Source organism: Zalophus californianus, chromosome 2 (assembly GCF_009762305.2).
Source record: "Zalophus californianus isolate mZalCal1 chromosome 2, mZalCal1.pri.v2, whole genome shotgun sequence".
NCBI lineage: Eukaryota > Metazoa > Chordata > Mammalia > Carnivora > Otariidae > Zalophus > Zalophus californianus.
The window spans coordinates 20,592,396-20,664,008 of NC_045596.1; the positions used below are offsets into that span (position 1 = coordinate 20,592,396).

Genomic DNA, 71,613 nt, shown 5'->3' on the forward strand with positions numbered 1-71,613 from the left:
AGACCGCTCAGTTCTTTTTTGAGTGAAGCTAGTTGTACAATACCTGTGCCATCCAGGAAGAGAGACCAGTAAGGCCAATGACCCTGGGATAGGAATATATTTGTCAAGTTTGAGGAACAGCAGGAAGGCTGGTGTGGCTGGAGCAGAAGGAAATGAGGTTAGAGAGTCATATGTGGAGGGTCTGGAAAGACTTTAGAGAGTGAGTTGTAAGTGGGATGGGGACACATGGGAGGGCTTGAGTAAAGAACATGATTTAGTTTATATCAAGGATTCCTTTAGCTGCTGTGTTGAACAGACTGTAGAGGGGTTGGAGTAAATGGGGAAAGACCAGTCAAGACATTAGAAATAATCCAGGGGAGAGATGGTGCTAGTCTAGCATGGTAACAGGTGGTGAGAAGTGATTGCATTGGGGTATATTTTGAAGGTAGATCATTTAGAAGGGTTTTCTGATAAAACAGATGTAGGGTGAGAAAGGAAGAAGTCAAAAAGGCACAAATGCAGGCTCTAAAGTTTTAGATCTGAGCAACTGGGTGAGTCATTGCTGAGCTGGGGAAGGCCAGGGAGTCAGGAGTTGAGTTTGGGGAATGTCAAGTTTGAAAGACTGGTGGGACGTACCAATGAATGGACGGTTGAGTAGGCAGTTGGCGATTCATGTCTAAAGGTCAGGTTCAGGCTGGAGATGATAAATTGGGGGATTGTCAGCATACAGATGGCTTTTAAAGACTAGGGCATGACCCAGTGGTGGTCCTGAGCAGCATTTTAAAAAGAGAGAAAACAAAATTTCAGAGTGTGTTGTTTATAGTAAGGTTGGTCATCGTTCTGCAAAATATTTTATGTCAACTGTGTTTGTATACATGCACAAAGCTCCCGAGTCAGGATGTAAAATATATTTTACTGTGAGTTTTGATCAGAAAAGTTTGAAAGTCATTGACCTAAGGGGTGAGTGGAAGAGAGCTGAGGACTGAGCCCTCATGTGGGACACTTGGGTGTGCAGAGGTCAGGAAAGGAATCCAGCAAGAGAGGCCGAGGAGTGGCTGGCCCATGATGTAGGAGGAAAGCATTTCAGGTCAGGGAGAGGGATCATGCACCTCTCATGCTGTCACGAGGTTGAGAAAGATAACAGAAAGAGCTGACGGGTTAGCAACATGGAGGGCAATGATGACCTCAACAAGAGCTCTTTTATTTATTTTTTTAATTTGTATTTATTTATTGAGAGAGAACAAGCAGGGGAAGGAGCAGAGGGAGAGGGAGAGAAAGAATCTCAAGCAGACTTCGCGCTGAGGGCAGAGCCCCATGCAGGGCTTGATCCCAAGACCCTGAGACCATGACCTGAGCCAAAATCAAGAGTTGGATGCTTAACCAACTGAGCCACCCAGGCACCCAAGATAAGACCTCTTTTACTGAGGTGTCTTCAGAACAAAAGCCTGGTTAGAATGGGTCCTAGAGAGAACGGGTTGGAGGAAAGAGGTGGAGATGGAGTATGGGTGACTCAAGATGCTATCAAGAGGAACAAAGTAGCTAAGGGGGGGATGTGAGGTCAAGGATGAGGGGAAGTTTCTAAAGATAGCAGAAAACCCAGCATTTGCATGCCAATGGGAAAAATTCCCGCTGAGGGAAGAACTCGGTGACATGGGAGAGGGATGGTGGAAGACATTTCTGGGAAGTTGTCCTGAGCAGGAGAGAGGGAAGAGGATCTAAGAGAGGCTGTGAGAGGAGCCAGGAGAGTCGAGCCAGGTGCTAAGAGGAAATGCAGAGTGTATGAATACAAAGTCAGGAAATTCAGTTAATTTGGTGGAGGGATGGGATGGTCTCTTCCAAAGACTTCCGACTTCTGGGCAAGATTAGAAACAGTTCATCAGCTGAGGGTGAAGAAGGGGGAGCTAGTGATCCTAGCTTACTGTTCTGCATTAATCCATAAATCCTCCCGTGGTGTGCAGCCTGAAGCTGGAGCCCTCATGCCTGCTCTCCTCCCTCTGACCTGCTGCAGAATTGTTGGGCGACCACGGGGTGGCTGACGTCTGGTCTCCCTTGGGGCTGAGTGTACCTACCTTCCCATCAAAATACCTCCCAAAGGCCCTGAATCTGCCACTAGGCTCCTCTCTGCTGAGTGAGATCACCAGACAGTTAGGGTTCTGAGCAGAGTGACGTCAGAGCTGTGGAGTCAGCCCGGGAGGGGTTGAAGTCCACGGCCACTGGTTCCCACTTCTGTATGAATTGGGAAAAAGAGCCCCCTCTGGCTGGATGCAGCCCCAGGTGAAAACCAAAACCCAAACCAACTACATGTAGAAAAAATAAAGTCTTTATTGTTGGTTGGGTTTTGGTTTTCAATACCCCGGCAAATGCCTTTTATAATAGAGATCGTCAATACATTTTTCTTGCCCCCTCCCCCCCCAATGGGTCAGGTTTTCAAACTGTAACTCAGGACTCCTGGCAGTGTGGAGCTCCCCCCACCCAAGTGCACGCCTTGCCCCCAGGTTATCCGAGGACTGGAAGGGGATGGGACAGAGGACAGAGCATGGGGGAGGAGGAGCAGATCAAGCAATCCTGTTATCTGTTTTATCTGTTTGCACTGAAAAATCACTGGGCTAGATGATTTCTAAGGTTTGTTCCAACTTAAACATTCTGTGCCCCTATTGTTCCTATAAGTCGTTCAGGTGATAGCAGCACTGTGATTTTATCTGAACAGTTTTCCACAGTTAGACACAGATGGGTCCCTTCAATTTCTGAGAGAGGGGAGAGCGTTCTGACAGGTTCCCCGTAAGAGGGGGTCAGTGAGTACCACAGTGCCTGGATCAGGAGGGGTTATTCTGGAAGCTTCTGGAAAGAAGTGACATTTGGCTAGACATACCATAAAGGGAAGAAACTATGTGGCTTATGCAGTGACCCCAAATTGGGAAAGGCCCACTTCCTGAAATGGGATGAGACCAGGTTGTGATTGCCCCACGGGGAGGTGGGGGGAATTTAGGGAGGGGGTGTGGTTTCCCACTGCATTCTTCCATGAGCCCCACCCCCTCCTGCAGATCAGAAAGAAGGAAGTAAGTTCTGGGTAGTTGTTGAGAATGGCCAACCGCCTTGCCCTTTGTCAGGGAATATAAAGCCTTTAGCAATGGAGGGAAAATACCTTAACTTTACTGAGTTCCCATAAGGACAAAGAGCTTGTGTTGTTGCCGGTAACTACCAGTGGTTCCCAGCAAACAACCGACCGTCTGGAAACCCGTTCAGTGTAAACATGGATGCATCAAGTTGGCACGGAGCCCCTCCCCTCCCTCAGCATTCTGTCACGGGAGAGAGCCCAAGAGGCAAACACATTGTCATAGCAGTGGGAGGGCATTGGGTGTTTTGGAGAATAAAATCAGGCGGGCTCTTGGGGGCCCTCCTTGCCGAGATGAGCCAAGTTCAGATAAGGGGGGAATGGGTACAAAGGTGGACTGTGATGGTGATGGTGTCAGGCTGTCCTCTGTCATTAATTCATTCCTCACATGTCTACTGAGCTCGGCTCCGAGCCAGGCACCGTTGGAGGTTTGTGAGTAAGAGACAAAACTCCTGGGCCTTCGGGCAGCACACTTTCTATTGTGAGCAAGAACTTGAGTTCTAGAAGGACGTCACTGTGCCAGGAAGCGGTAGCAAACTCACAAATACCTGGTGTGCGCTGCATTTGGTCTGAGATGCACTTTGTTGGGCTCCTACAGTTGGGTTTTGGAGGGTTATTTTTGTTTTGTTTTTGTGTGTTTTTTGTTTGTTTGTTTTGAGCCAATATCTAAAAGATCCTGAAATTTTACCTAAAAGGTCCTAATTTTTGACTCCTGACATGTGAGTGGAATAGCAACCCCAGCCGTCATTCCCAACAGTAACAGCCAGCCGAAACTCAGTGGTGGCTGCCCTTTTAGGGGGAAATCCGTGGATCCGTTCACTATTCTGAGACCTTCTGTGGCACCTGGCCTTTGTCACTCAAGACCTGTGGCCGCAGCCCTAGGCCATTGGCCAGAGTTCTGGTTCCGGCAGGGGTTGCACCTTCTCCATGGTAACCACACCCTGAGCCCCACTTTTGCACGTCTGCTTCGATTTCATGACTATTCAACAAACATTCCCTGCACAGCTACTGAGAACCAGACACCGTGCTAGGTACCAGGGACTCGAGGATTAATAAGGCAGGGTTTGCCCTCCCAGAGAGGGCTTCCTGGAGGAGGTGATGCAGGGAGAGGGAAGAGATGAGGCCGGAGGTGTAGACAGAGGCAGTAGAGATTGTGCTAGAACACAGTTGGGGTTCTACCCTACAGGTCAGCAGTTCTCAAAATTGAGTGCACACCAGAATTACTTGTGGGGTTGCTGGGCCGTATCTCCGGACTTTCTGTTCAGAAGATCGGGGGGTGGGGGAAGTGAGGGGGTTGGGCAGAGAGGTTATATTGCCAGTAACGTCTCAGGGAAGGTGCTACTGGTGGTACTGGTCTGGAAACCACACTTGAGGACCTACTCTTTAGAGGATGAAGAGCTATTGTTGAGTTCTTTGGCTTCCCCCTCCAGCTGGCCTGACTCTTGGCTTTAGTGCCTGGGCAAGTACAAAACGTCCTTGGCCATTTGAGCTGTGTCCAGTCTTGCTAGACCGCTCCCCCACGATTGAAATTCAAGTTAGCTGGCAAGTCATGCCAGCACATGGAGCATCCTTTCTCTTTAGAGGCCACTGGCCCAGAAATTTATGCTTCCAGAAAGCCAGGAATGAAGGTGCCACCCTGCTATGGTTTTGGAGCAGGGGGGAGGCCAGCTCCGCGCTGGGTGGGAGCAGGAAAAAACAAGGAAAGGAGTCTACAGGTGGAGAAAGAAGGTTTGGCAGGCAACCTCCAAGCTAGAATCTCAGCAGGTAGGAGAGCATGCAGATCTCAGTACACTTCTGGGGTCCTGGAGGACGTGGATGTATGGATGTGGGTCTGAGAGGGAACACCTTGAGTTTGGTACTTCAAAACCGAGCCCGTGCCTGGACCTGGACAGAAGCATAGGCTTTGGAGTTCAGCCGACTTGAGTGGATCCCATCTGGCTGGGGAAGTAATGAGCCTCCGTGGTCTGGATTTCTATCTCTAGAATAAACACTCATCCAGAGACTTGAGTCACTGTGAGGATGAAGAGAGGTGTCATGCCTGAGGAGCTAGATTTAGTGCTGAGGCTGAGAGCAGAGAGGCTCCTTACACGGATCTAAAAATAAGAACCACCACTGAGTACCTACTATGTGCCGGGCGTGATATCTGGCATGGTGCATGCATTGGTTAAATTACTCGATGACAGTCCACTACTGTAGCCCTAGGAAGGCAGGGCCAGGCCCTCACATAGAGCCTGACACGTAGTAGGTGCTTTATGAGGCTTTTTGACTGGATGTGGAAGGTCCCTATCTCTAGGATAGAGATGATGTTGCTGGCCAGGGAGAAGGGACAGGGGGAGACCTCAGATTCCTGGGGAAAATAAACAGGAATGATTTGTTGCTCTAGGAGAACTGGGAGGTGGAATTGGTTAGCATAGATTATGACGGTAAGCAGTGAAATGAGGATGGCAGGGGATTTTAAGGGAATATCTTAACTTAAAAACAACTAATTTGAGGGATAAAAGTTCAAGGCTCTGAGGCCTGATTCATTGAACTGATAATTTTATATTATACCTACTATGTGTTTGTATAGAGTGGAGTGTGGTGGGCAAGGTTTGAGAGTTAGAGAAGCAAGGGTTTGAGATCCTGGCTGGGCCTCTTAGTTGAAATAGACCCATAAGAAAAAGAAATAAATGGAGTTAGAGCTATTGACTGAGTCTCTACGTTGTACCAGGCCCTATGATAATACTTTATATTCATTGACCCAGTAAATAACATCTAATATTTACAAAGGTCGACAAACTTAATTAGGATCTATTAGTTTTGACTTGGGCAAAGCATTCGTGTTCCTTGCTAGTACTAACTGTCATCGCTGTGATTGGTCTCCTATGTGTCAGACATCATGCAAGGCACTTTACCCAGAACATTTAGAGTCCCCAGTTTCACATGTGCGTTTTTATTATATCTGTGACACTAACCCTCTGTGGCTGATTTGTTACTTGGCACCAGCACAGTACTGGACCATTACAAGCACTTAATAAATGGTCCCATTCCTAGGACTGGCAAGTCTTAGTTAATTTCGCTTAACATCATCTTATTTGAATATTCAAAACCACATTTGGAGGTGGGTTGAGCAGAGATTGTCTTGTTTGAGAGATGGAGTGAAATTGCCCCAAATCTGAGGACTCAGGGATGGGGAACTCACAACTAGCATCGACTTCTTTAACAAGCATTTACTTTAGTGGGGCTCCCTGATCATCGGGGAGTCTGCTTCTTCCTCCCCATCTGTCCCTCCCCCCTGCTCCTGCTCTCCCATGCTCTCTCCCTCTCTCAAATAAATAAATAAATAAAATCTTAAAAAAAAATTCCTTTAGAGATCTCTGGTTACAAAAGGAAACTATGGTCTTAGAAAACATAGGAGGAAAGGCCTGAGCATCCAGTTTGTTTTTACCTGATGGACGCCAAAGGTTTTTAATTGGTGCTTTTTTCCCAATTCTAGTTGGTGACTAGAAAGCGGAGAGCCCAAGGCGCCTGAGCTCCAAGAAGTGTAGATCAGCGTGTTGTACGAAGTTGAACCACATGACATGGACCTACAAAAATGGCAGTTTCATTCGGTTCGACTTAATGTGTGGCACCTACCCCTCTGCTCCCTCAGTCTTATTTCCCTACATTTCTTTGCCTCTTTCACTTATTTTGAATCAAGTTTCTGTTGTCCATTCGAAAACTGCCTTAAATCCTTTTTGGAGCAGGATACAAACAGTTAGCAAATAGCCCCCCATTCCCACCGTCAGAGGTCCCACCGTCGGAGGTAACCGTGATGATTTTTGTGGATCGGTTTCCAGGGTTTCTCTGGGCACATTTATATGCATATTTAAGCAAGGTTGAAAGCAGCCTCTAATGACTAATGACGGCAGCCTGTGTGTTCTGTTCCTTCAGCAGCTCTCCACTGAAACCTGATCCTTTGAAGTCTAGTGCTTTCTCACAAAGATGTAACCCATTATTTGACGTTTTCTGAATTCTGGCAGTAGCCAGGGGAATAGATTCCCTGTCAGTGGGCCTGCCTCAACAATTCTAAGATGATCAGCATCGTCAGAGGGCCCTTGAAGAGCTCCGAATGAACGTGAAAGTTCAAAGTGGTTTTGTTCAGGTGTTATTTTTGAAGCCACTTTTTCAGGCTCTTAAATGGGTACAATCCACCTCAGTAGCAGTGGCTGTGGCCAGGAGAGCACCAGGCTGCTTGCCTGCCGGCCCCCCCGGGATGAGCCCCCCCAACACCCTGAGCCAGCAGGTGCAGAACGGAGCCCCTGCTCTCCAGGCCCAGCCCGACAGCTCAAGAGTCAGGCGGGCACGTGCCCCTCTGTGCTTGCTTCCATCACGGGCAGCCTCATGCTGCTGGAGAGTTTGGAATGGAATGAGCAGGGCAAGGCCCCAGCTTTTCCCATCAGTCTGGGTCCCTTGGTTTTCCCAGGCCTGGTGACTCAGGGTAGGGCGCTGAGTGGAAGAAGAGAATGAGAGCCGGGCTCCTGGGGGGGCCCTTCTCAGGCACAGGCATCTCCCAGGGAAGAGCACCATCCTCCCTCTCTGGAGCCACTCACTGCCACTTCTTTTTTTTTCTAGTTTTTGATGTAGTGTTACATGATTCATTGTTTGCGTATAACACCCAGTGCTCCATGCAGAATGTGCCCTCTTTAATACCCATCACCAGGCTAACCCATCCCCCCACCCCCTTCCGCTCTAGAACCCTCAGTTTGTTTTTCAGAGTCCATCATCTCTCGTGGTTCGTCTCCCCCTCCGATTTGCCCTCCTTCATTCTTCCCCTCCTGCTATCTTCTTCTTTTTAATTTTTTTATTTTTTAAGATTTTATTTATTTGAGAGAGAATGAGAGAGAGCATGAGGCGGGGGAGGGTCAGAGGGAGAAGCAGACTCCCTGTTGAGCAGGGAGCCCGATGCAGGGCTCGATCCCAGGACTCCAGGATCATGACCTGAGCCAAAGGCAGTCGCTTAACCAACTGAGCCACCCAGGCGCCCTCTTCTTCTTTTTCTTTTTTTTTTTTTTTTGTAACATATAATGTATTCTTTGTTTCAGGGGTACAGATCTGTGATTCAACAGTCTTGCACAATTCACAGCGCTCACCATAGCACATACCCTCCCCAATGTCTATCACCCAGCCACTCCATCCCTTCCACCCCCCCACCACTCCAACAACCCTCAGTTTGTTTCCTGAGATTAGGAATTCCTCTTATCAGTGAGGTCATATGATACATGTCTTTCTCTGATTGACTTATTTCGCTCAGCATAACACTCTCCAGTTCCATCCATGCCATTGCAGATGGCAAGATTTCATTCCTTTTGGTGGCTGCATAATATTCCATCACATATATATACCACATCTTCTTTATCCATTCATCTGTTGATGGACATCTTGGCTCTTTCCACAGTTTGGCTATTGTGGACATTGCTGCTATAAACATTGGGGTGCACATACCCCTTCAGATCCCTATATTTGTATCTTTGGGGTAAATACCCAGTAGTGCAATTGCTGGGTCGTAAGGTAGCTCTATTTTCAACTTTTTGAAGAACCTCCATACTGTTTTCCAGAGGGGCTGCACCAGGTTGCATTCCCACCAACCGTGTAGGAGGGTTCCCCTTTCTCCACATCCCCACCAACATCTGTCATTTCCTGACTTGTAATTTTAGCCATTCTGACTGGTGTGAGGTGGTATCTCATTGAGGTTTTGATTTGGATTTCCCTGATGCTGAGCAATGTTGAGCACTTTTTCATGTGTCTGTTGGCTATTTGGATGTCTTCTTTGGAAAAATGTCTGTTCATGTCTTCTGCCCATTTCTTGATTGGATCATTTGTTCTTTGGGTGTTGAGTTTGATAAGTTCTTTATAGATTTTGGATACTAACCCTTTATCTGATATGTCATTTGCAAATATCTTCTCCCATTCTGTCGGTTGTCTTTTGGTTTTGTTGACTTGTTTTCTTTTGCTGTGCGAAAGCTTCTTATCTTGATGAAGTCCCAATAGTTCATTTTTGCCCTAGCTTCCCTTGCCTTTGGCGATGTTTCTAGGAAGAAGTTGCTGCAGCTGAGGTCGAAGATAGAGCTTGAAGTCCGGAATTGTGATGCCACCAGCTTTGCTTTTCTTTTTCAACATTCCTCTGGCTATTCGGGGTCTTTTCTGGTTCCATACAAATTTTAGGATTATGTGTTCCATTTCTTTGAAAAAAGTGGATGGTATTTTGATGGGGATTGCATTGAATGTGTAGATTGCTCTAGGTAGCATTGACATCTTCACAATATTTGTTCTTCCAATCCATGAGCATGAACATGGATGCAAAAATTCTCATCAAAATACTAGCCAATAGGACCCAACAGTACATTAAAAGGATTATTCACCATGACCAAGTGTATTGATCCCTGGGCTGCAAGTTTGGTTCAACATCTGCAAATCAATCAGTGTGATACAATACATTAATAAAAGAAAGAACAAGAACCATATGATCCTCTCAATAGATGCAGAAAAGGCATTTGACAAAGTACAGCATCCTTTCTTGATCAAAACTCTTCAGAGTATAGGGATAGAGGGTTCATACCTCAATATCATAAAAGCCATCTATGAAAAACCCACAGCGAATATCATTCCCAATGGAGAAAAACTGAGAGCTTTCCCGCTAAGGTCAGGAACATGGCAGGGATGTCCACTATCACCACTGCTATTCAACATAGTACTAGAAGTCCTAGCCACAGCAATCAGACAACAAAAAGAAATCAAACGCCTCTGAATCAGCAAAGAAGTCCAACTCTCACTCTTTGCTGATGATATGATACTTTATGTGGAAAACCCAAAAGACTCCACCCCAAAACTGCTAGAACTCATACAGGAATTCAGTAAAGTGGCAGGATATAAAATCAATGCACAGAAATCATGGCATTTCTATACACCAACAACAAGACAGAAGAAAGAGAAATTAAGGAGTTGATCCTATTTACAATTGGCACCCAAAGCCATAAGATACCTAGGAATAAATCTAACCAGAGGCAAAGGATCTGTACTCAGAAAACTATAAAATACTCATGAAAGAAATTGAGGAAGACACAAAGAAATGGAAAAACGTTCCAAGCTCATGGATTGGAAGAACAAATATCGTGAAGATGTCAATACTCGCGGCCATCTCTACTCTGTAGGGACAGCTAGCCCCACTGAGTGCACTGGGAGATTGGCAGAAGGAAGCCCCAGGGGGCCCAGAGGACACGGCAGGCCCATATGCTGGTCAGAGGGGCCCTGGGCCAGGGTCTGCACACCTGAGAATATATTCTGGTGTCAGGATGAAAATCGGCAGTCCACAGCCCTGCTTTGTTTGGCCTGTCTGGTTTTTTGGTTTGTTCAGTGGTAAATTTTGTAAAACCAGATATCTGGCTTCTCCAGAAAAGTCCAAAGATCTGGCAACATCACTCCGTGTCTTCTCATGCAGCCCCTGGAGCTGAGCCCTGACAGGGCATTTCCTGTCCAGACTGGACACAGAACACACCGGTCCTCTAGCACCTGGCTTCCCCATGCGCACTTCCCACCTGCAGCCTGCCCGTGATGGAGAGACTCTCTGCCCCCTCTGTTCAGGCGCTTTGTCTGTCTCCTCATCTAAGCAGGACTGAGCTCTATAAGCAACAGTACTGTTTATAAAGGGAAGATGCTTCCCTCCCTGGGCTCCGATGCGTCTCACCCCTCCAAAGGCAGCAACACTGGGCTGGAGGTCGGTGCACTAGGGGAAGGCAGGCACGCTGGGAGAGGCTCACTCAGGCTGCTGGATTTCCAGGAAATAGGTCTTTCAGGAAGGAAATCGTGTGAGAGGACACTTTTTATGGGCAAGAAGTCTAAGTGTCTTCGGTTAGCTGGTAAAATGTGGGGTGGGTAATAGGGTGGGTTAATGGGGGAAGAAGGAAGAGAAATGCCAGACCTCCCCTTCACCTCGCCTCAGGTGTCTTCCTTCTAGATTGTTACGTGCATGAGAGTAGGTCCCCAAAGAGCTAGAGTTGGTGTTATTTTAAATTTACTATGCGTTTCGGCAGCTTTTCAGGTAAGGTGAATGGACATAGGACATAGATAAAAATGTTTAAATGCAATTCCAGTCCTCATCAATGCACCCAGACACATTTGGGGGGAGTTACTGGGGATACGGGCAGACTCCCGTGTTTCCTACATATTTCACAGAACAGTCTGTGTGTATGGCATAGTGCGCCCATACAGTCCAACTATCTTACATCTGTGTAACTCTACAGTTAGCAGCCCTTTCCTGATGTAATCTTACTCAATTTTCATCGTGAGTTGGGGAAGGTAGCTTTAAATGTTGTCCTTATTTAACGGATAAGAAAACTCCAACTCATGGGGCGCCTGGGTGGCTCAGTCGTTAAGCGTCTGCCTTTGGCTCAGGTCACGATCCCAGGGTCCTGGGATCGAGCCCCGCATCGGGTTCCCTGCTCCGCGGGAAGCCTGCTTCTCCCGCTCCCACTCCCCCTGCTTGTGTTCCTTCTCTCGCTGTGTTTTTCTCTGTCAAATCAATAAATAAAATCTTAAAAAAAAAAAAAAGAAAACTCCAACTCAGAATTAGGTGGCATCTCCTAATGGATGGATGGATAGAAATTGTTCCCCCTCTAATTTTTAAATTAGTATGTATGGATAGTCCTATCCATAACAAGAAATCATTAGATTTTACCCTGTGATTATCCCTGTTAAGGTTGGTATATGTCTTCCAATCTGTTTCTTTCCATAGCTGTCCTGTTTTTTGAGTGGTACCTACCCCATTGGCTCATGGCTGGCTTTAAGAGAGGGTTTTGTTATGTATGTATAAAGCAGTAAATGTAGTTTTTGCCTACGTGACGGCATTATATCAATGGGAGAAAGGTTGTTATACATTCATTTAAGTGGTTTCCAATTGTTTGCCACCATAAGCACTGTCTTTTAGGAACATCTAAAAAAAATACTTCTGGGGGAGGGTCATGAGACAATCTAGGAGTAAAGCAGAATAGAGACCATTTTTAAACACCGCTGTCACTGCCGGCATCATCTCCTGAGATAACACACCCCTGTCTTTTCCCCATAGCTCTTCCCACACTGGGTTCTATAACTTTCACTTTTTTTTTTTTTTTTTTGGTAGTCACCTATGGTGGGACTATGAGATGCCCTAACAGGCTGTAGGAGATCTTTCTGTGCGAGCGGGTGCTCAGGAATCACTCACATCTCTTCCTTTGGCATCTCCAACCAGGCCTGTGGGACCCAGACCCAACAGAGAGCAGAAGAGAGAGTCAAGCCTCCAGGATGGCGTTCAGGCTTAAGTTCCGAGCTGTGAGTTCCTCCTTAACTTCAAAATTATTGTTTTATCTTTTGATTGTAATTAACCAAAAATTAATTTTAAGTAATGTGGTCAAAAGTTATACATTCAAATAACTTTAAATCCCCTTGGTTTAAAATTGAAGTTGAGTGAAATATTTCGGGAGCCATTTGGACCCCCAATCCCAGTCCCTCAACCCAGGAAGGAGCCATTTCTTTGGAGATCTAGTGTTGAAAGAAGAGGCCCTATGACAATCCGTGAAGGAAAAGAACAGGGGTGATGATGGCTGAGGGCAAGGGAAATCCTCAGTGAAAGTCTGACACAAGAATGATGAGGAGGAGTGTGCATGTAAAAATATAGAAAAATGTTCCGGGCAGAGGGATGGCAAGAGCAAAGGCCCTGGGGTAGGAATAAATGACAGAAGCAAAAGGAACCCCAGCATGGCAGGGAAGCCACCTCTTTCTCTGTGCTGGACTCCTGGCCGCCAAGCAGGCCGTGGGGCCCAGCGTGATGATCCAATCTGCACCGCTTACCCCGGGCCCTCTGTATGATACTAACTTGTTAGTCTTATTCCCTGATGGTATGTCCTTGTAAAATGGGATTTTAGTGTCGGTGGCCTTAACGCTTTAGAATCTAGTTTGGTACAATGCAGTAAGAAGAGGTTTTCTGATTATCTAAAGCAAATGATGTTAAGCCTGGGCAGTAAAAAGATGCATATAAATAGGCCCATTAGACCTTTCGGGCTTACTTACTCTTGCTTTACACAGTTTTAATGACCATTAATTAAATGGATAAATGAATGAGGTGAGCTATTTTTTTTAATCCACAAAAGGTTAGAAATAGCAATATACTGGTGGCTTCTGATAATGATAATGCAGGAGGTTCCTGCTGCATATACTTACAATGATCCCTCAGAAGGAGCCTCTAATGACCCAACTGCTAACACTGGGCAACAAGAAGCAAAAAGGGGCGCCTGGGTGGCTCAGTTGGTTAAGCGTCTGCCTTCGGCTCAGGTCGTAATCTCAGGCCGGTTCTGGGATCGAGTCCTGCCTGCATCGGGCTCTTTGCTCTGCGGGGAGCCTGCTTCTCCCTCTGCCTGCCGCGCACGTGCTCTCTCTCTCTCTCTCTCTGGCAAAAAAATAAAATCTTAAAAAAAAAAAACAAGAAGCAAAAAAAATCACCCAAACCCTCCCCAAACAAACACATGCACACACACACACACGCACACAGGAAGAATTGAAAACTTAGCTGTCTGGGCCTATTTCAGATAGAAAAACAGCTCTGAGGCGCTTCAGAAATTATGAGCTGGTCACTAGATTTTATAAAAGTCGTCAGGAGGTTGTTGGAGTCCGTTTTCTGCTGGCAGGAAAAGTCCGTGCGTTCTGTTTTAAAAGTGGATCACATAACTGGTTAAAGATCTAGGACAGAAGAAGCTATACACATAAGTGCTAGCTATGGGGACGGTAAGTATTTATGTGACACAGCCAGCCAATGGCTCAAACCTACAGGCTTCAAAGGATTTCCAAGTCCCTTGATAGAACCCAGAGTCTATTCTCTTCCCTGGACCCCTCCCCAGTACCACTAGGGTTTTTTTTAACCTTTTTCTTTTTTTTTGAAGATTTTATTTATTTATTTGACAGAGAGAGACACAGTGAGAGAGGGAACACAAGCAGGGGGAGCGGGAGGGGGAGAAGCAGGCTTCCCGCTGAGCAGGGAGCCCGATGCGGGGCTCGATCCCAGGACCCTGGGATCATGACCTGAGCCGAAGGCAGATGCTTAACGGCTGAGCCACCCAGGCGCCCCAAGTCCTCACTTTTCTTCATAGTTTTCCCAGTTAAGCATGCATTCCTGAGCCATAAGACTTAATTTGGGCCGGTTTGGGAATTTCATAAAAGCGGAATCCAACAGTATGAGCCCTTATGTCTGGTTTCTCTTAACTTACTGGTTACCTTTGTGAGAACATCTATCCATTTCCTTCCACGTAACAAACTGTTCGTTTTCATGCCAGTTTATCTGGCCACTTGACTCCCAAAATGGCAATTTCCTGATAGTATTTCATTGTAGGAGTGTTTTGCGGTTAATATTCCATTCTATTAATGGAGATGGACCTCTGAGCTGTTTTCGCACGCTGTGCTACCATGGGCAAATTTGGGCAACTTTGGGCAACTTTGTCTTTTGGTGAACATACGTGTCCATTTCTCTTGGGCATATACCTGGGACTGGAGGTGTATACGCTGGGTTTAAATCTAACGGTGGTTTAATTCTCGCATTTCCTTCTGTTGTGATACAGAGCACCTTTTAATGTGTTTATTAATTATCCTCGTTTGTGAAGGGCCTGTTCTAGTCCCTTGACCATTTTTTAAATTGGATTTTTTTTTTTTTCTTGATATTTGGAACAGTCTTTATACACTCTGAAATAAGCTCTTGGTCAATTCTATGTGCTCTAGGCCTCTCCTTCCACTCTGGTTGGCCTTTTCATGGTCATAAAAATATCTTTTCCTTTATGGTTAATGCATCTTGTTTGCTACTTAGGAAGTCTTTTCCCCCACCCTGAGTTCATGAATATTTGCTTAGATCGTTTTCTAGAAGTCCTATTATTTTGGCTTTTACATTTAGATAGATGCTTGGGTGTGTAGGGTGTCAGGTGGAGGGTCAAGTTTGATTTGTTGCTGTTGGGATATGCATTTATTGCAGGTTATCTTTACCTGCTGCTCTGCGGTGATATGGTTACAAATCTAGTGTCCATATGTGTTCCTGAACTCTCTATTCTTTCTGCTCATACATGTTCTTTGGGCAACCAAACATCCCTATAAGGAAAAGGAGGTATGAAATTAGTGAAAATGCTTGCTGCTTATGTGGGTGGAATTGGTAACTAGGTTAAGATTTTAACTCTGTCAACTAGTAGTCCTGCAACATGGTGGGGGGAGAGTTATGTCACTTTTGTGGGACCCAGTTTCCTGGCCTTTATACCTCACTCCTAGTATTATAAGGACTAATGACTTCCTATATTCAAAGTGTTAGGACAGTACTCGGGTAAGGGCTCAATAAAGAGCAGTCACACAATCTTCAATCTGCTATTTAAAAACTCCTATCATGCCAAACCCTCGCCTGAATTGATAAAGCAAAGTCATGCCATGTAATATACTATTCGTACATCTTTACAGCCAAAAAATATCAGGTTTGATTGCAGGGTGCTGCCCAGGCCCCAGAGGGTCTCTCGCATCTTTCTAAAACTGGGAAGTTCTAAATTCTGAAACACATCTGGCCCCAGAGGCTCAGCAAGGATTGTGGGCCTATGTTATTAGCACATAGTTTTGTAGCCTTGGGCAAGCCTCTGGGTGGGCCTGATCTGGCATTAATGATACACTGAATCCAATCAGTGTTACCTTATAGGACAACAGTAAGCACACAAAGTGCTGAATGGTACTTTTAGAAGTTTGTGTGTAAACATAGGCTGTGCAAAGTATGTGTAAGTTCTTCTCGAGGATGATAGTGCACTCTATCTAGGATGGGATGAAGATAGGAAAATACCCTGTAGCAAACTGTGCTCCCCTCTAAAGGGAGGGATTCAGGACTGACACATAACACATGGCATCTAGATTTCTTCCAGACTCTGTGGAAAAAGTAATAGGAAAACTACAATCTCAAAGTAGAATCAAATAGATATCATCCCTCCTCTATTACTGGGATGCACACACATTAAAAGAAAGCCTCCTGATTCAACCAGCATTTTGCCTTTTCAACTGGAACAGAAAAGGGAAACTTTCCCTTTCCAAGGGTTGTTTTTTTTTTTTTTTATGTTTATTCATGAGAGTCAGAGAGAGAGAGAGAGGCAGAGGGAGAAGCAGGCTCCCCACCTAGCAGAGAGCTCGATGCAGGACTCGATCCCAGGACCCCGGGATCATGACCTGAGCCAAAGACAGACGCTTAACCATCTGAGCCACCCAGGCACCCCTACCTTTCCAAGGTTTTTTTGAAATTTTGATCTATTCATTCCTTGTTGGGAGTGATGTAAAGGCAACATGAAAGTGATTAGCTCTGTGCCTCACATTAAAGCCCACAGTAACTGGTGGGGGGAGGCTTGTCGGGATGGGTGTCCAAGTAGGCTCACCCCTGTGAGCCCCTGAAGGTGGTGTCTGCAGCCTGCCTGCCCAGGGCTGGAGGGGGCACTGAGCTCAGTGAACACATGCCAATGGAGTGCCATCACCAGGAGGCTCTGCTTTGGAAGTCACTCTGAGGAGAGGTGCTGGTTGATCACTGTCTCCAAGGGCTGGCTTTGAAGTCTGGCACCCACTAGCACAACCATCATCCCTCTATTAAGAACAGCCCGGGCTGATTTGATTTCTATGCCCACTCTCCAAGCACGATGTCCTGACCCTTGGACTGATGTGCCTGGCATCTGAGGCTGTGGAGAAATGACCTCAGAGTCCCCGAGGTTCACGAAGAGATTAATCAAAGCTTCCCACTCAGTCTTCTCCCAACACCCGGAGGTTTCCTGTGAAAACTACAGTGGTTAATATGTACTGGGTGCTCATGTGCTCATCAGATGCTGTGCTATGTGCTATAAATATTTAGCTCATTTTACTCTGATAGGGACATTATTCCCATTCTACACAGGAGTAAATGAAGGCAGGGAGAGCAAAGGGTAGAACAGGAAACTGAGCTAAGGCACTTTGACCCAGAGTTAAGTATGCATAACCACTGACTTCCCAGGGTCAGCCCTGCTCTGTGGGTTCTAGGAAGCAGCACTCCTGATTTCCTTCCCCCGAGGGAGGAGAGAGCTCTTGGTTTGCGGACGAAACCAACGGGCCCCTCCACTCTTCCTTTGCGCGCAGCTGGGTAACTAGTAAACTAAGTCTCACCTTCCCTGTAGAACCAGGACCGTGTGGCCGAGGGAAGGGGCCTGGGTTTTGGAGTAAGATCCAGGTTTGATCCCCACTGAGCAAATCCGAGTAATGCTATGCCATGCCCCCTAACCCTTCCAGAAGCCTCACCTAGAAAGGAAGCTACTGTCACTCCTGGGAAGGGGTTTGTGTGATCATTGGAGAATGTCAGCCCTCACATAACTGGGTAGCTGTTAGGATGTATCATGATAGGCTCTCCCTGGGACAGGTCTTCTCACAGCCGGGATGGACAGAGATGTGCGGCCACATGGGGAGTACAGAGGGCAGAAGAGGGTGAAATTAGGGACACGGTCTGCCAAAGCCCAGATGAGCAGGCAGGGGCTCCCTTCTAGAGGTGAGAGCAGCCCCTCTCCCCTTGCTTAGCTTGGCTAATCCAGCCCAGCCCAGGTGGCAAACCCGGGGCTCCAGAGGGCCAACTGTCTTAACTGCAGAGTCCAGGCTAGGAGGACAGAAAGCACCCCAAAGACTGATAAGGCCGAACAATCCTGGCTTTGTTTTGGAAGGATTTGTCCCTGAGTTTCCAGTTGGCTTTTATCTGTGTCTCAACGTCTCTGACCTCTTCAGCCTCACAGGAGCTGAACTAGAGGATTCAGGGTCTTTGAGTTGCAGAGAGCAGGGGACGGGGTGCGGTTGTGGGGCGAGGCGCAGCCCGGGGCTAGCCCCCCAACTTGCTGGGCTGTGCGGCGGTGGCCGGCGCTAGGGCGGTGGGGTGCGGGGGGAAGACGAGGGTGACGGGCGCTGCCTTCGGGGCGCGGGGTTGGTGTGAGGCTGTCCCGCAGCCCGGGCGCCCGGCTTTCCTGCGAAGCGGGGCGAGGTCACGATGGGCTCATTAAGCCGTCAGGTAGGCAGTGCCCCGGCGGCGGCGGCAGGCGGTCCAGGAATGTGCGAGGGGCGTGATGACAGCGGTCGCCGGCGGCCTCTTTGCGCAACACCTTCGCTATATATACCCCGGCCGCTGAGCTCCACCTGGGTGCCTCCCTGGGTCCATTACCTGCGTTGGGAGCGCTGGTGAGTACCGCCGCCGGGCCAGGCGCTTCCTTCTCCCTTCTCGCTCTGCAAAGAACCTTCATTTACTCCCTCCTATCCGCCCCCCTCCCCCCCACCACCTCCCCTGCACTTCATTCTTTTAGATATCTCTCCGATGTTGACCCTCCAGGAACTTGGCTGGCTTTGGGCTGCAGAAGACAAAATAATACACCTTCCCTAAATTTTCAGATTTTTTTTTTGTTGTTGTTCTCGCTGTGACTGCTTTTTTGCTGTCACAACTCCCACGACGACGTTGTCAATGCTGGCCATGGTATTACTCAGCCACAGCTGGGGGTTCTAAAATTATACATGTTTTGGAATTCGTGGTTTGGGGAGGGGAAAATGGGGAGATGGAAGGTGCCACCTAGAGATCAGGACGGTGGGGCTCTCCTTTTGGTCATTCACTAGCCATGTGACCTAAAAGCAGGTTGCTCTGAGTCCCTGGGCCTCAGTTTCGCCCTCTTTGTGAGAAGGGGAAGGGAACCGTCTCCCGGTGTTCCCGGGCGCTGAAAATTCTAGGTTTGTGCAGCTGTCCAGTAATGCCATTCCCACCAGTGTGACTTCCATGTGCCACCATTTTTGTCTGTGGCACTACTGATCTAAAGTGACTGCAGGATACCGTCTAGTTTGCTGGTCCCATCAGGGCAGGCAACCATCCGCACAGGGCCTGTTTTTACAGCTGGGGGTGGGAGAGCCCTCAGTTTTTCAGTGTTTTCAGAGTCAGAGGGGACCAGGTGAGCAGTCTGGGGGAATGGCTTGCGAGGAAATGTGCACAGGTGTGGTCGGGTTGGGCGGCACCCAGCATCTCCAGGCCAGAAGTAGGTGGCACGTAGAGTGGAGTGGATTCAGTCTGCAGATTCCTGGAGGCGGATGCCTGCCACGGGTAGCTGGTACTGAGGCGAAGAGCGTTAGAATCACTCCGTTTCCTTAGGGAGGTGGCAATTTTCTCAAACATGTTGATTTCATGGAGGCACCTTGTGGATTTCATCACTTAGAATCCCCTGTCCCTCCCTGTTTCTATTCACAAGCGATTTCTGTGTTAGCTCTGCTTGCTTCGGACCTGTTTGTCTTTCTCTCTCCCCCCCACCCCCCTTCCTGAGCTGGAGTCCTTTAGGTTGTTCAGGCTTGGGTATTCTTGAGAAAGTTGTGCTCCACAGGAGCACCCATTATTTGAGGTTGTTAAGAGTGTTTGAATCTCTCTGCTCCTGCCAGCCAACCTGCTGATAATGATCTCTGTTTTTGTAACTTTGGGAACCGGTGGCAGGAGAGCATGCTTGTACAAGGTTTGGATGTTGAACAAATTGCCCCCTCTAAAACCCACCCCAGATCACTCAACCATCTCACTGAAACAAGTCCCCAGTGGTGGGAGGACAGACGTCTGGATTATAGCTGTTAGGCACAAAGCTGACATAAAAATAGCCTGGATTCAGTTTAATGAAGAAAACAGCTTCTTGGGATCAGTGATTTGGAATAAACTTTTTTTTTTTTTTTAAAGATTTCATTTATTTTGAGAGAGAGAGAGACAGAGATAGCATAAGCAGGGAGGAGAGGGAGAAGCAGGCTTCCTGCTAAGCGGGGATCCCAGAACTCTGGGATCATAACCTGAGCTGAAGGCAGAAGCTTAACCAAGTGAGCCACCCAGGTGCCCCTGGAATAAACTTTTAATACCATTTTCAGCCACCTTCCTCCCTGCCTGCCCTCTTCCTGTCCCCCACCTCAACCATAGGGACTGCAGAATGGCAGTATCAACAGGAAGTAGTCAGGACATCCCACTGAATTTAAAAAAATGCACCAGAGTGCAAAAAGAAGGCTGCAAACAGATTGCAATATGTTGAAAGTGGTTTTGGCAATTAGCTCTTTTAACCCCCCACCCCCGACACAATGCAACAGAATTGATATGGTTAAAAGTGAATTGCAGGATTTATTTTTAAAAGTTCATAAATGTACATTGAAAGTGCATCATGAAGGTGTGGTGGGGTAATACAGCCAAGGTTTAAAGAGATAGAGTAAATGTCTTTTTAAAATCCCATTCATTCTTGTTGTCAAAAGTCTATAAACTAGAGCCACTCATCAATGCAAAACCTAAGCCAATTGCTTCTGTCTCCTGTCCCATGCAACCTCCCCACCCACCCACTCACCCACCGGGTCTTTGGGATTATTTTGCCTTGTGATGGTTGAAGGAAGCTGAAAAAAAGTAGCCATTTGCCCTCTTGGGAATTTTTGAAGTCTGGGTCATTCTTTCAACGTATGGAAAGATTTCTGAAGCATATTGAACGGTGGACTGAGTTTGAATTGTTCCTGAAGGTGTAGAGTCTGTATAACTTGAAGCAATTAATTTCTTTGTGCCTTGGTTTCCTCCGCTGTAGAATTAGCATGAAAGTATAAGTACTTAAAAGTACATTTGCAGAACTAAAGTGCGTGTAAGGTGGGATGGGTTAATTTGCGTAGGGGGGCCAGGAGGGAGACTGTGTGCCCGTCCCTGTCTCAGCAGGACTCTGCTCCTGCCTCCTCCTCCCGGGAAGTACAGGCGGCCCCAGCACCGGTCCTGGTTGGAGAAGCTCAAACAATGCAGAGTGGAGGGGTTGGGTGACTGCCAGGTGCCCTACATTTTCCCTGCTGCTCAGGTCTGAGAAGAGCCGGGAAGTGTCCTCTCCTTGGCCTGCAAGAATTCCTCTTGGCATGCGATACACATGTGGATGTGGGAAGTTGAACCAAAAGAGTTATTCGGCTCAGTTGTAGGGATGAGTGGTGGGGAGCAAGGGAGCAGATGTGTGATCATAGCCACGTTAAAAAACAAACAAACAAAAACATATCTTTGTGGGTATTAGTACTAAACAGCCAAAATAGATGACTTTATCCGTCTCTGCTCTTTCTGGCAGGTAAGAGTGTGCCCTTGGGAAGGTGGGAAGAGGGAGCAGCTAGATCAGAGGATACCCTGGGGAGAGAGCCTTGCCGGGGGCGGGGGCGGTTCAAAGGCTCCAGAGACCCCTGCTGATGCCCAGAGCCCCTTCCTAGAGAAGCAGGTTCCAGACAGGCCAGTGTCTGCCATCCCACTGGGAGAGTGGCCTTAGATTCAGGTTGGGGCCTCTGTCCAGCTCAATCAATGTCACCTTTTCCTGCTTAGCTGAGACTCCTCTAAAAAGGCTCGGCCTGTGCCGAATCCAGGTCGCTGGTATGCCAGAAGCCTCTGTGGGAACAGCAGCCTGTCATTACAGCATTCTTGGCTGGCATTTCTAGCCGTTTGAGCAGGCAGGAGGGACCCCTGCAGAGGGACGAGGCCTGCCAGCTCTCCGACACGTCCCTGGAGCCTGGACTGAGGCCCCTTGGTGACACACGGCTGTGGTGGGGCCCAGAGGATTCTTCCTCCGTCTCAGCACCTGGCTGAGAGGTCTATGGAAGGGGCCCCAGCTTTGGAACCAGCATTCCCGGGTTCCAATCCGGACTCCATGTGCAGGTAGCTATGGGACTTTCTTAATTTCCCTGTGCCTCATTCTCTACTGGAACGAACGTGGTTATTGTAAAATTTAATGAGGTCACGGATCACATAGGACACCCCCCCCCCCAATCACAAAACAATGTTAGCACCTTTCTCTCTTGTGCTTTGGGTTCTTTTAGTGGACACACATTTCCAGAGGGTTCACTGCTGTGCCGGGCACTGAGATAATGAGCTTATGGTCTAGGGCACAGTGGCGTTTGGTCTATGCATTGTCCGTGATGCAGTTCATTCCACAGAGTTCTCTGTGTTTACTCTACCAGGCACTCTGCTCAGGGCCTCACCTAGGCCCATTAATCAGTCAGTCCCGCCACAGCTCAGGGAGGGGGATGATATTATCCCCATTTTGGAGATGTTGAAACTGAGGCTCATAGAGGAAGTTCAGGGTCACATACTGTGGCAGGACTCTGTGGAGCCGGTCCTCAGCCACTGTGGGGTATGCTCTTGGTGCTGTGTGCCAGGCGCTATCCTGGCAGCAGACCTGGCAACTCCGGGGGCCTGGAGGAGGAGGAGGCCCTGAACCGCCGCCTCAGGGCCAATCACGGAGCATTGGCTCCAGGTCCTCCTTCCCACTAGATCCGCAAGGGCAGCTTGCCTAAGAGCTGATTGGTGCCAGGTGCCCTACATTTCCTCACTTCCCAGGTCCTGAAAGGAGCAACCAGCGCTGTGGGGGTGGGGAGGGCCTGGAGGGGAGTGGCCAGCAGTTGTCCAGTGCTCTGGGCTTGGTCCAATGGCTCTCCTGGCCCCCTGCCCCTGGGTGGGGGGGAGGGAGGGCAGGGCTTAGGTGTGTGGGCCTGTCCCTCCCCTTCTTACCAGGCAGAGTCCAGCACTGTGAACCCCCAACAAACAACGGTGGAGTACGTGAATGTACCCGAAAAGGAAGTATTGCACGAGGTGAGGTCATTGCCTCATCAGGGAAGTGTTTGTGAAGAGGGGACGGGCTTGGACGGATGGCTGGACTGGGGAGAGGGAAGACGAAAAGAGTTCCAAGAAGGAGGCGTGGAGACATTCCGCAGAAGTGTTTTTTTGCTTTTCGGTGGGACTGGCAAAGAGTAAAACGAGGGCCTAGAGCTGAATGAGGCCAGCACGGGCCTCACAGAGTAAGTCAGTATTCAAGACAACATCGGTGGGTCGGATCTAGACACTTGGTGATCACTCAGAAATCCAGTCCCTGAAAACATAATTGAAATAGGCAAATAATCACCCTTCTCAGACCTAAGTGCGGATGAGAGTTTCCCAAGCGGGGCTGCTGTGACATTCAGGGTGCAGTCTCTTGATGCATCTGCTCTATCCAGCAGATCTCGTCCATCCCGACTTAAGGTGAGGACGAACAACCACTCATGGGTAAAATGCAGGCTGGATTTGTTTCCTAGTCAGGGACCCAGGGCATCCCTTAAGCAAACCCTGTATGCGGACCCCTCCATTCACAAATGTAAGGGCCCTACGATGTGTAGTCTATTGAGCACTGGGAGAGGTCGTAGAAGGTCGCAATAATTTTCACAATAATTTTCAAATTCTTCAAACTACCCTTGAGCAGAATAAGCCAAGTATATAGGAACCCCTTGCGGGTCTGTGAGTAGTTCAAAGTAGTCCCTTAAGCAATGCTTTGTGTCCTATCTTTTTTAAAATTTTGAATTCACAGAAGTTTTGCACTCTATAACGTCCCTGTTTGTTTTCCCGTAATAGCTGAAAACCACACAAGGTTTACAACGTGTCAAACACCATTCCGAAAACTTTTAATACATAACACACTTAAGCATAACAATCTTTCATCAGTCATCTTACCCTAATTTGACATACAGGGAAACAGAGAGGCAAAGGAACTAGCCCAAAGTCACACAGCAAATGGCATCACTGAGACTTGAAACCAGGCAGTTGGGGTCTGAAGTCTGGTCTCTTAACCTCTAGACCGGTAACTCTCAGCCCCCAAGGGACATTTGCCAATGTCTGGAGACCTTTTGGGTTGTCAACACTAAGGGTGAGGGGTATGTCCTGAATAGAGGCCAGGGAGGCTGCATATCCTACGACGCACAGGAAAACTCGTGCAAGCAAAGCATCATCTAGCCCTAAATGTCAGTAGTGCCGAGGCTGAGAACGTGCTCCACGGGGAAATATCACATCTCCAGTGTAAATCATCCACGAGTCACACTGTTCAACCTCCCTGTCCCCCAGTTATGGGAGTAAAATCAGCGCTCCAGGAAAATAGGTTTATGTCATGGCCAAGGATGTTGTAAATCAGGGCTCCAAACTCACTGACAGGTTGAGCTGTGTTTAAAAACTCTGTCACTCCCCTGCCTGGTGACTTTGAACAAGTTGCTTAATCTCCTTTTTTGCGCTCCAGGTTTTCCTATTTGCAAGTGTGGATGAGCATGCCCCCTTTCTTGCATAAAGATTGCAGGAGATAATGTGTCAAGGCCCAGCACAGCACCTGGCACCTTGCTGGTGCTCATTAAATGGTAGTTATTAGAGATCAATGATTCTGTGTGTGGCGGAGAGCCCTGTGGTCACACAGGTGCTGCCTGCCTGGCACACAGGGATGATCAGAGAGGCCTGCAAGACTCAGGCAGGGGCGGAGGGAGGGCTTGGACAAAGATGGGGGGCTTCTGAAGGGGGGTCCTACCTAGGCAAGAGCAGAGAGTGACACCCTACAGAGAGGATTCGGGGTCCCAAATTTAGGCCAGTGACCTAAGGAAGGGGGATCATTTAGGGGGCAGTGGGCAGTAAAGAAATGGGGAGTCCGTACAATCACAGCTGGGTGCTAGGAAAGTTAACCGGTGAGAGACACTGGGCCCCAAACCAGTTAAACAGGCTGCCGTGTGTTGGTCGAGGCAGGAGGCGCTGGGGCTCAGCCTGGGGAGGTGGCACCGGCAGGCAGCTGGAGACCACAAGCCGCGATGCTCCCAGCTCCGGTCAGCAGGTCCTGGTGCGGGCTGGGTGCGCGCGGGGGCGTCGGAGATGAGCTTGCAGTTCTGGGAGGCTGATAGCAGGAATTGCAAACAGCCAAGATCCACGGAGGGGGAAACACCTGGGGTGATGGGGAAGTGCCGACTGCTCGAAGCGGCCCCGCAGACAGCAGCGAAGGCACGAAGGGACGGGAGGCTGAGGTTTGCAGGTGGAATGCTTTTGTGCCAAAAGCTAGAGTGCCAGGAGCTTTGAGAAGGAGTTCACGGAGCTCTTGCTTCCTCCCTGGGTTCTGTATGCGGAAGTGGGACGCTGACTTCTGCCGCCCCAGTGTTGAGAGGCATCTTCCCACGTGCCTAGTAATGGGGCTTTCATCAGATACAGGGCATTATTGCGTGGCTCATCCCTTCCAGGAGCGTTGCAGGCCTGGAGCTGAGAGGCTGGAGTCAGGCGTGCTGTGGCCCTGGGCCAAGTGGCTGTATCCCTCTGAGTGCTTTGGTTTTCTCGCCTATAAAATGGGAGTAACACTAACCTCTCTCAGGGTTGCTGGGAGGAGGAACCTGAACCCACTGATCGGACAGGTTACTGTCCCAAGCACCTTGCAGAGATGAACTCACGGAAGCTGCCTAATAACCCAATGGATTATGGACTGTTATAAGCCCCGTTCTGCAGAGGGGAAACTGAGGCACGGAGCCAGTCAAGTGACTGTCTCGGGTCACAGTGTATCTGGGGCAGAGCTGGAGTATGATTCTGAACCTCTGTGCTATGTAAAGTACCCAGCCTAGCGCCTGACTGAAATGAAGAGCTCTAAGATTGTTTCTTTCCCCAAAACACTGGAGCTAAGGATCCCTGTGTTGGGAGAGTCACAGAGGTGACTTTAGCTACGCTTCCCGAAGCATGGGGGCCTGACTCTGTCTTTTCTTATCTCTGTGCTGTTTCAAAGCCAAACCAGTGCACCTGCAGAGTGGCTGGCCTTAAGCTGAGCTTAGAGCTCTCTCAGGCCAACCTTGGTCTCCTCCCCAACCACCCAGCTCCACCCTACCTCCCCTGCCTGGGCTCCAGCCTTATAGCTGCCTCCCAGCACACCCCAGGGAGCCCCGCCCCGGGTCCAGCAGGCCTTGAGAACAGCAGGCTTTGCCCCACCTTTGACTGTCAGCTATAAGAAGGCTCTTCATTGAGCCTGAGGGAGGAGTCGAACCTGTGGCAGGCACAGCAACTCCAGAAGGCTGGACATCAGAAGCAGCCCTGCTCCTAGAAACCAATCGAATGCCATGCAGAGAACACCCAGCCCAAGAGCGTCTGTCAGAAAAGGCTCGGGATTCAAACTGACCCGGCTTCACAGCTCTACACCTTGGGGCCTTGGGCAAGTTACTTAGCCTTCTTGTGCCCCAGTTTAGTCATCTGTGTAATGGGAGAATAGTAACTCCCTGAATGGGTAGCTGCGAGGTTGAGCACAGCCCAGCTCAGTGAACACTGGCTCTCTCGCTGGCCAGGCAGGTCCCAGCATCCTATTCGGAAAGCACGTGAGGACTGTTGTGTGCCAGGCCCTGTGTTGGATGCTTGTTAAGTTGAAATGAAAGGCAAGCCAGTGCCTGCAAGACGTTCTTCCCTGTGATTGTGGAAGAGCGTGTCATGCCCTGCAGTTCATGGGGAAGTCAATTCCTTAGCCTAAACAAGTTGATGAAACCCCTTCATGATGGGGACACCCAGAACCAGCTTAAGTCCTGGCTTTATCAGTACGAATAACCGTGCCAGCACGGGTGTCTCTGAACCATCGTACTTTGTGGGTCTGGGGTTGGGCTGCATCTCTTAAAAGAATTTGGAAATTTCATACAGAAGAAAAGTAAGTCACCCACAATCCCATCACCCACTCTGAATCCCATGCAGCATTCCCAGATCCTATGAGAACATGCTGCGAGTGGGACAAAGAAGTACCTTTTCAATGTAGCTAAAGCATTTTCCCGTTTTTTTTTTTTTTTTCTGGTTCTTTATCACCTTTTCAATGGCATGCTATTACACCGCATGGACGTACCATGGTTAATACTACAGTTTCCCTATTTTTACTTTTCATCTCTTTGACAGCGCGGCAACGTCTTTTCAGTCGGCATCCCATTCATTCAGTCAACCCCCATTTATTGGGCATCTGCCAATGTGCCAGGCAGAGCTGCAGACCCTCAGGATGCAGTGATGAACTAGACAGAGCCTCTTTTTGGAGGGTAGAGCTTACATTTTGGTAGGCAGGAAGTAGATCCATTTAAGAAAAATGGGAAAGGAGTTAGATAGACCCAGATTCTGGGAACATCTCTTCAAAGAAGTGATCAGAACAGGGAGGTATTTTGGATTTTCTGGGAGAAAATATTCCCAGATTCTTAATTCCTAGAAGTGCAATGACTAGGTCAGAGATGTCTTTTAAAAAATAAAGCACTCTATAGTGGTGCTTATCTCACTGCATCTTCTCCAGCATAGCATATTATACCTAAAAAATAATTCTCTGCTGATTTGATTTTTCGAAACTTATCTCCCTGTTCTCTTTTGCATATTGTGGGTTGTTAGTGGGGCCAAAATTCTTATTTTGTGTTTTAGCCACCTGTACTTCCTCTTCTGTGAATTGTCTGTCTCAGTCCTTTGTCCTGCACCTGTCTAACGTGTGTCAAAGGACAAGGACCACAAGGAATGGACTTCCAAGCGTGTCAAGAGCCACACTTCCTGTCCATGTAAGCAAGAAAGGCTTTGTTGAGAAAATGGGCTATGAGGAAGTCTCTATCAAAGGTTAGAAGGAATGTGGTTCTGACAAAGGGTCATTAATCCAGGCTGCATGGCATAGTCCTAATTGCCTGCTTGGTGCCAGGTACTTTCTAGGTATCGCCATTAATTTCATAACCCTGCAAAGTATGAAGAACTATCCACATTTTATAGATGGGGAGACATTTATGCCTTTATGCTCAGAGATATAAAAGGACATTCCTAAACATACACCCACTGGTAAGTGGCACCACTGGGATTCGAACCAGCTCCAGTGTGTCAACGCTGCTCACAGAAGACAGGGTGGTAGGCAAAGCAGGTAGAACGTCTGAGCATCTACAAGTATGTTAAGTCCACTGGATGAGGTTCGATGCAGGTCTTTAGCCTAGAAATAAAAAGCAGATGGGGGAACCCATCAGAGGGCTTGAGGACTTGGTGTTCCGTGAGTTGATGAAAATGGATAGGTTCGCATCCCCTTGCTGACTAAAGGAGAGTCAAGACAGGCTGAGAGAAGGAAGTGAGAGAAACCAAAGCAAGTTCAGCTGACTTAAGGCTAGAATGGAGAAACACTGTAAGACGTGGTTTGATGTAGTGACAGCCGAGGCGAGCAGTTAAGGGAGACCCAGTGGTGGAAATACGGCACTTGAGAGCCCACACTTGGAAGGTATGTAGGCACAACACCCTTCATCTCTCCTGAATGTCTGTGGCCTCTGGTTCTTCCTGTCGTAGCACCTGAGTGTGACGCCTTTGAGTGGCTGCTTCTTTAAGCTCTGTTTTCCGTCCACAGACCATGGCTCCTTGGCCCGAGCTGGAAAATGCCCAGCCCAACCCCAGTAAATACATGGAAGGGGCCACTAGTCAGCAGTCCACCACACCTGGGAAAGGCAAGGAGACCAACAAAAGTAAGTGCTGTTCGTCTTGCCCCAGCCTGGCCTCCTGTGAGGACCCTGGGAGACTCAGGTCTGACCCATATTCCTCATGGCCTCTGTTGCTTGTTTGGGTAGATGACACCGGGACGCCTGTGACCAAGATCGAACTTCTGCCATCCTATTCCACCGTGGCACTGATAGAGGAGCCCACTGAGGTGGCAGACCCCTGGGACCTGCCTGAGCTTCAGGACACCGGGATCAAGTGGTCAGGTAAAAGTGGGGAGGGGGGACCCCCATCCGTGAGGGGTTGGGCTCACGGTCTCCACAGTATCATCTCCCTTGTGTTGTCCTCTGGTCATTGCTCTGATGCCCTTCAAACAAAGGTCCTGGCAAGGGATACCTCCTGGCAGGCTTGGAGGCTTCGAGTCCAAGCACAGTGTGAGAACTGGGGGACCTCTTGTTCTCCTTCACCCAGTAAATGTGCCAGCATTGGAGTGCCAACCAGGCCAGGCACTGTGGTGCTCCTTGTAACCCACTGTGGGCCGACTGGGTCCCGGGAGCTGTGTTCTGGATGCAGCGCTGAACAGTCGAGGTCCCTGCTCTGCGAGCTCCTGGATGAAGGGCAGTGGGGTGTCCCCACCTAAACGTGGGCATCGAGCAAGGCTTCCAGAAGATAGAATATATAGCCAGCATGGTTGGCGTGCAAGCAAACGCTGCATTTCTTTTCCGGGTGCAGGGTGTAGGGTCTGTCTGCAGATCAGACAGCTGGGAGGGAGGAGGTGAGAACCACTGTAAGAGTGAGCAGAGAAAATAGCATCCAAGGACATAGCATTCCAGGATGTGTGAGCGCCCAAGCCCTCTTCCAAATGGAGGCCGTGATTTCTACCTTGCGGCCACGTTCTAGAAAGTATTCTGTGCTGTTCTGAAGGTGCTTAGGAGAGCCATTATCTCTGACCCCACACTTAGCAGGTGCCAAGTGCCCTTAACTGCCTCACTCAGCAACACTGGTGCAGCCGAGCATGGAGTCTGGTTTGCTTGTCAGTGCCCCAGACCCCACCGAACCCCTCCTCCCCAGAGCTAATCCTTTATGGAGACTTCACCACAGGCTTCAACTAAATGGACGATAGTGGTAATTGCTTTGAAAACTGCAGTCATGGATGCATGCCATCTCTAGGCCCCGTTTAGCCCGACCTGGGGGCGTGAGGGAGGGGAGGAGGGGGAGCTCTGAGCTCATTGCCAATCTTGTGAGTTTCAGGCCCTAACAGCCTTCCTCCCTTTTCCCCTACCCCAGAGAGAGACACCAAAGGGAAGATTCTCTATGTCTTCCAAGGAATTGGGAAATTTATTTTGCTTCTGGGGTTTCTCTACTTCTTCGTGTGCTCCTTGGATGTCCTCAGCAGTGCCTTCCAGCTGGTTGGAGGTATGGATGAAAGGGACAAAGACCTGGGGTGGGGGGATTTTCGTGGTATTCGGTTCAAATAGTCACAAGTCATCAAGCCCTCTCCAGTTGCAGCCTCTCAGCCTGTTTTAGGATGAGAAGTCACCTCATGTCTTGTGAAGTCATGCCTCTATTTTATAGAAGAGAAAACTGAGGTCTATAGAGGGGCTGTGACCAGCTGAGGTAGCTTAGGCCAGCAGCCAGGGCTGGAGCCAGTTCCAAGCTGTCGGCTTCCTGTGTTTGTCCACCAACCCTGGACAGGAAGCTGTCTGACAGAAGGAATTACCTCAGGGATCCCTGCTGTCTTGGGCCTCCCACTTGAAGAGATTATTAGCTAGGAGTGCTCTCTAAGCTAAAGCAATTGTGGAAAATCAGGGCTGGGCCTTAGCTAGAGAAGGACAAGCGTCCCAGAGTTCGTGGATCTGCATCCTTAGCAGTTTCTAAACATCTTCCGGGACGGAATGTGGCTATGCAGTGAGAGGGGGGACCCAGGAGTGAGATCAGCGTCTGCTTGGTCACCTGTGTTCCCCTGATGGGTGACGACATTGATAGCCAGCACTTTGAATACCTCCTGGCGTCCTACACATTCCTTCCCAAAGTTCTTCCCATTTATGAGGAGCATCCGGGGGCTGAAAGAGGTCATGCTGCCCAGCCCTTCGTTTCATAGCTTAGAGCTGGCGTAGTGGGATCCAAACTCGGATCCCAGTGACACCGAGGACAGTTGATTTTTATACCCCTTGGTGCCTTTCTTGGGAACTCATCTTTGTGACCTGGGAGAATGGGGAGAGGGGGCACTTGTGGGGGTGAATGAGGGGCAGACCGACCTCCTGGATGCCACTCCCAGTCCCCCCTGGTCCAAGGCAGCATCAGCAAGGGCTTTCAGTCTCTGAGTACCTGACAAGTGGCCTCCACCCTCTGGGCCTCAGTCTTCAATAGATGGGTTGGGGAAAGGATTGGTGGTCTTAGGGCATCTGAGGTTAGGCTGGGGCTGGAGAATGGGGGTTGGGTAAGGTGGATAGAGAAGAATGAGAATATCCATTCCTGAGGGATAAATCTTATGAATGGGGAATTCATCCCAGAGACAGGAATTAGGGCATCAGGAGACTGACTTGACACCCACTGGGCCAAGAAGAGTTGAGGCCAGGTTGGTGACCAGAGAAGGCTAGAGGAGGGCTTGCTGTGGGAAGGAATGACAGAAGTATGGGAGGCTACAGGGAGAAGGGATGAGGAACAAGAGATGGTGGGGGTATGTGGGGAGCTAGCTCACACAAGTGGAGACATGGTGCCAGGGCAGCACTAGGAAAAAGCCCATGGAAGTAAGATTCCATAGGTACCAGCTGGGCTGGAGGCTGGCCTCGCCTTCCCCCCTCAGCCAGCTGACTGCATCTAGACACTACCGGTGTATCCAGTGTCCACCTAACATTCTTGTGGCCGTGCCCTTGCTTTTTTCAGGAAAGGTGGCCGGACAGTTCTTCAGCAACAACTCTATTATGTCCAACCCCGTGGCGGGTCTGGTGATTGGAGTGCTGGTGACTGTCCTGGTACAGAGCTCCAGTACCTCCTCGTCCATTGTCGTCAGCATGGTGGCCTCCTCACGTGAGTCCAGGCACCTCTGGGCCCAGACACGTTCCAGGCATTTCCCTGTCCAGCTGGGGAGCCTGGGATTTACTCTGAATATGTCCAGGCTGGTCACCGCTGTCTTCCTATCTTGAGCAACTGTGACGTGTCCTGCCTCGTCCCAGGCAGCCTCCTGTTTCCATCCCCGTGGCTGGGTCTGAAAATAGTCCCCAAGGCTTGAAGACTCAGCTCTGAATTCTCTGGAACTGTATTGTCCAGTCCAGCAGCCACTAGCCACATATGGCTATTTAATTTTGTTTAACCTCAATTTATTCTAATTTAAAAGATAAAAATTAGTTGCCGGGTTGCACTAACTATATTTTGGGGGAGCGATAGTCACTTGGGGCCAGTGGCTGCCATATTGGGCCATGTAGATGAGGAACATTTCCATCACTGCTCAGTGCTAAGAATAAAGGCGTGTAATCCCACCACGCACTGGCCTGGGGACAACTGAGCTTGGGAAGCTGGCATTCCGAACTTGAACCCGCTGATAGTTTGCTCTGGCTAAGTTGGGACAGATACCCGGGGGGGGGGGGGGGGGGCACAATTTAACAATTTAAACAGGTTAATTTTCAGCTCAAACCAGCTGTTTTTAGCAAAATTAACTAGATCTTTTCTGGGCTAAATTAGAAAAAGGTATTCTTCAAAATAATTTTCCTTTCAGGGCACCTGGGTGACTCAGTCAATTAAATGTCTGACTCTTGATTTTGGCTCAGGTCATGATCTCGATCTCAGGGTAGTGGGATCGAGTCCCGTGTCGGGCTCCGTGCTCAGTGCGGACTCTGCTTGTCCCTCTCCCTCTGCTCCTCCCCCCACTCATGTTCTCCATCTTTAAATAAAATAAAATGTTAAAAAAAAACTTTACTTTCATATGTTAGAACATTGTGACAGTGTACTAATTGTGTTAGAAAGAGAAATTTGCCATGATAAATACACACAAGTCCTTAAACATTGTTTCCTGTTTTCCCATAAGCTGGCCTTGCATCTGTAATAGGGAGGACAGAGAAATTTAGAAAGGCACTTGTAAACTGGGGTTCACAGAAGGGCTTCTTCATGGAGTCTGCGGAGTCCCTGAAATTATGTGCCAGAAATTTTTTTTGGTACACATGCATATTTCTGTGATGAGCTGTCCTAGCTTGCATCAGATTCATAGCCTGGTGCTGACCCAAAAATGGTTAGGAAAGGCTGCTTTGGCAATTACCAGCTTGACTGAGGTCAGTCTGGCCACATTGGGACCATGGCCAGGCTGCCTTCCTAAGCTTGCTTGCTAACCCACTTTCCCTCTTCCGCCCTCTAGTGCTGAGTGTACGTGCTGCCATCCCCATTATCATGGGGGCCAACATTGGGACCTCAATCACCAACACCATTGTGGCGCTCATGCAGGCGGGAGACCGGAACGAGTTCAGAAGGTAGGAGGCTCAGAATCAGCCTTTCCCCGCCATGAGGCTCATCAATTTGGGCCAGGTTGCCCTAACTACTTTTAACTAGCCAATGAGAACATGTTGGTCATTCCTAGAGCTCTTAGAAGTAGCCATAGTGGAGTACAGGTGGGGGTTGGGATCACATACTTACCAGCTGATGAAACTCAGCTCCCTGGTCTGCATAGCCAGAACCATTGGCCGTCACCACTATTGTCCATAGGACTAAAACCAATCCTACAGGTAAATGCTTAGCAAGGTACTTGGCAGGCAATCAGAGCTCCCTAAATGCAAGCCCTAGCTAGAAGCTTCCCTGCCATGTTGGTGTAGTTAAAACAAGGCCAGTTGGGATAGGATTTACTATCCCACTTAGTCAGAAATAATTATAACCTCCTAAAGCTTCCTCTTTGGCTGAGCTCAACCCCTGCCACCTCCTCTTTGTTCTTCACTTGCATGCCAATAAAAGGCAAAATATAGTTTTTGTGGATGCGCAAGATCTGAAAATGGGGCGGGTTGAAACAGGCAAAGGGAACCCTTTCCTTCCAAAAGGTTAATGGGAAAATGAAGCACATTCTCAGCCTGCCTTCTGACTGATGGGCTTTTTCCAGAAGTTCTTAAAACAGAGAAGCAGTTTGTCTACGTGATGCAGTCACCCCACGGGTTGGGCAGACAGCATTATGCAGGCTGGCTGGGTGGTCAGCAAATGCCGTCCCTCTTCCGTTGGTGAACTGGCAGGTGGCAGAGGTCCTCAGAGTTGCTCATTTCTGCTCAGACACGGCTAACCTTCTTTGGTCCCTGATGAAATGTCCTGAGGGCCGCAATAATGATACAACATTATCCAGGGGGGTGGTTAATTTGATCTTCTCAAGAAGCTGAGTAGACTTTTCTTTGCCCCATTTCATTAATACAGAAACACAAAGAGGTTAAATAACTTCCCTAAGGGGCATGGCTGGGACTCAGTCTAGGTTTTCTTCCAGATTTTGGGCTCTTTTCACCGCCACATATGAAATATAAACTTGCCAGATATAAACATGATCTATGAAAGTACCTGCACATAGGAATATAATTGAACTAGCCCACCCCTTGTTTGTTTTATTTAAATAGATTGCTTTCAGTAACATCTTTGGAGATGTGCATCATTCTTTTCCTGGTGGCTTGGAATACCTCCGTAGGTTTCCGGAAAAATAATGATGATATCTGACACCTATAAGGCTCTTAAAACATTTTGCCAAACTACTAAGAAACATTTACATCACTTTATATCACTTTATGAAATCACCTTTTCTAGGAAGAATAAGTTACTTTTAAAAATATTAGCTGAGATGGTACATAAAGATTTGCACTTACAAGTAAATAAATTGTAAATAAATTTTACTACTAGTGAAGTTAAGCATTTCCCGCACAGGTTTATTAGCTTCTGTCTGTTCATGTCCTTTTTTGGTTTCGGGTGTTTTTTTTTGCATATGCAGATGTGTTTTTTTTTTTTAAAGATTTTATTTATTTTAGAGAGAGGGAGCACACGTGTGTGTGGGGGGCGGGGAAAGGGCAGAGGGAGAGGGAGAAGCAGCCTCCCTGCTCAGATCCGTGGGCTCCATCCAATCCCAGAGTTCCCATTCATGGGGCTTGATCTGAGCCCAGGACCCCGGGATCATGACCTGAGCCGAAGGCAGATGTTTAACCGACTGAGCCACCCAGGCGCCCCAACATGCAGATGTTTTTTAAAGGAAACTTTTTTTATTGAGGGGAAAAAAAAAATCTCATTTCTCAGTCTGGAGATAGGATGGAATTCAGGGGAACGTATGAACCTTCTCAGATCTAAATTGTGGTGTATATTGGCCTTATTTCCTGTGCAGGCCGTTCAAACGTTTCATCAGAGTCTCAAGAGCTTAACAAAGTTAAGAACACAGTTGAGGGCTTTGGTTACCATCATACTTCCGGCCCCCATCTTTCCCCAGGAAGACTGTCTTCAATGGGTGTGATTCTGAAGTGGTCTTGATGCAGCACTTCCAAACGGTGGCCACTGAGCTCATTATTGCAGCCATAACCTGTCTACTTCCCTTTTCCCCACAGAAAGAATTGAGTGCTGTCTGGCTTGGTGGCAAGGGCTCTGCTGGGCAGTGGGAAACCAAGGGTCCTGGACCCAGCACCCAGGCAGTGGTCTTCTATTCCCCTATGCTTGCTGGCCCTCAGTTTCCTCATCTGCCAAATGGGGATATTGATACCGCCCACGTGGGGATTGCTGTGAGAATGTGAATGGGACATAGATAGGTGGCCCCCCCACCTCCCGGCAGCCAACGTCATCCATGGCCTGCCTAGACTGGTGCCCACTTGCTTGTTCACTAATCTCACTGTTGGCTTGGGGTGGGATTCTTACAGGGCTTTTGCAGGAGCTACTGTCCATGACTTTTTCAACTGGCTCTCAGTATTGGTGCTCTTGCCCCTGGAGGCAGCCACCCATTACCTGGAGATCCTGACGGACCTGGTGGTGGAGACCTTTAACTTCAGGAATGGGGAGGATGCCCCAGCACTTCTGAAAGTCATCACAGACCCTTTAACGAAGCTCATAATCCAGGTAACCCAGCCTCCTTCAGAGAGGCAAAGGCAGGAACTAACTCCTCCCCTCCCCACCCCCGCCACGTCCCTACCCCTCCCAACTGGGCGGAGATGATGGAGAAGGATGAGGGTCTGTAATCGCTGCTCTTCGGTTGCCTCTCAAAAAGGCCATGGGGAGGCAAGACTTCGGGGACACCGGGTAGTGGAACTGGCCTTTTTGGTTTTCTTGACTTCAACAAGAGTCATCTTTATTGGGGTGGGAGCGGGCGGTGACAAGTGCTTCTCAAAACTCAGACTCCATTGGATGCTTGGGGCCATTTTATTGCCCCTACTGACCTCTGGCACCCGTGGGCTCACAGGTAAAGCATTATCCTGGCTCCTAGCCAAGGAGGAAGGTTGCTGTCCTTCCCTTCCATCTCACCCCTCTGCTCCCTAGGGTCATTGAAATATTATTGAAATAAATTGTAAAAGGTTTTGTGGTTGTTACCTTGGAAAACAGGTCAGCTGAGACCTTGCCCCTTATCACCCCTACCTTCTGGGTTTGCTGTCATCCAATGACCATCTGCTACTGTGTGCTCCTAGCTACCAGCCCATTGTTTAGAGGATCATTCATTTCTTTGTCAAGCACCTGCTAACGTCCAGGTGTGGTGTTCCATCCTGGGGTGCCAATGGAGTGAGTCCTGACTCACTCCTGCAGGGGCTCTCAGTCGGGCTTATGTTGTTGAAGCCCCTTTAACAGAACTTCCTGTGTGCCTGTCCCTCCTCAGTGCTGGGGACGTGCTGATTCTCTGTCTGTCTTCCTTAGCTGGATAAGAAAGTTATCAATGAAATCGCAATGAATGATGAAGCCGCCAAAAACAAGAGTCTGATCAAGATTTGGTGCAAAACTTCTACCAATGTGGTATGTTTCTAAGAATGTTGCTGGGTGGGCAAACTCTTGCATCTGTGCTTTAAGCAAAACTTTTAATTCAATGTGGGCAAATGAGAGGTAAGAGGAAGTAAAAATTGGCCCATGAGAATCCTTAAGGAAACAAGTCTTTGAATGCTGGATGGACAGACAATGCAGTATACCCAACCCATTTTGCCCCACCCGGCACTGTGGATACATTATTCCTGGCTTGTTATTTTCATGTCTTCCATGGCCACCTGTGTTCCCATTTATGGAGGGACCTGTGGAAACAATGCATCACACGTACAGACTCACACACTGATGTGTGTCTCTCTCCTACTTGCCACATAGCCTGCCAGTCCCCACCAAAAGTGAGTATTGTGGACTATACATCCCATTTCTCAATGTTTGTCATCCAGACTCAAATGAATGTCACTGTCCCTTCGCCTGAGAACTGTACCTCGCCTTCCCTTTGTTGGTCAGATGGTTTGTACACCTGGACTATCAAGAACGTGACCTCCAAGGAGAACATTGCCAAGTGTGAGTGGAACTCAGCAGAGCATCAGCCACGGGGATGGGCTGTCTGGGGGGTGCTGATGGTGTTCTTTATCTGTGTGAAGCCCATTAAGTGAAGGAAAGCAGCACACTAAGGATTCACTGAGCACCAGCATTATACCAAGTCATGAACTATGCAGTTTGATAGCAGCGAAAACTAAGGCTCAGGGACAGGTCCGAGTCCCCACAGTGAGGGTCAGAACTAGGACTTGAAGCCCGGTTTGTCTGGCGGTTCCATAATGCACCAGAACTCATCAATAGATTCCACCGAGTGCTCCCTCCATATGCTTTGGTATCCCTTGGGCTCTAGGGAGACGCCAGCCAGATTAGCAGGAGATGTGGGGCCCACACAGAACAGAATAGATACATTCACCCTGAAGTCATGAGTCCCTGCTATACAGCAGGCCCCATTCAAGACCCTGGAGCCATAGCACTGATCAAGGCAGTGAGCCTACATGATGCTCCAATTCTTTAAGAAGCTAGACTGTTGCCCTAGGAATCTTGGCCTAGACATCTTTAACTCTTCTAATCATTCCTTATATACCCATGTGTGTATCTGCTTCTCTTCCTCCTCTCCACACCACCCACATTCATTCTGAGCAGTAAATGTTCCAAGTGTGGTTTACCTCACAGCATCCATGAGTCTTATGACTTCCCATGTTCTTGGTGGCACTATCCATCCATCAATAAAACCATATAATTGTGGGGCCACACAGGACTTCTAAAAAATCAGGAGTTTTACAGTTAGCAATAGCTCCTACTCTGACTGGCCCATCCTACCATTGCTGCTCAGACTCTTCGTTGTAAGTATCCTTGGTTTCATGAGTAAAATACACCATGGGATTTAGAGGTAGAAGAAAGCCCCCAACTAGCTCTGTGACTGCAAGGATCTCACTTCATGTTCTAGCCTCATGAGGTCCCACTGGCTAGAACAGAGCCTCAGGATCACACTTAGCTGCAAAGGGAGGCTGGGAAGTGTGGTCTTTATTCTGGGTTGCATAGGTCAAGCTAACAAGCAAGACTGTGTTACTGTCATACAGAAAGATGTTGGTGAATGAGTAACAACCTGTGGCCTTGGCGGCGGGGCGGGGGGGTGGCGGGGGGAGCCGTGGCCCTCCTAACAAGGGCTTTCCATGGTCTTTTCAGGCCAGCACATCTTTGTGAATTCCAACCTCCCGGATCTTGTTGTTGGCATCATCCTGCTGTTAGTCTCCCTGCTGGTCCTCTGTGGCTGCCTGATCATGATCGTCAAGCTCCTAGGCTCCGTGCTCCGGGGACAGGTAGCTGTTGTCATCAAGAAGACTCTCAACACTGGTAGGCACCCTGACCCCCCTCCCCTGTCAGTTCTGGGCTTTCTAGGGCATGGCATCACTGTGGCCACTCCAGGGGCGGCTGGGGGCCGGGGGGGGGGGGGCTCCTTTAGATTTTTATCTAGCAATGGCCTCTGCATGGAGTTTCTCTCTTGGATCTGATAAGCTGAAGAAGTTAAGATGCCATTTGCCCTTGAAATCATCCTTGGTGTCTTGGGTGGAGTCTGGGGAAGTAGGCACAAGCTTCTATCACATTTGCAAGGTCCTGAGGAAGAGCCAGCTGAAATCTAGAGATCTGTGAGATAGGCCTTCCTTCTGGCAGGTTTTCCTATACCCAGGACTTTCAGGTCTGTCAGGATCCCTTAGAAAAAGGGTAATGGATGCCCACGCTGCTCCCCACTTCCCTTCAACTCTTGGGAAGAAAACATGGTTCTGGATAATATGTCAGCATCTTGAGGCAGCCAATGCAACCCCACTGGCCAGGAGAAGCTCCTAATGAGTATGGCATCCTGGCCAATGAGAGTGTGCCAAGCCAAGGACATCCCTCCCCATGAAACTTCAGTGAAATGGGGCCAAGAATATCTGCCTCCCAGGGTTGTCCCAAGGTTGCCACGTGGCTGAGCTGGGTGACTCTGGGCACCTGCTGGGTATGCAGGGCCTAATCTCATATGGGTAGTACCAAGAGCTCATTGTGTGCGACTTCCGAGCTGCTGCCCTGCCTCCATGCTCCTTCACAAAGGTGGAGGATCCACAGCATTGGGAGGCCAGGCCAGGCAGAAGGACAGAGGCCCCAGTGCTCCAAGTGCTCTGTGGGAGGAAGATGGTTATTTGGGTGGTGTCTTAGTTCTGCTGCTATAACAAATTATCCTAGGCTAGGTAGCTTGAACAACAGAAATGTATTTCTCACAGTCCTGGGGGCTGGGAAGTCTGGCCTTGGAGTGCCAGCATGGTCAGGTTCTGGTGAGGTCCCACTTCGTGATTTACAGATGGCCACCTCCTTACTGTATCCTCCCATGGAATGAGTAGAGAGGAAGCCAGATCTCTGTTCCATAAGGGCACTAATCCATTCATGAGGATTCCACCCACATGAACTAATTACCTCCCAAAGGCTCCACTTCCTAATACAATCACACTGGGGGTTAGTGTTCCAACATAGGAATTTGGGGGAAACATTCAGCCCATGACATGTGGGTTTAGCATTTCTACTTCTGAACCTCAGTGGATGTGTGTGTTTGTCTTCATAACACACATGCACATTCTTGGCTCCACCGTCTGAATGTGCAAGGTGAAAGGATTCTAAAAATCTGATTTGCAATTTCCGACCATGGCGTGGGGTGGGGAGGCTGCTGACCTGACCCTCTAGCCCAGCCCATGCTCCCCCACCCCCAGGTCCTCTGGAAGTCCCAGCTGGGCCCCCAACCCAGGCCTTCCTTAGAAGGCCTGTGACAAATCTCTTTTCCTTCTGTCTCCTAGATTTTCCCTTTCCCTTTGCCTGGCTGACTGGCTACCTGGCCATCCTTGTGGGGGCAGGCATGACCTTCATCGTGCAGAGCAGCTCCGTGTTCACATCTGCTATGACCCCACTGATAGGTGAGTTTCTCCCTCGCTTCCCCTTCTTGTTGCCACTACCATCTGCCGTCATCCCCTGGGGCTGATATTCTGGTTTCTGTATTTTCCTGCCAGGTATTGGTGTGATCAGCATCGAGAGGGCATATCCGCTCACGCTGGGCTCCAACATCGGCACCACCACCACAGCCGTCCTGGCTGCCTTGGCCAGCCCTGGCAGTACCCTGAGGAGCTCACTGCAGGTTAGGAAAGGTTGCGCGGGCTAGGGGCTCTGGTGGGCTACAGCCCCATTCGTGGGCTTACCAGCAGATGGTTTTGAACAAGAGCCAAGTTTTTCTCTATGTTCAAAATGTGAGACCTCCCCCATTCCTGGTGGTGGTTGAAACAGAGGCGGGGCGGCCACTACTTGGTAGAGGTGGGAAAGAATATTCAAGAAGCATAAACACTTCCCATCTACTCGCTCCCCTCTTGGGGAACTCTGCCTGGACATTGGGAGGTCACTTGTGCTCGGGGCTTAGAATTTAGAAGAATCAGGGGGACCTGGCCAGATCAACTCAGCTACTTGGGCAAGAAGACCTTTGGCATTTACATTCTTGGCCTGCCTTTCCACACTAAGTGACCTCAGACGGGTGACCTAACCTTGAGCATCAGTTCCCTCATCGGAAACCTGGGAGCCATATCTCATTAGGATTATTCTAAGGATCCGATGAGACTCTGTCCAGACAGAAATCTGAGTGTAGAATAAGAATTTGAGCCCTCCACGTAATTTGAAATTTTCAGTAGCCACATTTTCGAAAACTGAAACAGGGAGATCAGTTTTAATAACGTATCTGATTTAACTCATTATCATTTCAACATGTAATTGATTAAAAAGCTGGTGAGATGTTTTACCTTCTTTTTTGGACTAAGTCTTGGAACTCAAGTGTGTGTTCTACACTTGCTGCCCATCTCAGTGTGGGCTAGCCGATTTCCACGGGCTCGGCTGCCACACGTAGCTAGTGGCTAACATTGGACAGGTTGGTCCTGAGCCCCTCGCATGATGCCTGGCACCTAGGGGGCCCACAGGGAAGGGGCAAAGTGCATGGCCTCTGGAGCCAGGCTCCTTGGGGTTTGAACCCCACCTCTACCATCTCCTACCTGTGTGACTTTGGGCAGAGAGCCTCACCTCCTCCTCAGTTGGCTCCATTGCCTCCACTGTCACATGGGGATCATGATGGTTAGCAGCTCTGAGGATGTGTTTAGAGGATTGACGTAATCCACATGGAGCCAGCTATCCAGCAAGCCACTCCTTTGCCCCCCCCCCCGGCCCCCCAGCTCTTAACTGCTCAGCCGGAAGCAGCAGGGTCAAACCCTGGGGAGCATCCTCATTAAATTCATTGTTAGATTTTTGCTTGGAGGACTTCAGGTGGACTGAGCTGTGATTCATCTGGTCACCTCTCTCGCCTTCCCCCAAACTACACACGCGCGCGCACACACACACACACACAGTAGGTCCTCAGGTAATGCAGGCCCCTTCTGAACTGCGCCCTGAAGACCAGGAAGACCCCTGACTCTGCTCAGGATGCCTGCAAGACCACCCTTCCGGCTCCCCGACTCCCCCAGGCACCAGACCCACTCACCTGTCCCACCTCTTGCGTTGCAGATCGCCCTGTGCCACTTCTTCTTCAATATCTCGGGCATCATGCTGTGGTACCCGATCCCGTTCACCCGCCTGCCCATCCGCCTGGCCAAGGGACTGGGCACCATCTCTGCCGAGTACCGCTGGTTTGCGGTCATCTACCTGATCATCTTCTTCCTCCTGATCCCGCTGGGCGTGTTCGGCCTCTCGCTGGCCGGCTGGCCGGTGCTGGTGGGCGTGGGGGTGCCGATCCTCTTTGTGATCCTCCTGGTGGTGGCCCTCAATGTCCTGCAGTCGCGCTGCCCGCGCCTCCTGCCCGGGAAGCTGCAGAACTGGAACTTCCTGCCGCTGTGGATGCACTCACTGCGGCCCTGGGACGACCTGATCTCGCTGGTCTCCGGCTGCGGCTGCTGCCAGAACCGCTGCTGCTTCTGCTGCCGGGTCTGCTGCCGGGTCTGCTGCCGCACGTGCTGCCTGGTCTGCGGCTGTCGCCGGTGCTGTCACTGCAGAAGCTGCTGCCAGCGCGAGGATGACGAGCCCGTGATGCCCAGCAAGGCCCCGGAGGCCTTTGATAACGCGGCCATGAGCCACGAGGCCCAGGACGCGCCCCCTGCGGCTCAGTGGGAGGCGCCGGGCTCACCGAGCGCCTCTAGCAGCACCGCCTTGTAGGGGGGCAGCAGGAGGGGCCCCCATCCCCCCGGGCGCCGCGCTCCTTCCTCTGCCTGGGGGAGCCGTTCGCTCCTGAGAAACGGTGTTCACGGCAGCGCCCCACTTTCATTGCCCTTGGCCCGGTGCGTCAGCCCTCACGGGAGCTTCATCTCGGCGGGGGCTCTCCAGCTTCCGCTGGCGGGAAGGTGCGCAGCGATCCTGCGAGGCCGGGAGGGCCGAGGGCTAGGGATGATCACACTGCGCACCCCTGCCCCCGCTGGGTGGCTCCACAGGACCCGGTGTCAGACTCCAGCCGTCCTCTTCCAAAGGAAGCCCTGAGGGAGGGATTCATGGAAGGTTCTCAAAGACGCACGTGTTAAGTGTGCACGTGATGATGTGAGGGTGAGAACAACACTCAGCCATGCCCCTCTTTTACCACAGATTTGCTTCAACCAAGAGCAGGAGTCCTTGCCCCAGACCAGACCCCTTCCGGGGAAACTGTAATTGTTTGGAGACTTGGTGAGGACCACAGAGATGGGTCTTTCCCCCCTTGCCAGAGCTCCCCAAGTCCCTTGTTGGGTGTCCTCACCTGGGCAGGTGTGGCTCATCTAAGCTTCCCTGTTGTGTCCTCGCCCAAGTTTGCAGGGCGGGAGCCACGTCTGAGCTCCCGAGAGGTTCAGGGTGCACTTTGGCTCACCTGTTGGCTCCATCGTTCTGAGAAGTGAGTGGTCCTGGTCCTGAGCTGGGCAGTTGGAGGATGAGAGCTGGGGAAGGGGGAGCACTGGAGGTGGAGATGGTTTATCTGCTAAAAGGGCCTAGGGCTCTTCTTGACTTGGCTAATCTATTGACCATGTGGCTAGAGCCTAGTGCTGCCCTCTTGGTCAGATAAAATCATCCTTGTTGAGCCTTTTGGAATAAGATATGCAGCCCCTCTATGAGTCCTCTCCAGGGCCGCCACCTTGAACCCCAGGAAAGACGGGACCATTGTAGCTTCTATCTGCCCCCCTCACTCTCACTACAAGATAGATGTCTGCGTTGGCTGTTTGGTGGGCAGCTTCCACGCATCCATCCAAGCCAGAAACTCTTTCCATTCTCTCACATTCCCATAGAGAGGTAAGCTCCGATTTCCTGCCTTCTCTCTATGCCTGCAGAGAGCCAACCTTTTCCAAAGGGCGGAAACCGGGGCATGGCCAGACTGCCCCCAGAACGGTGATCATCAAGTAGCAGGAGGGGTCCGTGTGTGGCTGGGGGTCCAAGGGCGGTGCTCCTTGCCCCCATCGCCTTCTCTGTGCCTTCTAGAGCAGCTTGCTGTCTTTACACCTCCTCCCTCCGCCGCTTCTCACCCTGAACCATCCCAGTCTGCCCCAGGAGAGGGAGGGAGCCTCAACGGAGTTTGGGGGAGGGGGTTCAGTGCAGCCACACTCCAAGACCTTGTTCTCCCCCATCCTGGCTTATGCGTCACCTTGGCAGGTTGGGATGCCAAACTGAGCCCTTCTCTGACCCTTAACCCCTGTAGATACCAATTCCCAAACAGAGCCATTTATACTCATATTTATAGTTGCACATCTGTACAGCATTTTTCATAAGTTATATAGTAAGTAGTAGTGTGATTTGTGTTTTGTAGTGCGCTCATTTGGAAATGAGGCCGGGTTCTACTATGAAATATAAAGAAAGCACCTTTGTATATTTTGTAATACTGCTTTTTCAATGTGCCTCTGTAGCCGTACCTGGGCCACACACCCTGTAAATATGCAAGTTAAGCCTGGGCAGGGCTGTGGCCCTCTTTGCACACTGACTTTTTAAAAATTGGATCCTTGTTACCCACATTGATTGTAATTTTTTTTACTGGTTGTGGGAAGGGAGAAATAAAAAAAGACAATCAAACCCCAAAGGAGTGTGTTGCTTTCCGTTACAGAGAAATCGGGGCTTCCTGGGTCTGTTTCCTAAAAACGTGGGATCTCTTTTACTCAGTTAACATCACCACCCACCTCTCCATCACCAGGGTCAGCTGCGTCATTTGCGGGGCCCCTCGTTCAGGAAGCAGAGGGAAAGTGCCATTATAGGCACTAAATATAAAGCTCTCTCCTTCCTTCAGTGGTCTCTCTCTTGACTTAGGGCTTTTAAAATGTTGCTGGGTGGTGCTATTCTAAGTAAGATTTAAATTTAAATTACTAGCATATAATAGCATATTTAAATTACTAGCATATGGTTCACCTTTATATTGCACAATGCCAACTTCAAATGTAAACATAAGAGCTTCCAACTCACACGTGGAATTGCTGAAATTACACAACTCATTTTGTAGCTCCTACGTGTATTGTTCCTATCAGAACAGCAGAAATGCTGCAGAAAACTGTTTTTATTTTTCTTCTTGACGTGCGTTCTACCCATACCCTACCTTACCGATGAGTAAGGACAGTGAAAAGAGGCACGAGGGGCTGACCTTCTATGTCATCTTTCCAGCGTAGGTGAGTGGCTCACAGAGAGGTGCCACGAGTGAAAAGGGCTAAGATAGGGTTCCTCAGTTCATCTCTTTTCGTTGTGCTCGAAGAAAGTTCTGGTTTGAATGGGAAGCATGTCCTCCTGGGGATGTCAGTACCCCGGCGTACTCGGCTGCAGACTTAGCACACTTGTACTTGGCTTTGAGTCTTGTTGCACTTAGGCTCTTTGTGGGTCTGCTTGAATTCTGTACTCAGGGGCATTGCCAATGCTCTGTGTGAGTCAGGGGGCAAGGGACTGTGGGCTCCCGGATTGCCCATTCTCCTCACACACATGCTCCATTGTCCCATTGGACTTCACTGAAAAAACTAAGTTAATGGATTCAGATTTCCAGGACGCTGATGGCAGAGCATTTCCACCAAGGATGAGGTCCTTCTCAGTGTGAGGTCCTCTGTGACTGCATGCTCACGAAGCTGACCGTGCCCACTACCCCACCCCAGTCAGTGTTAGGGAAGAGTTGATTTAAATTAAGAAATGTGTGCAGAAGGACAATACATTGGTAGCACCTCTCCAGGACCACGGAAGCAGGTGCGGAGGGCTGAGTTGGCACTATCGGGTGATAATAAACTCAGGGTTGGGATGGCCTGGAGAGCTGGGTCCCACTCCTGGCTACATCATTTACTAGCAAAACTGTTAACCTTCTTCAGTGTCAGCTTCCTTATCTGGACTATGGGACAGTAATGCATGGCTTCTTAAGATTATGAAAACTAGGTAATACATGTAACTACTCAGCCCAGTGTTGGTTTACTGTAAGTGCTCGGTATATAGTCATGCCTCAAACTATAGGGGACTTGACATGCCTGGCAGCTGTATCGGATATAGTTTCAATGCTTGTTGTGCATTTTTCTCCTTTATGCGTATCTCCACAGTGAAATGTCAAGTCAGAAAAGCCATGAGCCCAAGACCCAGAGGCCAGAACTGACCTCAGACTCATTATCAGGATGAGCTGGACGTTCGTCTTGTGACTCATTTCCAAATGGACTTGGGGCCCCTAAGAAGCAGTCAGGGGACAAGATGCAAAGAACACCTAGCACTTTGGAAACTGTCCTCTAAGGAGAGACTCCCTCTCTAGTCCCAACCTAGGATGCAGAGGTAGGCATTGTTTTAAAAAGTTTTGAACATTATTTTTGTTAAGGCTGAAAATCTAATAGTTATATAGAGCTTACAAGTTGCCATTGTCATTTGCCCCATCCCTCCCCATACTCCTGTCTTCCTGTCTGGTTTTCCAGAAGCAACTTTTCCAATTCTTTGGCTGGTCTCTTCTGGTATTTTGTTCTGTAACCATCATATGATTGTCATGGGTTTTCCTTACGCACCTATTCACCTGATTTTTGGTAAATGAGGTTTATCTGACACATTCCCCCGCAGACACCAATTTCCCAAATCAGTAGTCAATATTTACATCATTATGAGTAATATGATTTACATTATTATGTTGATGCAGAGCACTATTTTCTTTTTTTCATCAGTGCCATCATATACCTATAAATACTTTTTTCTCTAATTGCTCCACAAAGTGTCTGACAACCTTTTGGTTTCTTTCCTTTCTTTCATTTTTTTCTTTTGTTTTTTAAACGCTCATCCTCTTAATCTCATATAGACTCGTGTTCTGTCTGCCTTTGGAGCAGCTGTCCGTCATCTTGGGCTTTGCCGCTCTGCTAGGTTGGATACCGTATTTTTGCAAGTTCCTATTTTATTATTTTTTGCCCTTTAGTTTGCTTGGATTTCCTGAGAAAGGTTACAAAAGAAATGAAATTTTTGAGCCCAGGCAAGTGTGGAAGTTTATCCCCCCAGCCCAAAAAGCCCATCCCAAATTGCTGAGCAATTTGTAAGCAAATAAAATGGTGGGCGTTTCTAAGGTGTGAAATTTTGAGGTTGTTTGTTACACAGCACTAGATAACTGGTACGGAACCAACTGTTGAATGCACAGAATTTTACCTTAGTCTAATGTTTCTCCTGCACCTCATTACCACCTGTCCTGCCTATCACAGCTTCTTTTGCTTAATCCCCTGAGAGAATATATCTCCCCTCACCTGGAGTGGTTGGAGCAGATCTATAGGTCCACCACGGTGTTTTACTTAATTTTTAGTTTCAGCTTAACATCCTTGGTGTGTGATATTAGCAGAAAAATGATCATCCTTGGGTACTGGCTAATGGATGACCTGTGCATAGAGTGTGAATTATGCTGTCAGTTAGTAAAATTATACCTTCGTGTTTGGCTCAATGTAATTACATAGGATTCAAAGGGGATCTGGGATCAGCATCTGCTGCTGGGGTTGAGGTTGTAGTTTTACATTCTAAAGAAGGCTTCACTGGAGTCCTAGGGAGTCACTAAATAACATCTCTTTCTTCTCTTACAGAATTTAGAATCAACTGAAAAATAAGACATAGAAGACAGACTGATGGAGATGAAAATAGCCATTTTATTACTAAGAAGGTTGATTGTAAGATGTGGCTTTTATATCTTCAGGGGTGGGAGAAAGCTTCTTAACATTCCACTGTCGAATAAAACCAATTTACTTTGCCAATCACAGGCAGAGGTGAATGCTGCTGGTCTCCCCCATGGGGTAGAGCCCGCCCTGAGAGACCTACCACAGCTGACCAAAATAAATGGATACTGTGCTCCATTTCTTCCCCCAGACTGACCATCAGATTGTGACTGCTGTGGAGGTTCCAGAGCACTTGAGGATCCCCACTAACACCACAGATGGGGACAACCAACAGCACTTGAGCCCCTAGATAGCTGTTTTCCATGCATCACCTCATTGACTAGCACTGGAGCCTTAAGAGACAGAAGTTATTTCCATTTAATGAAGCAGATTCAGAAAACTTAGCTGATGGTCCCTGATGATAGGATTCAAATATAGAGCCCAATGTCCTGTCCGATAAATCATGCTGTCTTGTGACTCACTGACCTCTGGATTACAAGGCAGGTTCTAAACATATCAGAGTTGAAGTGTTCAAGGCATTCTGGAAAAAGAAGCTTAGAGAGAGGAGGTAGAACAGTCCAGGAATAAGGAATAAAGGGTATGGGACTCAAGATTATCCAATGTGATAAACATGTGCTGAATATCCATCACTTCCTGTATCAAACTCCCAAGGCCAACTCCCTCGTCCTCACAGGTACCCTAGTTTTTGCTCCTCACCACCCACTGAAGTATGTGTGGGACATATCACAAAAAAAAAGCAAGCAAGTCACTCCCCAAACATTCAGGGCAGAGGTGAAAAGAGCACCATATTCTCACCACACATCACTTCAGAACCAGATGAGAACCTTGAGATTTGCCGGTGGAAGGAGAAAGCTCTCATCTTTCTTCCCCCTGAAGTTTTAGTCCCAAGTAGCCAAGAGGGAAGCTTGACTCAGGGAACTGTTTTCATCCCTTGCCTTGATCTTACCTCCGGCCCCCACCATTCTGTTTAAAAACAGTAAGGCAATCTTGTTCCTTCATTGATTTTACCATCACCCTCACTTTTGCTCCTCAAATAAAAAGGGAGATATTAAGAATCTAGATATGGTGGAGGGAAGACATCTTTTTTTTTTAAAACAGAGCAGGAAGTTTGGGCAGAAGCAGGCTCAGCTGGTGGTGGGCCAGGCTGATGCCACAGAATGTTGGCTGTGACCATTAGTGCCCTTTGCCCACCGCTTCACATGTTTCTGTCTCAGCACCAATCCAAGACGGGCTTGCTTCTCTCTTACTCAGGTCTAGGGAGGTGGCTTCAATGGAACCATCAGAGGGTGAGGTGGGAGCACTCTGCAGCCACTGGGGACATGATAGGGGGCTACCCAACTTGTGTCTGAGAAAAAGTGGCTGGTGGCAGCAGAGAAAAAGGCTGTGTTTAAGAAACAACCGTACTGCACTCTGACAGCCAGTTGAATGTTGTCCGAGATGGCTGACTCACAGAGTTGCTGGCTGGGAGCTCAGCCAGGGCTGTCAACCAGGTGCCTTGATTGTCTTCATGTGGCCTCTCCATGCAGCTTAGGCTTCACAGAGCATGGTGACTGGATTTAAAAAGGGAGTGTACCTAGAGTGGGAAAGAAGCTGTGAGGCTCTGAAGGCCTAGCTTCAGAAGTTATACAGCATCCCTTCAGCCACATTCCACTGGTCAAAGTGGAGAGGAGTGGACTCCACCATTCCACAGGAATAATGGCAAAGACTCTGTAGCCATTTTTAACCACCACACTGAATTTGTGACTTAAAGTGATCCTAAGACTTTTTTTAACCTAAGAGTGACTAGAAAAATTGTGAGTTTTTATGAGGAAGCCAAGAAAGAACTTCCCATTGAAAAAGATTTAAAGATCAGCAGGAAAAAAAATAAAGTTGCATTCTGATTATATATAAGAAGTCATTTAATTTTTCAGTTATGATTATAAAAATAACAAAATAACCTAACATTGAAATACATAAAGCAGTGTGCTGGAGATTTTTTTTAAAGATTTATTTACTCATTTGAGAGAGCGAGAACACGAGCTGGAGAGGCAAAGGGAGAGGGAGAGAGAATTTTAAACAGACTCCAATGAGCATGGAGCCCAACTCAGGGCTCCATCTCATGACCCTGAGATTACAGCCTGAGCAGAAACCAAGATTCAGAACCAATTGCACCACCCAGGCATCCTTGTACTGGAAAAAAATTTTTTTTAAGATTTTATTTATTGAGAGAGAGAGAAAGGGTGCAAGCAGGGAGGGGGCAGAGGCAGAATGAGAGAGAGAATGTGTGCTCCCCAGTGAGCACGGAGGCCGACCTGAGACTCTATCCCTAGACCCGGAGGTCATGACCAGAGCTGAGATCAAGAGTCAACATTTAACCAACTGAGCCACCCAGGTGCCCCTGTACTGGAATTTTTTTTTTTTTTTAAGATTTTATTTATTTATTTGAGAGAGAGAAAGAGCATGAGAGGGGGAGGGTCAGAGGGAGAAGAAGACTCCCCGCTGAGCAGGGAGCCCCATGTGGGACTTGAACCTGGGACTCCAGGATCATGACCTGAGCTGAAGGCAGTTGCTCAACCAACTGAGCCACCCAGGTGCCCCGTGTACTGGAAATCTTGATAGAATCCATAAATGGAAAAAGTTTCATCTAGATTTAAAAAATTTTTTTTATTATGAAAAATTTCAAAGATATAAAAAAGTAAACAGAGGGGCGCCTGGGTGGCTCAGTTGGTTAAGCCACTGCCTTCGGCTCAGGTCATGATCCTGGAGTTCCAGGATCGAGTCCCACATCGGGCTCCCTGCTCGGCGGGGAGTCTGCTTCTCCCTCTGACCCTCTTCCTTCTCGTGCTATCTCTCATTCTCTCTCTCACAAATAAATAAATAAAATCTTTAAAAAAAAAAAAGTAAACAGAAAAGTGTAACGACTTCCTATGTACCCGTGTACCTAGACTTCAATAATTATCAACCCAGAGCCAGTATTTTTTCACTTACCCAAGCCTACTTTCTCCTTTCCCATACTGGTTTGAAACCATTTTCAAAGATCACATAATTTTATTCATAAATATTTCAACATGTATTTGTAAAAGATAGGAATGCTTAAAAACAAATACTCACATGGTGATCAGTGTTAACAGACATATTGTGATGATCATTTCACAATATGTACATTAGCGAATCAGTAAGTTGCACACCTGAAACTAATATAATGTTATATGTCAATTACATCTCAATAAAATTCAAAAAAAATTCAAATACCATTATCACATGTAAATAAAATTAACAATAAATCCTTAAAAGTAGTTGGACATTTTATTTACTTTATTTTATTTTTTTAAAGATTTTATTTATTTATTTAACAGAGAGAGACACAGCGAGAGAGGGAACACAAACAGGGGGAGTGGGAGAGGGAGAAGCAGGCTTCCCGTGGAGCAGGGAGCCTGATGCGGGGCTCGATCCCTGGGATAATGACCCGAGCCGAAGGCAGATGTTTAGCGACTGAGCCACTCAGGTGCCCCAGTAGTTGGACATTTTAATACATCTTTATTTGGCAGATCCAGCAGGCAAAAATAAGGATATAGCCCAATTCAGTAGAGAGTAGCCACATGTGGCTGCCGAGCACTTGAAATGTGGCTAGTGGAATTGGGAAACTGAATTTTTAATTGTATTTAATTTTAATTAATTTTAATACAATTTTTTAAAATGATACTTGATTCAGTATTGACAAATTTTTAAGAATGTTGAGAACAACATAGGCATGCAAATCTACTTTTCAACTATAGATTTTATGGAATCTAAATATAGATCAAGTATTCCTGATGACAATTTAGCATCTGAATTGAGAAGTGCTGTGAATGTAAAAGACACATTGAATTGAAGACTCAGTAGGCAAAGATGTAAAACATTTCATTAATACATTTTATACTGACAACTTATTGAAATGATAATATTTTGGATGTAAGGTGTTACATAAATACTTTAATTAAAATTAATTTCACTTATTTCTTTTTACTTTTTAACAGGGCTACTAGAAAATTTTCAATCACATATGTTGTCTACAGTATATTTCTATCAGATGTCATTGAGAAAGTCTGAATGATGTGATGATTAAGAAAGTCAATTTAATAGGTAAATATTATATTCCCTTTTCTTATAAACATAACACTTCTCTAGGACTTGTAGGTCACTTGGAAACTGATTATATATTATTCAACAAAGAAAATTTCAGGAAATTCCCCAAAGCATGAATTATTTGGTGCGTCCTCTAACCAATATTAATAACAGAACTGCAATCAACAAAAAGACTCAACCCTATGAAAACACAGGGATTCTCTCCTAAAAAAACCTCTTTTATCAAAAATGAAACCAAAATGAAACTGTAGGATATTTCAAACGTAGCAGTAATGAGCATACTGCATGACAAGGCTGTAATGAGAAGCAAATTCAAAGTAGCAAATGCTTTCATGATTAAAGAAGCAAGAAAGAAAGTAACGGAATTAAGCAGTAAGCTCAAAAAGTTAGAAAGCAAAGTAGCCTGAAGGAAATCCAGAGAAAGGAAATACAAAGGTTAAACAGAAAAAAGAAAATGCATTACAAAATAGAAGTCAACAGTCTTAGATTAAAAAAAAAAAATCAAAATAGGTAATGTTTTGCTTATCTAATAAAGAAAAAGCATGGAAAAAATGCAAATACCTAATATTAGATATATAAAAACAGCCCACATTTACTGAATATTTCCATGTTCTAGGCAATTGTGTTAAGCCCTCTACCTACTCCCCTTCGCGTCCTAGCATCCTTGTGAAGTGCAAAGTCCTATTATCTCTACTTCTACTTTTGCATGTCAGGAGCCTGTGATTTATCTAACTAATCTCATCATAGGAGGAAGTAGGAGAATGGAAATTTGAACCCAGGGCTTCTGGTCCTTAGGTTCTGCCATTTTATTGTTTTATTTTATTCTTTTTTAGGGACAGAAAGAGACAAAGTGTGGGAGCAGGATGGGGAAGGGGCAGAGGCAGAAGGAGAGAGAGATTCTTAAGCAGGCTCCATGCCCAGCACTGGGCTGGATCCCATGAGCTGAGATCACGACCTGAGCCGAAACAGAGAGCCAGACACATTTTTTTAAAGATTTTATTTATTTATTTGACAGAGAGAGAGACACAGCGAGAGGGGGAACACAAGCAGGGGGAGTGGGAGAGGGAGAAGCAGGCTTCCCACGGAGCAGGGAGCCCGATGCGGGACTCTATCCCAGGACCCTGGGATCATGACCTGAGCCAAAGGCAGACGCTCAACAACTGAGCCACCCAGACGCCCCATGGTCCTGCCATTTTAAATCTCCGCACTATACCAAGTAGTGGAGAAAATTACAGATACAGAAGATACAGAAATTTTTAAATTATGTGCAACTCAGCAACACACTTGAAAATCCATATAAAAGGTATGATTCTCCAGTAAAATGTAAATTACCAAACTTGAATCAAGAAATGGATAATAATCTAAACAAACCAATAACCATGAAAGAGAAGTTGACTGCCTTCACAAAAGTTGCTGGGCTAAGTGATTACAAGAGAAAACTCTGTTAGAAAAGACTTTGAAGGAGTAGATAATTCTCATGACAAAGAACTTGTTCCAGGACAAGGGACAGGGGAAACTATGGGTTACATCACAATTCAGTTTATGAGGCTAATTCAGAAGAAGGTTTAAAAAAAATGTATAGATGATGTTCACTTAATGTATATCAAAACAAAAATTTTAAACAACATTCCAGCAAATAAGCCCCGTAGTACATGAAATGCCAAGTGATGCTATATTAGAAATAATAAGGATGGTTTGATATGAAAAAAATCTACTCATAAAATTCACATCAATATCTGTCCTCTTGACAGATATTTTTGAAAAATTTGATAAATTTCAATATCCATTTCTGCTTTATTTTGATTTATTATTTTTAATTTATTTTTAAGTAGTAAACTTTCATTTTAAAAATATGCTTTCTTTTTCTTGGTAAAGAACATCTGTCTCAACGTCCAAAATCTAACTGGTATAAATAAGAATCAACATCATACTTAAAAGCTGCACAGCAGGGGAGCCTGAGTGGCTCAGTTGGTTAAGCTTAAGCATCCGACTCTTGATTTTGGCTCAGGTCACGGTCTCACGGTCCTGAGATTGAGCCCAGGGTTGGGCTCAGTGCTCAGCAGGGAGTCTACTTGAGATGCTCTCTCTCCCTCAACCCCTCCCCTCTGTGCTCTCTCTTTAAAATAAACAAATCTTTTAAAAAATAAAAGTGATACAACAAAGGCACTCCCATTAAAATCAGGAACAAGACAAAGATTCAGGTATCACCACAATGATTTACCATTATTCCAGAAGTTTTAGCTGTTCCTAAATAATGCGAAGGAAAAAAAAATCCCACTTACAATAGTACCAACGCTGTTCACCCTCCAGGAATAAACCTCTCCAGGAAGAAACATGAAAGGAGAAGCAATCAAAATTATATATATATTATCTAATCTTTACAACATTTTGGTAGACACAGTGAGCAACCTTTTCAATACTTTCCTAAACCTTCAATTTAGCATAAGCAAAATTTTACAACCAGGAAAAGGTCGATAACAACCACAGAGCAAAAGAATCCCTAGGGAGAGAGAGCTGGAGGAGGAATGGGGGTGAGTTGGTGGTGGCGGGTGGGGTCGTTGGGAAAAGGAATGGCTTGAAACCGAGGTGCACCGCCCCCACAAGGGCTTCTTAGGAAATTCTGCATCCAGAGATGAAGGTGACTGTCTCTTAGAACACTGCAGTCCAAATTCCTCCGTGAGTCAAGCTGAAACTTGTTGGCAATCGGAGGCTGTAAAAGACAGCGGAGGCCAAGCATGGGGTGTGATAGCGTTTTCCAGACCGGTTAAAGTCCTCGGTCCCAGACAGCCTGACAGTGGGCTCTGGGGCCCTAGGCCCAGCTTTTCTCAAGGACACATGGCCCCGGGCCAGGACAGGAGTCTTTTCTGGCCAACTTTATTTTTTAGTTCTGGTTTCCTGGTGAGAGGGGGGTAAAAGAGACGGGGTGTGTATGTGTTTGCGTGTGTATCTGTGTCTGCGTGTATACAAAAGTGTGTATAGTCTCCAAACATTTCATTTATTTATCTTTTAAAAATATTTATTTATTTATTTTAGAGAGAGAGGGAGCAAGAATATGAGGAAGGGAGCGGAGCGGAGCGGAGGGGAAGGGAGGGCGAGAAGGGGGGCGTAGAAGGGGAGGAGCAGGGGAGGAGGGGGAGAGGGAATCCCAGGGCGACTCCCCGCCGAGCACAGAGCGGGAGGCGGGGCTTGATCTCAGGACCCCGAGATCACAACCTGAGCCAAAACCAAGAGTCTGACGCTTAAAGGACCGAGCCCCCCAGGTGCCCCCAGACATTTCCTTCAAAACTCACCCTTTGGAGGCGCCTGGGTGGCTCAGTCAGTTAAAGCGTCTGCCTTTGACTCTGGTCATGATCTCTAGGTCCTGGGATCAAGCCCCAAGTCCAACTTGCTCAGCAGAGTCTGCTTCTCCCTCTCCCTCTGCTCCCCATCCCCCCCAGATAAGTAAATAAAATCTTTAAAAAAACAAAGAACACCTCACCGTCTGAGGGCTGCTGGAGAGGAGGTGGGTGGGCTCAATGAGGGATGGGGATTAAGGAGGACACTTACTGTGAGGAGCACCGGCTGTTATATGTAAGTGGTGAATCAGTAAATTCTACTCCTGAAACGAGTCATGTAACTATATGTTAACTAACCAGAATTTAAATAAAAACTTTGGGGGAAAAACAACAAAAAACAAAACCCCAAAACTCACCCCCCTCTGTCTTGGGTAACAGGAACTCTGGTTCGCTCCGGTGGACTCCTGAGGGTCTCTCGGAGCGCTGGCCCCCGTGGGCCATGATGAGTCACCTTTCTCTTGCACCAAGCTGCGCCTTCTGTCTCCTGCCCTTAGCTGTTGGTCCACACATGGCTGCTTACTTATTTGATGCCACTTTACCCCTTCCTTCATGTCCCCAAAGCACCAAGACCCGCTGTTTAAAGTCACGGGCTTTCCTAAAAATTTGAAAATGTCATCGAGTGGACACCGCCAGAAAGACAACTTTCATCTCAACTCAGTCTGTGGACCACATGGGATCACCTGGCGTGCTTTGTTGTCCGGCTTTCTCCTTGGCCTACCTTCCTGGTGCTCAGCCCGCTCCTGCTTCCCAGATCTCAGCCCCAGTTCATTTCTCCCAAGCCCTAGGTCCAGAGACCTCCAGACGCCCTCCATCCCCGGAGTCTATAGAGGAAGCCCCCAGTCAAGAACAGCAAAAATTAAGACCTTTTTAAACACAGCTCTCCCTTACCAAGGAACAGCCCCTCTCCTTTCCTTTCCTCTTCTTCCTCCTCCTTCTGTCTACACACGCAAATGTTAGTCATTTCTGGGTGGTAAGAAATATTGATCAGGAAAATTATATCCAATGATACATATTATATATTTATATTATACATTTATAATTATGTGGTCACATATGCGAATATATCAAAAGTATAAAAACTTACGTATTTTCCCCCTCCTCCCAATTGTTTGACCATGAACTTACATTATTTTGTCACAAGTAAGAAAACGTAATAAAGAAAAGAGAAACGCAAATGACCCCCAGAAAGTGTCAATTGGGAAACTGGATTTGACCCAGGAGTGTCCCCTTGCTCAAGGACAAGTCTTCAGCTCTTAATATCTTATCTAAGTCCCAAGTGACTGTCAGGTGCTCACTGAGGACAGGAAGTTCTTGTGACTTTGGCCCCCTGGGCTCTGAGCTTGGAAAGGGAAAAAGTGCTCAAGGTTAAAGGTCCCCTGCCTGGGGTCTGTAGAGGAGGACCGGATCAGTTTTCCCTTCCTGCCCTCTCTACCCCCCCCACCCGACTCCCCAACTCCCCGGACCTCAGTGGCACCCTGATGAGTCTGAAGTCTAGCTTGAAGGCTAGACTTTGATCCCGGTGCCCTCCCCTGGGAAGCAGAAAAGGGGATTAACAAACCTTTCTTCAGAAGAGTGTTTGGGCGAAGTGAATGAAGATGCTGGTGAGCGCTTTGCAAACTGTGCGCCAAGCACTCGGGCGGTCAGTTCTTTGCACAGAACCTTAGTAAGTTCTACTGTGTCGGGACGTGCCCTGGGCACAGGATGCACAGACCATGAAGGCGTGTTCCTGCTCTCCAGGACCGTCAACCATCCAGAGAGGGAGACAGGGCAGGAGCTTTGCTAGGGCAGAAGGAGCCAGGCCAGACGCAGAGCCAACCCTATGCCTTCCTTGCGGGCGCTGTGGCCAGGGGCACGCTATTTAACCTCTGGGACCCACCGGCTTCTATCTCAGCAATGTGAAGCTACCATTTCCACAGCGTTGTTGTAAGGATTAAATGAGATTTCCCCAAACCTCAGGTATTAGGACCTCCCCCTTTAAAATGTTTGCTTGCTATCCCTGCAGCAGGTACAATTAGTTCATTAACATTGCCACCCACTTTTGCTTCCTCTGAAATGGTAATATTTGTGAAATCTTGGGTTTAGTGTGTGAGGCCTATATTTTTTTCTAATGCACATTAAAGCAAATGCACAGTTATTAAAAATTTCTTTTTTAAGATTTTATTTATTTATTTACCAGAGAGAGACACAGTGAGAGAGGGAACACAAGCAGGGGGAGTGGGAGAGGGAGAAGCAGGCTCCCGCGGAGCAGGGAGCCCGATGCAGGGCTTAATGCCAGGACGTTGGGATCATGACCTGAGCTGAAGGCAGATGCTTAACGACTGAGCCACCCAGGCGCCCCGCTATTAAAATTTTTAAAGTTCATTTGGGTCAGAAACATTTCATGTGTCTCAGGGATAGAAATACTATACTCGGGAAAATACTGAGATTCATAACTAAAGCACCTAGCACGTTGCTTGGTGCATAGTAAGGCTTACAAGCACACAATTCTGTTGGTTCTGAGGAGGTGAGAGGGAGAACCCAGTGCCTTGGGGGTGGGGAGGAGAAAGACTTCCCAGAGGGGGTGATCTCTGAACGCAGCACTGAAGTCTGGGCCGTCCCTCACCAGACATGTGAAAGGGAGCGAGGAGGTGGGGGGGAAGGGAGGTGCTTCCAAGAAAAGGGAGCAAAGACCAAGATCAGAAGGGGACCTTAGAACTTTGAGGAATTGCCGCAGCCCGGCCTGTGAGCGATGAGCCTGCAGAGAGAGAGATAAGGCAGCTCAGATAGAGATACACACGGGAGGCCATTCGTGGAGTTTGTACTTGATCCTGATGGATATGGAGAAACTTACTGAGAAGTCACATGTTCCCATGGACCGCCTAAGAAGAGCTCAGAGAATGTTTAGAGTGGCCCAAGGCAGAAGGTTCCAGGCTGTATGCACCGAGGCTGCCTGATAAATCTGTGAAAACATCTCTCGCCCCTCCATCCCTTCATTCACTCACTGGAGCTTCCAAATACGCAGACCATTTGGAACTATGTGTTTCAGCAGGAATGAGCACTTTGTCTCCGATACCAGTTTCTACTGTCCCGAAGAGCTAAGGCTGTTCAATCATCATTCACCCACCCGGTGGTGAAAGCCGGAAAACTGGGAGCTGTCTTCAATTACTCCTTCCTCCGCACACCCTCCACAGCCAGGGGCTGCGGGTCTGTCCATTTGCCCTTCCTGATACTGATCAAATCTTGTCCTTCGTCTGCTCCCTCTGCCCCTGCAGTTCAGACCGTTTGCACCTCTGTGGTGGGCTCCACACCACGCTCACTGCGGGTCACACCTGGATTCCTCGATGTATGTGTCTGCAGGGTCCCAAGCAAATCCCTTATTCTTACTAAGTCCCTGTTTCCTCTCCGTCAAATGGGGATAACGTGTCTATGCATCTGTCTCATTGGGTTGTTGCAGGGATTCTGTGAGATACCAAGTGGACAGCACTTTTCTAGACTGCATGGCACGTGGTAGAAGTTTGGTAAAGTTTTGGTACTATTATAATAGCTCTCTCCCCACCTCCATTGTGTAATCAATGGCTGCCTAATATAACCAAACTCCATAAATGAATTAATTGACCTTCTGCCGTTAGTCACCAGCCTCTTGGACTGAGTTCATGGGAGTCTGTCCTGTGAGTGTCATCGAATCTGATCTCCCTGTGCAGATTACTTTTTTTAAAAAAAGATTTTATTTATTTATTTGAGAGAGAGAGCACATGAGAGGTGGGAGGGTCAGAGGGAGAAGCAGACTCCCTGCAGAGCAGGGAGCCCGAGGTGGTACTCGATCCCGGGACTCCAGGATCATGACCTGAGCTGAAGGCAGTTGCTTAACCAACTGAGCCACCCAGGCGCCCTCCCTGTGCAGATTATTGAACCAGGTGAGGCTGAGGATCAATAGGGGCGAGACTAATGATGAAGTTTTAGAATATAAGGCCACATCAGGCTGGTCCCAGTCTGGTGCTTGGGATTAATGTGTCATGAACGAAATCAAGAATGTGGCTAAGACCAGTTAGAAAGTCAGTGGTGTTGGGGATCACAGTCAGCAAGGGTTTCACACCCCGTAGGGCTTTCCCTCTCTGCCCTGGGGCTCTTCCTCTCCCCTCCCCACCCCCCCACCGCCAACCAACTCGCTTCACCTCTCACCCTTGTTCCCCTCCAGAGCTTGGCCCAGAGAGTGACTTTGAGCAGAGAAAGCAATGTAGTGGGCCAGGAGCTTATGAGTTTGGGTACATCCTAGACTGGGGTTGAATTCTGGCAGGAATGGCTTTGGTCCTCTCATGATTTTTTAAAAATAATTTATTAAGGCGACATTCCTGTCGCATAAAATTAACCATTTTCAAGTGAACAATTCATTGGCATTCAGTACATTCAGGACGTTGCGCACTCCCCACCTCTCTCTAGTTCCAGAACATTCCCATCACTCCAAAGTCAAACCCTTTACGCATTAAGCAGTTTCTCCGTTACACCTTCCCCAACCCCTGGCAACCACCTACCTAGGTCCTCTCTCTCTATCGAATTTTCCATTCTGAGTATTTTATGTAAATGGAATCATACAATATGTGACTTTTTGTTTCTGACTTTTTTTTACTTAGCGTAACGTTTTCGAGGTTCGTCCACATTGTAATATGTATCACTATCTTTTTATGGCTGAATGATACTCCATTGTATGTATATACCACACATCGCTTATCTATTCATCTGTTAATGGAGATTTGGGCTGTTTCTACCCCTTGGTTATTGTAAGTGAATGTTCCACTGATATAAGAATTCCTGCTGATTTGAGATAGTCAATGAACCTGAAATTGTAAATAAAACACTTGGGAAGGACTCCACATTTATAATGTATATGTCACACCAGATTTGCTGCTGAACTAAGAGAAGAGGAAAAGAGGATTAATGTTTTATAAGTATTTACTGGATGCTGGGCCTCAGGTGCTCAACATTTGCTTTCTCATTTAATCCTTGCAACAGCCTATGAAGTAGGTATTCTGATGCCCATTTTACAGATGTAAAAACTGAGGCACAAAGAAATTAAGTCATTTGCTCAAGGCAGATCTCTAAGAAGTGTAAAAGCCAGTATTTTAGCCCAGATCATATGGTTTCAAAGTCCACACCGTCTCTTGTAAAGAGTGGAAACAAAGTTTAGTTCACTTGCAATGGAAAATAAAAAAAAGCTGAGAATGACCCAATTAATTCACACTGGAGCTTCTCTTGCCTCTGTATATTTAAGCCACTTGAGCTAAAATATCACACGGGCCCTTCTTAGTAAACTAGAACAGAACTCGTATTTTATAGAATGTCAGCACCTGTTGGAGAGTCCTCTGACTGCTTTATCTAAAATCGATAATTTCAAGAGGTAGTTTTATGTTCCCCCTTCCTCCAAACAGACCCCCGAGAGATTTTCAGGGCTGTTTCTAACCTGGAGTCATCAGTTCTCATTCCTGGTTCTAGAAGTTCTAGATTCTAGCTAGTTCTAGGTTCTGAACCTCTAGAGTTCAGAGGACCCCCCCAAAAATCTATCCACCAGACCATGAGTGCTCCTGATTTTAATCCTTCGGGGTGAGAACCACAAGTGGAGGAGCATCTGGTTACCAGGGGTCCTAATGCAGCAGGCCAGCAGTGAGAAGCCAGCTTCTGAGCTCTTGAATGCAGCTTTACCCCTAGAGGCCAGAGTTTGCTGTGTGACTCCTGCTGGAAACCCAAACATCTTAAGCTGAGTGGTCATGCCAGCCCAACCTGAGATGCCAAGCAAAGCCAGCCATGTAACAGCAAGTTTTAAACTGTATATTCTCATTAATCTACTTCCATGAATTTATCCCAAGGGAATTAGTATGGAAACTATGGATTTGACTACAAGGCCTTTTTTTTGGTCAGAATTTTTTTTATAATAACCAAAAACCAGAGATAACATAAATATTCCATATGGGAGGATTGGATAAAACAAATACAAATACATCCATATAATGTAATATAATTCAGCCACTGAAAGTATGGTAAAGAAAAAAAAGTTGTTCTGTTAGGTGAAAACAAGAATTAAGTCGAAAAGTTTACAGAGCAGTACTGGCTGCTAATCTAGCTATTATTTATCTATCTCCAGAGCCTGGACCTGTAAACCTATTAGCAATGGGAGTCCTCAGCTAGGGAAATTATGGAGATTTTTGTGCTTTCTCATAGTCTCCAGATTTTGCTGTAATTCACATGTTACTTTTGTAATTGATATTTAGTTTCTCATAATATGTTCTTATAATTGTATTTCTTTGGTGTTGGTTGTGATCTCTCCTCTTTCATTCATGATTTTATTAATGTGGGTCCTTTCTCTTTTCTTCTTGCTAAGTCTGGCCAGGGGTTTATCAGTCTTACTAATTCTTTCAGAGAACCAGCTCCTAGGTTCATTGATCTGTTCTACTGTTCTTTTGGTTTCTATTTCATTGATTTCTACTCTAATCTCTATTAATTATCTTCTCCTGCTGGGTTTAAGCTTTTTTTTTTGATGTTCTTTCTCCAGATCGTTTAGGTGTAAGGTTGGCTTGTGTATTTGCGACCTTTCTTGTTTCTTGAAAAAGCCTTGTATTGCTATATGCTTCCCTCTTAGGACTGCCTGTGCTGCATCCCAAAGGTTTTGAGCAGTTGGGTTTCCATTTTCATTTTTTTTTCCATGCATTTTTAAATTCTTCTTTAATTTCCTGGTTGACCCCATTCATTCTTAGTGGGATGCTCTTTAACCTCCATGTATTTGAGTTCTTTCCAAATTTCCTCTTGTGATTGAGTTCCAATTTCAAAGCACTGTGGTCTGAAAATATGCAGGGAATGATCCCAATCTTTTGATACCAGTTGAGACCTGATTTGTGACCCAGTATGTGTTCTATTCTGGAGAATGTTTGCTGTGTTGTTTCCATGTGCACTCAAGAAGAATGTGTATTCTGTTGCTTTAGGATGGAATGCTCTGTATATATCTGTGAAGTCCATCTGGCCCAGTGTATCATTCAAAGCCCTTGTTTCCTTGTTGATCTTCTGCTTAGATGAGCTGTCCATTGCAGTGAGTGGGGTGTTAAAGTCCCCTATTATTATTGTATTATTGTCAATGTGTTTCTTTAATTTTGTTATTAATTGGTTTATATAATTGGTTGCTCCCATTTTAGGGGCATAAATACTTATAATTGTTGGAACTTCTTGTTGGATAGACCCTTTAATTATGATATAGTGTCCTTCCTCGTCTTTTATTATAGTCTTTGGTTTAAAATCGAATTTGTCTGATATAAGGATTGCTATCCTAGCTTTCTTTTGATGTCCATTGGCATGATAAATGTTTCTCCAACCCCACACCTTCAATCTGCAGTGTCCTTGGATCTAAAATGAATCTCTTGCAGACAGCATATCTATGGGTCTTGTTTTTTCATCCAATCTGATACCCTGTGTCTTTTGATTGGGGGCATTTAGCCCATTTACATTCAGAGTAACTATTGAAAGATATGAATTTAGTGCCATTGTATTACCTTAAAGTCACTGTTTCTGTATATTGTCTCTGTTCCTTTCTGGTGTATGTTACCTTTGGGCTCTCTCTTAGCTTAAAGGATCCCCTTTAATATTTCTTGCAGGGCTGGTTTAGTGATCACAAATTCTTTTAGTTTCTGTTTGTCCCGGAAGCTTTTTTATCTCTCCTTCTATTTTGAATGACTTGGTGGAGGCTTGCTGGAGGAAGTATTCTTGGCTGCATAGTTTTCTCATTTGGCACCCCAAATATATCATGCCAGTCCTTTCTGGCCTGCCAGGTCTCTGTGGATAGGTCTGCTGTCAATCTAATGTTTCTACCTTTGTGGGTTACAGACCTCTTGTCCCGAGCTGCTTTCAGGACTTTCTCTTTGTCTCTGAGATAAGCAAGTTTTACTATTACATGTCAAGTTGTTGACCTATTTTTATTGATTTTGAGGGGGGTTCTCTGTGTCTCCTGAACTTGAAAGCCTGTATCCTTCCCCAGATTATGGCAGTTCTTTTTTATAATTTGCTCCAATATACCTTCTGCCCCCACCACCCTTTCCTCTTTTTCTGGGATCCCAATTATTCTAATATTGTTTTTCTTTATGGTATCACTTATCTCTCAAATTCTCCCCTCGTGATCCAGTAGTTTTTTATCTCTCTTTTTCTCACCTTCTTTGTTTTCCATCTTTGGTCGTCTATATCACTAATTCTCTCTTCTGCCTCATTTATCCTAGCAGAGCCTCCATTTTTAATTGCATCTATTAATAGTCTTTTTTATTTTGACTTGGTTAGATTTTAGTTCTTTTATTTCTCCAGAAAAAGATTCTCTAGTGTTTTTCATGCCTTTTTTCAAGCCCAGCTTTATAATCATTCTGAACTCTAGTTCTGACATCTCATTTATATCCATAGTGATTAGGTCCCTGGCAGTCAGTACTGCCTCTTGTTCCCTTTTTTGAGGTAGGTTTTTCCATCTTGTCATTCTTGCAGAAAGTGGTCACTTTTCTATTTGTAGAGTTGCAGCTATTCTTTTCTTAGATCTCTGGTTGAGTTTGTAAGTGTTCAGAATGATCTGATGGCTCAACTCCTGGGACTAAACAAAACAAAAGTCTCCTACTTCTCCACCATCTTGGACTTCCCCTCTGGTGTCCTCAAATTTTTTAAAAATTCATTCTCCAAAACAAGACTGCCATCCGCCAACTGGGATGATGTTGGGCAAGTTAAATAACTTGTCAGTGTCTCAGCTCCTTCATTTATAAAATGGGAATAATAGTAAAACTACTTAATAAGGTTTTTCTGAAAATCAAATAAGTTAAAATATGTAAAGTCCCTAGAAAAATGCTTGTCTATATAGGAGGTAAATATTTACTATTGCATTAGAAGTAGTAGTGTTAATATTATTGTTATCATTATCATGTTCCCCTCATTCTTTAAGCAAGAGAAAAAGGCATGATTTATACACAATATCCACAAAACAATAATTTAACAAAAGATTTGTTAAACCTTTAGAATAGGGACGCCTGGGTGGCTCAGTCAGTTAAGTGTCTGCCTTCAGCTCAGGTCATGATCCCAGGGTCCTGGGTTAGCATTCCACATCGGGCTCCCTGCTCCTCAGTGGAGTGTCTGCTTCTCCCTCTGCCTGCCACTTCCCCTGCTTGTGCTCTATCTCTCTCTGCCAAATAAATAAATAAAATCTTTAGGAAAAAAACAAAGAACAAACAAAAAAACCCTTTAGAATAAAAATTATAAAACTTCACCAAAAGCTTTTTAAAGCTTTAGGAAGATGATAATGACTAAAAGATGGGTATCATTTTCATGGATAAGGAGACTGAATAACATAAATATTTCAAGTCTCCAAAATTTAATCTGTAAGTTATCTGATTTTAAAATTCTTTTAGAAAAGCAAAGAGACAGAAAGGAATTAACTAAGACTATCTTGAAGAAAAAAGAGGAGTGACTTGCCTTATCAGACAGATACCAAGATTTAGTATTATAGGCACCATCCCCCACCCCCACCCTGTGTAGTTGAAAATCTGCATATAACTTTTGACTCCCCCAAAACTTAACTGCGAGGAGCTACTGTTGACCAGAAGCCTTGTTGATAGCATAAACGGTTGATTAACACAGAATTTGTATGTTATATGTATTATATACTGTATTCTTACAATAAGTTAAGCTAAAGAAAAGAAAAGATCATTAAGAAAATCATAAGGAAGACAAAATACATCTATAATACTGTACTGTATCCAAAAAATCCATGTGTAAGTGGACCTGCACAGTTCCAACCTGTGTTGTTTAAGAGTCAACTGTAATTATAGAAATAAAGCAGTTTGTCATTTAGGTAAATAGACTCGACGCTCCTCCACTGTGTTAAAAATGTGCTGAGATATTGATCCAGTCATCTCTTGGGGTTGTTAGGGGAGGCCTGGGGTGGTCTGAAGCAGCTAAAGCCCCAGGAGGGATCATCAGCCTCTTCTGTTTACTCCAATGTGCAATTTGAAGATATTTTTCTATGTGTTCATGATGTGAGAAGGTTACAAAGTGCTGGAATAGACAAGCAGACTAGAATAGAGAACTCAGTTTCTCATATTCATGGAAATTTTATTATCTTTAAGAGTGCCATTACTAATCTATTGGGACAGAAAGGATTTTTCTTTTCTTTTTTTTTTTTTTAAGATTTTATTTATTCATTTGAAAGAGAGAGAGCAAGAGTTTGAGAAAGAATGAGCCAGAGGGAGGGGCAGCAGGAGAGGGAGAAGCAGACTCCCTGCTGAGCAGAGAGCCTGACACAGGACTTGATCCCAGGACCCTGGGATCATGACCTGAGCTGAAGGCAGATGTTTAACTGACTGAGCCACCCAGGCACCCCAGAAAGGATTTTTCAATAAGTGATACATATATATATACACACATATACATATATATATGTCCTAATACAGTTATAATATAACTGAATATATTTTATATAACTATATATAACTAATTATAATATATATAATATATGGGAAATAAATTAAAATTGCTTTTTTACCTAACACCATAAACAATAATCAATTTCAGATGAATTAAAAAACTAAATGTGAAAAAGCAAAATACTACAAATTTTAAAAAGAAAACCCAGGAGAAATATTTTGATGACATCAGATCAGAGAAGAATTTAGCAAAAGTAGAGAAACAGCGTGGGGGGGGGCACCTGGCTGGCTCAGCTAGTAGAGCATGCAACTCTTGATCTCAGGGTTGTAACTTCAAGCCCCATATTGGTTGTAGAGATCACTAAAACAACAACAACAACAACACCTAAGTATAGTAAAAAAACTAAGGAACTACCTGGAAAAAAATTTACAACTTACATCACAAAAAGCTAATTTCACTAAGAAATAAAATCCTTTTTGCAATCCATAAAGCACCAATAATTTGGTGTAAACAAACAGATCACAGAAAAATATATAGAAGTGGTCTTTAAAAAAATCTAAAATATTATTTATTTCAACTTCACTAATAGTAACAGAAACACAAATTACAACCACATTGAGATACTATTTTCTACCTCTCAGGTTGGTAAAAATCCAGAAGTCTAATATATATAGTATCATCCGTGGTATAGAAAACAGACCTCTTCCAGTGCTGTGGAGAGCAAATTTTTACAACCCCTACAGAAGGAATTTGGCGATGTCTTTCAAAAATACAGTTGCATATACCTTTTAACCATACATTTCCAAATCTAAGAACTTGTTCCCTAGACATATGCACACCTCTGTGTAATGATAAAAGAACAAGGTTACTCAGTGCAACCTTGTTTGTATTCCTCAAAAGTTGGCAAACTATCAAATATTAATCAGGAACTGATTGAATATTAATTATAATACACATACTATGGGATCCTGAGCTGTAAAATATAAACTCTTTAGTACTGTTTATGGAATCATCTTCAAGGTATAGATAAAGGGTGGAAAACCCTAAGACACACCACACACAACAGTGTACACACTATGTTAATATTGGGGCACCTGGGTGGCTCAGTTGGTTGGGCGACTGCCTTCGGCTCAGGTCATGATCCTGAGTCCCTGGATCGAGTCCCGCATCGGGCTCCCTGCTCGGCAGGGAGTCTGCTTCTCCCTCTGACCCTCCCCCCCCTCAATGTGCTCTCTCTCTCTCTCTCATTCTCTCTGTCTCAAATAAATAAATAAAATCTTTAAAAAAATATCGGGGTTCAAAGGTGAAAATATTTCGTTTGTTTTTATATGCATAAAATAATTTTGGAAGGATGCCAAGGGATAGTGGGTGATGGAGGAAGAGCAAGAGACTTGTCACTGTATGCTCTTTGTACCTCTTGAATTCTAAGCTATATGTATTGTCTCTCAAATAAAAGATTAATATATTTAAAATTTAGCGAATTAACTACATTGAAATTTAAAATTTCTGTATGCTTAAAGACATCATTAAAAAGATGAAAAGATAAGTCACATACCAGGGGAATGAATAAATTTTCAGCACATGTAACTAACGATTAGTATCCAGAGTTCCAAATCAGTAAGAAAAAGACAGATTGTTCCATATGAAAATGGACAGATAATAAGATCAAAACATTCACAGAAGAAGAAACATGACTGGTCAATGGAGTATTAAGATGCACTTCTTCTAACAATCAAAGACTATAAATTAAAATGAGCTGCCATTTTACTGCCATTAGATTGGAAAATATTTAAAATTCTAACAGTCTTAAGTGTGGGTGAGGATATAAGCTATGTGGGGCTCCCAGGTCCTGCTGGTGGCAGTGGAATGTGGTATGACCACACTGGAGACCCACACAGCAATCAGGTAGGAAATACATGCTTTGACACAGGAGTATCACTTTTTGGTACTTTTCACAGAAAACTTCTGGCAAATATGCATGAAGAAACACAGACAGAAAATATACACTGATGTATTGTTTGTACTAACAAAAACCAATAGGAAAATTAATAACCAATGGTATAATTACAAAATAAAATATATAGCAATATTCCTATATGCATCAACATGGATAAATCTCAAACATATTAGGTGGGCTGAAAAGCAAATTTTAGAAGAATATTATGTAAATAAAATTTTAAAAACATTCGAAATAATTCTATATAATGTTTGTCTTTATTTACATATGTGGTAAACATTAAAAAATATGCTGGAATTAAAAATACTAAATTTAAGTAATGGTTACCCCAAGTAGAGAGGAGGGATGGCTGTGGGTCATGTTCTGTGTCTGTAGTATTTTGGTGTTTTAAAACCAATCACTGAAGGACAAAAGAAAAAGGTAACATTTTACAAAACTGATCAGTGAGTACATGAATATTATTTGCTATACTTTATAATGTTTGAAATAATTTTAATAAAATAAACAAGAATGCAATAGGGACTGAGCAGTGAGTATTAAAGAGCACAGATTTTTTTTTTTTTTTTTTGGTCAGGGTTTTACTTCTCAGCACTACCATTTGTAAGCACTGGGGCCCTGGGCAAGTCCCTTTACCTCTTTAAACCTTATTTTCTCCAGCTGCAAAATGGGGAATAATTATAATAATTATGCAGTTATAATTATAATAGCTATAAGATTAAGTAAGATGAAGATTGAACAAGATGATGAATGCATGCATGATCCTTGTACACAGTAAGTGCTTCATTAAATGTTAACCCACATAATCAACATCTCAATTTGACTAGGGGAAGGGCATTCTGGAATCACTCTGACTCTCATTTCCTGACTCTCTTTAGAAAATGAGATTTTGTGCATTGGATTCCCAGAATTTATGCATTTTTTTAAAGATTTTATTTATTTATTTGTCAGAGAAAGGGAACGAGCACAAGCAGGGGGAGCAGCAGAGGCAGAGGGAGAAGCAGGCTCCCCGCTGAGCAGGGAGCCCGTTGCGGGACTCAATCCCAGGACCCTGGGATCATGACCTGAGCTGAAGGCAGATGCTTAACCACCCAGGCGTCCCGGATTTATGCATATTCTAACTGCAAATTTGTACCCTTTGACCCACATCTCCAATTCCCCCATCCCCAAGGCCCTGGTAACTACTATGCTACTCTTCGTTTCTAGTTCAGCCTTTTTAGATTCCACATATAAGTGGTATCATAAAGTATTTATTTTTGTCTGTCTGACTTATCTCACTCAGCATAATGCCCTCAAGCTCCATCCATATTAATGCAAATGGAAGGATGCCCTTCTTTCTCATGGCTGAATAATATTCCATTATACTGGTGCGTGCACACGCACACACACACACACATAATGTCTTCTTCATCCATTTATTCATTAATGGACACATATTATTTCTGTATCTTGGCTATTGTGAATAATGGTGCAATAAACATGAGAGTTCGGACATCTTTTCTATATCCTATTTCCACTTCTTTGGGATATATGCCCAGAAGTGAGATTCCTGGATCATATGGTTGTTCCTATTTTTAATTTTTAACAATACTGTATTATATACTTGAAAGTTACTCAGAGACTTAGATCTTAAATGTTCTCACCACAAAAAAATGATAATTATGTGATGTGATGGAAGTGTTATCTTAACGCTGTGGTAGCTATCATATAGCAATATATAAGTGTATCAGATCAACACGTTGTATACTTTAAACTTCACAAAAGCTATATGTCAGTTATAACTCAATTTAAAACAGTGAGATTTTAATCTCATTTCTGGATGACATGTAACTGAAAGTAAGGATATAAGCCTGAAACAGTTTCTTTTTTAAAGTCTGGCTTTAACAAGAAGCTGAGTTTCGACTAGAGCTGCTAATTAAGTCTGCAAGGAGGACACAGTGCTGATTATCCAGCTGTACCTGCTGGGGCAAATCCTCGGAAATAACAAAGAGCTGTCATTTTCCTCCAGCACTGAGGGGCCACAGTTACACACTCAGCTCTTTTGGGCTTGTTTTCACACAATCTGCCAGAATACTCAAAGTGGCACTTACTGCAGGCTTCTCGATATGATGATATACCCGACCAGTCCTTCTGTAACTACTTACTGTGGTCCTTCTCTCTGTCAGCATTGTGCAGGGTGGGAGTGACCCAGAAGTGTCCCTGCTTTAATACCTCAACAGTCCCACTGCGGAGACAAAGCAGATGCCAAAGCACAAAGACCTGAACAACAGGACAAAAATACGCAATTAATTGCTTCATTCAGTGGTAAAGACAACAAACCAGGGAATTCATAGGAGGGGGCAGTGAGCAAAGGCTGCAAGAAAGCATCTCCAGCTTTGGCGTCAGACAAGTATAAGTTGAAAGCAACGCCCCTCCCTCCTCGACAGGCAGCATCCACTTCCCTGCCCACATAGCTTCCCCATGTGACTTGCTTTAACCAATGAGGCGTTAGGAGAAGTGATGTGAATGAAGGTTTTATTTTTTTTTGAAGGTTTTATTTTTAAAAATTTTTAAAAAGATATATTTATTTATTTGAGAGGAAAATGGGGGGGAGGGGCAGAGGGAAGAGAACATCTCAAGCCGACTCCCTGCTGAGAGCGGAGGCCCCAATGCCCGGCTCGATCCCACCACACCACCTGGGAGATAATGACCTGAGTGGAAATCCCGAGTGGAATGCTCAACAACTCAGCTACCCAGGCTCCCCTGAATGAAGGTTTTAAAATGCTTGCACTGTTGGAGTTTTGAGCCTTCTGCCCTGGGATTGACATGTTGAGCATGCCTGGACGCACCCCACAGCCTGGACACCAGCCCAGCTGAGTCCCATCTAGATGAGCCGAACCACAGCCAACCCACAGGTGCCTGAGTGAGAAGTAAGTGCTTACGGCTGCGAGCCACTAAGCTTGACGGTGGCTTGGTACTCAGTATGACTGCAACAGTAGTTTATTCATCTGTAAAATGAGGAAAATATGTGTCCTACGTTCAGTGGTTTTGTGAACATTAAGTGGAATAGAAGCCAAATGTCTCGGATTTCAACAACCCTGAGGATGCAACTGCGGTGCATTAACATTGATCCCGGATTTGCAGTAGCTCGGCTACTCAAGAGGAAATCCCCTCCTCGAACACAGACTATCAGTAGTCCTGATGTTTCTCAGTGTGGGAGGGTGCCCCCTCTCCCCACCAGCACCCTGAACTCTGCCAGGGTACCACTCGAAGCTTGGGTTCTACTTCTGCTAAGCAGCTCAGGCTGACTGTTTGGTGGGCTGCAATAAAGATTCACTGATAAACAGCAGAGGACGTGAATTTTATGATGCAGGACAGCTTGACTCACACACTTAACTATCTACTGTCTGCTGAGCTGTGTATTTCAGTGGGACACTGTTGCTAGATTCATGACTTAGGGTAATTGTTTTGATAAGGACAGAAAATATTCTCTCCCTCATTTATACTCTGTTGGTGAACTCCACAGCCTGGTCAGAATTTTGTCAGAATTTAGTGAAACAGCCCTTTCAAGTGTGGAATGTTCTAGAATGGCAGGGTTAAGGAGAGACCCTCTGACACCTACCACAGCAAACCCAGTTCAGTCCTCCTGCACAGCCCTTGGGGCCTGTTGCTGAGTCTGAGGCCCTAGGGTCAATTTCCTCCCTGCCCTCTGTAAGACCTTGCCAATCCATGACCCTCAAGTATGTCAGGCTTGTCTGAACCCAACTGTGAACAGCAATCAAGATTACAATTCCCAGAAGACATTCGAGTTTCCATACAAATATGAGTCTGCAAACAGCTTCTTGTGAGATGGGGTATCTATCCTTCGACCACTCTCAATGGGTAGATCGGGTCCTGCTAGGATCCCTGCTTACAGAAACAGAAATAATGTACAGAAAGTACCAAGTAAATGGTAGGTAGTCAAGAGTGTCAATTCTCTTCCACTTTCTGGAGGCCAAGAAATTTGAGCTAGATAATGGAATAGTTGAAATGAGAAAAGGAGGAGGTCTGAAGTCTCTGTGCCTGGTGTGAGTAAAAGAGCCCAGTCCTTGTATATCAGACCTAGACATTAGCTCAGAGATGACAGAATGAGACCAGTGAACTGAGCCCAGATGATCTGCTGATTGCTCAGGGTTCCTAGGAAGTAATGTGTGCCAGGTGTGCCTGCTCTGGGTGATTGCAGACCTGTGGGTCTTACACACACGTTTGGTGATGAAATCATTACAAGGCCTCCCAGAATTCCTATAAATGTTTCCTAAAGTTGTATGAGTACTATTTTTCTTACATTTGTAGCTCTTCTTCAAATGTGAACATTATTCATTTTTTTAAATTAAGACTAGGTTTTTTTTTAAGATTTATTTATTTTAGAGAGAGAGAGTGCAAGCGGTGGGGGGTGCAGAGGGAGAGGAAGAGAGAGAATCTCAAGCAGACTCCATGCTGAGCACAGAGCCTGATGTAGGGCTCGATCTCAGAGTCGTGCTGTCATGACCTGAGCAGCAACGAAGAGTCAGATGCTTAACCGAATGAGCCCCGCCCCAGGCACCCCAAGACTAGATTTTAGAGCAGTTTTAGGTTCACGGTAATATTCAAGTGAAGATACAGAGATTTCCCATATGCCCCTTGCCCCCACACTGTGTAGCCTCCCCCATAATCAACATCCCCCACCAGAGTGGTATATTTGTTACAGTTGATGAACCTACAGTGACATGTCATTGTCACTCTAAAACCATACTGTACACTAGGGTTTACTCATGGTGTTGTATGGTCTATGGGTTTGGACAAATATATAATGACATGGATCCATCATGATGGTATCACACAGAGCATTTTGACTGCCCTAAAATCCTCTGTGCTCTACCTATTCATCGTCTGCCTTCCCAATCACACACCTCTGGCAACAACTAAAC

The 71,613-nt window shown here is 46.3% G+C and overlaps 1 protein-coding gene across 1 annotated transcript; it reads left to right on the forward strand.

Annotated features, from left to right (window-relative positions):
* Positions 1-18,186: 18,186 nt before the first annotated feature.
* Positions 18,187-43,836, forward strand: SLC34A2 (solute carrier family 34 member 2). Its single transcript, XM_027599648.2, has 13 exons — positions 18,187-18,310; positions 28,252-28,366; positions 28,469-28,603; positions 29,625-29,753; positions 31,224-31,367; positions 32,686-32,797; positions 35,183-35,378; positions 36,165-36,260; positions 36,668-36,788; positions 37,950-38,117; positions 39,587-39,703; positions 39,797-39,921; positions 41,322-43,836. The coding sequence occupies exons 2-13, from the start codon at positions 28,255-28,257 to the stop codon at positions 41,964-41,966; spliced, it is 2,100 nt and encodes a 699-aa protein (XP_027455449.1). The 5' UTR covers positions 18,187-18,310; positions 28,252-28,254; the 3' UTR covers positions 41,967-43,836.
* Positions 43,837-71,613: the final 27,777 nt, after the last annotated feature.

What these genes read in the sequence shown, in the direction of transcription:
- SLC34A2 (XM_027599648.2), top strand. Translation starts at nt 28,255, where the DNA reads ATGGCTCCTTGGCCCGAGCTGGAAAATGCCCAGCCCAACCCCAGTAAA. An exon ending in TAACGAAGCTCATAATCCAG is followed by an intron (nt 35,379 to 36,164) that starts GTAACCCAGCCT and finishes TGTCTTCCTTAG; the next exon opens with CTGGATAAGAAAGTTATCAA. An exon ending in CCCTGAGGAGCTCACTGCAG is followed by an intron (nt 39,922 to 41,321) that starts GTTAGGAAAGGT and finishes CTTGCGTTGCAG; the next exon opens with ATCGCCCTGTGCCACTTCTT.